At 40.4% G+C, this 72,089-nt stretch overlaps 1 protein-coding gene across 12 annotated transcripts; it reads left to right on the top strand.

Annotated features, from left to right (window-relative positions):
- The first annotated feature begins 19,217 nt into the window (after positions 1-19,217).
- On the top strand, positions 19,218-62,644 carry ATL2 (atlastin GTPase 2). 12 transcript variants are annotated; one of them, XR_004987387.1, is made up of 15 exons: positions 19,218-19,372; positions 38,691-38,935; positions 47,358-47,492; positions 48,010-48,114; positions 50,503-50,553; positions 50,860-50,916; positions 51,911-52,003; positions 54,180-54,318; positions 55,060-55,187; positions 56,428-56,484; positions 57,325-57,396; positions 58,046-58,477; positions 60,238-60,252; positions 60,348-60,585; positions 60,842-62,644. XR_004987387.1 is itself a non-coding variant. In XM_036435054.1 (14 exons), exons 1-14 carry the CDS (start codon positions 19,255-19,257, stop codon positions 60,453-60,455), a joined length of 1,755 nt encoding a protein of 584 aa, XP_036290947.1. In that variant the 5' UTR covers positions 19,218-19,254; the 3' UTR covers positions 60,456-62,644. The 12 variants fall into 12 exon arrangements, 11 of the variants coding, with proteins under 11 accessions (XP_036290947.1, XP_036290952.1, XP_036290951.1 ...); XM_036435054.1 differs by having other exon boundaries at positions 60,348-62,644; XM_036435059.1 differs by lacking the exon at positions 48,010-48,114 and having other exon boundaries at positions 60,348-62,644.
- Positions 62,645-72,089: the final 9,445 nt, after the last annotated feature.

Below are 72,089 nucleotides of genomic sequence, written 5' to 3'. Positions count from 1 at the left end.
CCACACTGGCTCTCTGTCTGGGTTGTTTCTTGTTTGAGACTATTATGAACAGTGTTGCAATGACTATTCTTATACATGCCTTTTGGTGAAAATATGTATGGATTGCCCAATATGTATGGCATGGCACAGTGGTTGAGCATCGACCTATGAACCAGGAAGTCACAGTAAATTTTTAATCAGGGCTATTCCTGGGTTGCTGGCTCCAATCACAGTGTGGGGTGTGCAGGAGATAGCTGATCAATGATACTCTCTCATTATTGATGCTTCTAACTCTTCTCTCTCTCTTTCCTCTCTGAAATCAATAAAAATATACATATATATCTATATCTATCTATCTATCTATCTATATATTTATCTATATATTTATATCTATCTATATCTATATCTATATCTATCTATCTATCTATCTATCTATCTATCTATATATTTTAAAGTTGGGTATAAATCCAGGAGTAGAATTGCTAGGTCATAGGATATACTTCTATTCATAGATACTGCCAAAGGGTTTTCCAAAATGGCTGTACCAATTTGTTCCCTCATCATTTCACATTTTTAACACTTGCCATTGTCTATCTTTTTATTTTAGCTATGCTGGAATGTGAGTCATGATAGATTTGAATATATTTAGTTATAATGAATTGAATTTGTTATAATTTAGTAATATACTTGTGGAATGGTATATAATTAACCTGAGAATAGGAGGACGTTAGATCAATTTTAATGCTCCGTTATATTCTTGTCCTGTGTTGTTCTCCAATTCCTTCCTATGTATAGGTTCAGCCCACCCAGCAAGGTGGCAAGTTTCTTGAGGTCAAGGGCTTTGTTGTAGGCTTCTTTCAGAGTTGGTATAGCCCTTAGCGTAGTGCCAGGGAGAGCGGCACCCAGGAAGTTCTGATTTAATTGATGGAAGCAAACACACAAAGAGTGATGGAATAGTTCTCCATTTTATTTTTAATGGAGAATCATTCCATTTTCAGGCTCTCCGTAAGGTGATAGAGGGACCTAATCATTCCATTTTCAGGCACTTCGTAGGGTTATGGGGGGACCAGCAGAGAGAAATTCTAGAAAAAGTCCAATTCCTTCACATTCCTCTAAAGCAGTGGCTCTCAACCTTCCTAATGCCGTGACCCTTTAATACAGTTTCTCATGTTGTGGTGACCCCCAACCATAAAACTATTTTTGTTGCTACTTCATCACTGTAATTTTGCTACTGTTATGAATCATAATGTGAATATCTGTGTTTTCCGATGGTCTTAGATGACCCTGCCAACGGTTCTCAGCCTGTCGAGGCCCACAGGTTGAGAACCGCTGCTCTGGAGCCTACATTCCAAATGCTAAAACAATTGAGATAGGATGAACCCTTCTCTTTTCAACAGGATTTCTGGGAGGCACGGCCTTAGTTCACCAGAGAGTGAAACAGACAGCGGACTGTCTCACCCTGGGTTCAGGGGACGGCATTGTTTGTGTCCTCCCATGCTTGAAGGGGTGGCTATGGACTCAGAATGCCCGATCTTATTACACTAACCTGAGTTCCCTATGGCTGCATTCAGTTTGATAGAAATTTCTCCGAAGGCCAACAGTAATCTCTAGGATACGTAGTTCCCTTTTCTTGCTGATTTTTTTTTCCATATCTGTCCTAATTTTTAAGAACTATTTCTGTCATCTCATCAGCTGGAGAATCTGTGTTCAATGGCCCGTTTCCACATGCAGCATTATGTCATGCTACCCACACCTTTGTTCATGTTAAATGTTGGCTACTTCCGGATTGAGATGTTGAGATGTCAACTTACTGTATTTTAACAGTTCTGATTTAATTTGGCGTTAGGCATGTATTGAACATAATTGGTGAAATACCCGCCACCGCACCCCCAGCTTTCTGTTTTGCACCCAGACATTCAGCACGAAGGACTGGTTTTATGGGCATGGTTATAAAGAGGAGATTAAAGAAAGAAGAAAATATGGACTTTGAGAAACACGTGTAAGTGCTGATAAAGCGGAGTCAGTTTCCAGACTCCATTTGGGCTACAGGCTGCCAGGCATATCAAAATTAAGTGTGTGTGTGTGTGTGTGTGTGTGTGTGTGTGTGTGTGAGTGAGAGAGAGAGAGAGAGAGAGAGAGAGAGGAGAGAGAAATCCCTGAAAAGAATATTGTGGTAGATCCCCAAAGCATATCAGCGTGTAACTGTATCCATCCACTAATGGGAGCAGGCTTGTCCTGCAAGCTGGAATCCTGATCAGCAGGTAATCAGAGCCAGTGTTCTGGGGCCTCCCACGACACAATGATTGTTGTAGACTAGACCAAAAACAATGGCATGTTTGAGTCTCCTCTTTCTCTCCTATCGGGGCTGGCCGGCTTCCCAAGATGTGTGGGCTGTGGGAGGAGGACTGTGAGTTTCAAAATGCTTTTCCTCTGGAGATGGGCCTCCTGTCTCAGATCTCCTGACAGGAGATCATATGTACACACATATGTCTCTCCCTTCATATATAGATACACACTTCGATCTCAGATTGGACTGGCTATGACTCTTGGGTTTACTAATGTCTGGTCAACTCCATGAGTATTTTTTAAAAATATATTTTATTGATTTTTTTACAGAGAGGAAGGGAGAGGGATAGAGAGCTAGAAACGTTGATGAGAGAGAAACATCGACCAGCTGTCTCCTGCACACCCCCCACCGGGGATGTGCCCGCAACCAAGGTACATGCCCTTGACCGGAATTGAACCTGGGACCTTCCAGTCTGCAGGCTGACGCTCTATCCACTGAGTCAAACTGGTTTCGGCTCCATGAGTATTTTTGATTAGGTAGCCAGGGACCATAAGCTCAAATGCTGAGGGTGCATTGAGAAAGATAGCATGGATATGAAATGTGGTATGTAGCAAGCTGGAGAATCTATTTCCCTTCCAGATAGGGATCCACCAGCTGGCTTTAGATAATGCCCACTAGGTAGTAGGCTGGCCCAGGTGCTCAGACCCACTGATTTTCCAAGAAAAGCCAGAAATCCAGATTTTAAAAAAAATGTGTGTAATGTATTTAAAAAAATATATATTTGTAACTAATTTAAGTTGGGAAAAAAATCACTTTGCAGGCCAACTATGTGAGAATCAAACAAAACAAGCCTGGAGTTATTTTAATTTAAAGGAGAAAGCTATGCTATTTCAATATTATAAGTGAAGTAATAATTGGGATAAATAAATATTTTATTGATCCTTAAATAAATATCCCATGGTACAAGCTGAATATTCCAAGTAATAATTGGGGTAAATATTTTATTTATCCTTAAATATTTATCCCAATAAATATCCCATGGTACAAGCTGAAGAATAAATATCCCAAGCATCCAAGTTAAACTAATTTTCTGATGGGAAAAACCCAACTTATTCAAGTCACTTCAAGTTATGGAGGACTAGATTATAAGGATATGTGTGACCATAAGATAAACGAGATTTTCAACTATGCAATCAGGCCTCATAAAAAGCCAGGAACTCTATCATAAACATCTCTGGTCAAGGGTTGAGCCGAAACTATACATGACTGATGCTTTCTGAGAATTGGAAGGTCTTTTATCACCACTAATGATGTCACTTGGGTTTTTCTCAATCGGTGGCATGTTTCAACATCAGCTGCCTATTAATTAATTTCTCACATTACTTTCCCTGGCAATTGTAGCATATTGGACTGGATCTCAGAGCTTCCAGGCTGCTCCTACGCTCCATTACTTCAGTTATGCTCAAATTCCGGGGGCGGGTGTGGGCTCATTTTCCTCGTGGCAAGTGCATTGCTGGAGCAGAAGAGGAGGAGATGGTAGATCAGGGTGCAATTGAAGGCTATGCCCATGGTCTGGTCCATGTCAGAGATTATGAGCTGCCTCTTGTTTCTGCAACTCCTTTCTTTTCTCTTTCTAATAATATTCAACTTTGATCTGTTACTAGGTAACTTGTGTGCTTCAGGGAAAGTTGGATTTTGATCACATTAAATCCATCATGGCCACTCCACTTTTCTTGTCAGAGTTTAGTTTAGAAATCGGCACATGTAGCAATTCTAAGCAATGAGACAGAGGAAGTCTAAGGGGCATTTTCCTTCTGATGAGAAAAGGCTCAAGGCAGGAGATAGACATTCTTTTGTCTACACCAAGCATGTCAAACTCACTGCCTGCGGGCTGCATGCACCTACAACGAATATTTTTGTGGCCCAGTCAGTGTAACGGTATGTAAGGAATGATTTAATAAAATGTTTGTAACTTAATTTTTACAATATCCTATTATACATAATTATTAATAATGAACTACAATGTTTGCTAATGACTGGTTACTATCATCGTGTTGCATTCATTTCCCTTACCTGCCTTATGCACAGGTGCACCATTTTTCTCCACTAATACTGGCAGCGAATATTTTAGCTGCTGATTGCCATGGCATTAGTCTTTTACTGTCTTGTTTGGTGTGCACAACAGGAAATATTTTGCTTTCAAAGAACAAGAAAAATAGGTTTATTTGCATTACGCTTATTAATTTGTGCAGTTACTCAGTGTCTGGTAAGTAAATGTTCAAGAAAAAAATATTATTTTTTATTAAAATGTTCTATTATTTTATGTTAGTGGTTACTCATTCATTTCAACCCTTTGTATTCAGCATTCGTCTATCAAAATAAACCTACATTTCCATAAAAATTGAAGCTATTGTTTTTTTGTGGTTCACATAAACTTAAACCTTGTTTATATGGCCTGTGTTAGCCTTTGAGTTTGACATGCTTTGTCTACACTGCTGCATCTTTAAAGGGCATTCAAAACTTTGGCAACCAGTTTGCAGCCATAGAGGATAAATGTGTAGACAAAAAGGTCAACCTGTAGAGGAAGGAAAAGTAGAAAATTTAAAATTTAAAATTTAAAAGGAAAATTTAAAAGCAGAAAATTTAAAAGCTCCCCCAAAACCTCCAGATGTTTTAATGGTTCCATTGAACAGCGAGTTAACCAACCCTGAAAAGGTTCTGCCTTTGAACTTAACTGTTGCATGAGATGCTACAACATTCTCCTTTCTGTTGATGATGTTTGTGGTTGGGTTTTCTGTTAGTTTCAGCCTAAGGTATCCTGATGTCTTATCAATTATTACTTCACTTACAATATTGACATAGCATAGCTTTCTCCTTTAAATTAAATTACGCCATCAAAGGGTTTACTAGAAGCAGCCTATGAATTTTAATGTTGCCCGTTCTGCTCAGAGAAGAAACCTCTGCGAGTTACAGCTGTCTCTGGGTGGAGGAACCCGTTGAAAGCTGGCAGGTGTGAAGGGAGGCCTCGCTGGCAGCAGCCAGAGCAACTTGGGCATCTGTGGTGGACTGGCAGCTGGTGCCCAACACCAACACCATATCCTTAGGACCCTGCCTAGAGAGCCAGTCACAGCCTTAGTTGAATGCAAATGATCTAAATCACATGTGTCAAACACAAGGCCCGCGGGCCAAATCCGTCCCGCCAGGCCTTGCAATGTGGCCCGCACCGCGCTGTCATCACTGCACTCCGCTGCGTTTCCATCACAATGACAGTTTATGACTGTTCAGTAAACCATTCGGCCCACGATTTAGGCTGGATTTTAGATTTTGGCCCCTTCTCTGATTGAGTTCGACACCCCTAATCTAAATGATCTAAAGAGTGATGCCCAAGAATCTATGATCACTATTTGCAAGCCCATTGCAGATCCTGTGAGGCTCAGTCTACCAGAAAGAACCCCAGCTCACCGTCCATCCTGCACTGATCTCTCGAGTCTTCCCAGCAGCATCTCCCAAGTCTCTCCTCTATTAAAATATTTGCTGCTATTACGCTTTATATTGCACCCCCACCTTTGTCTTCTGCATTCTTCTCCCCTTCCCTGTGGCCCGCAGAGGGAACAGCTGGCCAGATGGCTTTAGTGGATGTTGAAGCCGGTAGACTAGACACCAAGGTCTTATTCTTCCATTTCCTTGCTTGTGGGGCTTGGGGACACCTTCATTTAGTGAGTGGATGAACTCTAGTATATTCCAGATTGTCTTTTTAAGAAATCTCTTAGTTCTTGAATTTTTGTTGCCTAATTTCTCTTTCCTCCCTGTTAACCCACTATGGGTATTTTCTCACCTTCTTAGCTTTCACTTCCTCTTTGTCTCTCTTTTTCATTCTTGACTGCTCACAACTAACGCCTTTATCCCATAATATGCCTTTTCCTGTCTTCCCATCAAAAGGCCTGTTATTTTTCTTCCACCCTCCCCAGAGCATCTATGTGTCCACCTGGCGTTTCCATGGTTTTCTGGTGCTCCTCACCTGACTTAATTTTGGCAAATAGCCATGTGTCAGTCTTCAGCATATTCTGCTTAATCCCCCCTGTTCCACTGAATGGCGACCAGCTCCCCAGTTCTCACATAGTATTATTAAATATATTAAAACCACTCTGGTTAGAGTGTTAGAGAGAAAAATGTTGTGTCCTTTTATACAACTGCAACTTCTATGGCAAGAAATAACCTGTTTGAGAACAAGTCCCTTACCTATGGTCATGGTGTTTTGCCCATAGTTTTCCTTCATTGACGTGAATATAATAAATTCTATCAATCACCATCAACTAAGGATAAATAAAAGATGAATGTAGGTAAGGAGAGATAAAGGTTACAGGGTGCCGTTGGTGATGACCTTCAGATTTCAATATGCCCATGAACTAAAATCTAAAATTGCTGTTTTCCAGATAGACATGCACATTTTTGGTAAAATAAGAACAGGAGGAAAACATTTAATCCATGCTGACATTCCTAGATATTTTTATTTTTAACATCTGTTATGGGCAATTTTGCTCTGCTGAGCTAGGGCCAAAATACAGCTATTGAGGACAATATTTCTCCTTCAAGCTCCTTTTGGCATTGCGTGTATTATTATCAGTACTGTGCATTGCTTTGTGTTGGGTTGGTCAAAAATCCAGTGCCCTTAAAGGAGAGGACCGGTAAGATTAGGGCCTGAGAGGTGAGTGGCGGAGGACAGGCATAGCATCTATTCCCAGTCTCTCCTGTTGGGAGCTGCTGGAGACCCCTGGTTAGAGGGGTGAGACCGAACACAGAGGAATTGGCTTCACGAGACTTCGAGGCATGCCCAGCAGGAAGTGAGAGGGAGAAACTGTGAAGTCTCTATTCAGGAGAGAGACTGGGAAGCTTTAGGCACCAGCAGGCCTGCTCAGGACAAAGTGTGCCAGGGCTGATTGGAGGCTGATCTCACTGCCCCTGCATGGAATCTTCTCAGCTGTGGTGCCCAGTGGACCAGAGGCGCTGGGAGCGTCAGCAGTCTGCACGCTTGGCATAGATCCTAGCTCTCTGCATGGGCACTGTCAGCACCAGCAGGGATAAGGCTGTGTCCTCAAGAACTCTGAGGAAAGCAGATGCTGACGGGAGGGAGGTGTTGGAGGCGATGGCAAGGCTGAGCAGAGACATACACTGCACATGACTACTTACTTGCTCAAGGAAAAACAAACCAACCAGCCTATAAATGATAGTGGGATGTTGTACTGCTCTCAGTTTTGTGGAAATGAAAGTACATAAAAGTTAAATGTTTTCTTTTTCCTTTTAAAAAAAATATATTTTATTGATTTTTTACAGAGAGGAAGGGAGAGGGAGATAGTTAGAAACATCAATGAGAGAGAAACATTGATCAGCTGCTGTGGGAGCCCCTTCCATGTCCTGTGTGGTTCAGGGTTCCTGTTCAGGGTTCCATGTTTTGGAGAAGGCAGCACACAAAATGAAGAGGCTAGGAAAGTATTAATTTGGGAAAATGGGGGGCCAGGCGGGAGTCCACCTCTAGTGGGAGGACTACCACTGCTCTGGCCTTTGCTATCCCTTTTATTGAGGTTATGAGATACACCCATATCCTTTAGGCAGGAAATTCCAATAATAGAACAATCAGCAACAATTTACATATAACTAACAGGTGGAGATTGTTTTAACTACCAATATCTCAACTAAACAATGAGTGATTAGCTCCGACCATTCAGAGCAGTTAAGGTTGACCAGCCTTCCTGATTCCCTTTTCACATTTCCCTATTACCGTGTTTCCCCGAAAATAAGACATCCTCCGAAAATAAGACCTATTTACAGGTTTCCTTCTGAGTGAAATGTAAGGCATCCCCCCAAAAATAAGGCCTCCCTAGGCTAAACATGAGAGATTTGGTCCACTGATTCTGAAAGAAATGGAGTCACAAGAAATTCACCAGGAAATTCAGGAATTGGATTGTTATGATGATGTTCCAGAAGATGATGACATGATTGTCATTGAATAAATGAGTAAATTCTTGATACTGTAGGATTCAGTTTGTCTGGATTGTGTTGACAACTACTGTACTACCATACCATATACAGGTAATACATTTCCTTTATTTTTATTTAACAACAAATGTGTACCGAATTCTTCTTCATAGAAAAATAAGACATCCCCTGAAAATAAGGCCTAGCGCATCTTTGGGAGCAAAAATTAATATAAGACACTGTCTTATTTTTGGGGAAACAGGGTAGGAACAATATTCGGTTTCCGCTCCTGCATACCCCCTACTGGGGATGTGCCCAAAACCAAGGTACATGCCCTTGACTGGAATCGAATCTGGGACCCTTCAGTCCACAGGCCAATGCTCTATCCACTGAGCCAAAGCAGTCAGGGCCATTTTCAAAGATTCTTATTCCCGAGTTGAAATTGCAATCTGGAGCTCTTGCTGCTGCAGTTTCTGGGTTATCCACAGAAAGTGTGGATTTCTAAGGATGTATTTTCATGGATTAAAATGTGCCTTTAAGATGCTCCAGAGGCTTCTGAAATGGAGTGGAGAATGGGTATGCGCTGGAGGGCGTGGCTGGCTGCTGCCAGAGTGGCCCAGTGAGGTCTCCAGAGTAGTGGTGGCTGATGTGTAGTGTTTCTCTCCATCAAAGCAGTTTGGGCTCTGGATTCGAGATGCTGACTACACTTAACACACCAGAGCACCGATGACTTTGTCTTCTGAGCTTGGCCATTGATGGCACAAGGTGACCAGAAGGGGACGTGTGGGGATGAGGGGAGGGGAGAGTCGGGCTAACTCCAAAGAGCTATTGGCATCACACACCTGGAGTTTCTCAAGCTGTTCCAGGAAAACAGAGCTTGGTTGTTCCAAGTGTGAATTGGCCAGTTCCCCCTGTGGGCTCAAAGCCCAAGTGTTCCTATTTTATAAGCGGGGTAGCCTTGGGCAAATTATTAAACTTCTCTTGGCTTCAAGCTTCTTGTAAATGGAGCTAGTAATAATATCTCTGTTTTAAAGTGATGGTGTAGCTTAACTGAAAAAAAGTAATATTTATAATAATAAAAGTATAATATGCTAATTAGACCAGATAGCCAAACAATCTTCGGACATCATTCCAGATGTCTTTCTGGACAACCGTTAGGGGCAATCAGGCAGTCAGGTGAGAAGTTGGGGCAATCAGGTGAGCAGTTGGGGCAATCAGGCAGGCAGAGTGGTTAGGGGCAATCAGGAAGGCCGGTAGGCAAGGGTCCCAATTGTGAGAGGGCAGCAAGGCTGAAGGACGGTTCCCCACCCCCCCAATCCTGCCCTGCACAAATTTTGTGCACTGGGCCTTTGATATAAATATATTATCTAGTATGGTAATATGAATGGCCAGGCACAAAAAAAGTACCTGATAAATGTCTAATGTTGTTTTAAGTCTTAGTAGCGGTTCCAGGGATCTTCCCCTGTGACTTGAAAACCTGATTCTGGTATCTTAAGCTCCACTGTTTATTTTCTCCTAGTATAGCAGCTAAGGGAACAGGGTTGCAGACAAAGCGGAAAGCTTACCCAGGTGACTGGCAGAGGGCTTAGGTCACATAGCTGTATCCCAGGGTGCTTGTGTGGAGTCTGGCTGGGCTCTATGGTGAGGTGCTCTGGCCAATCTGGTCCCGGGGCACCTTGCACTGAGCTGTGGAGTTGGATCTGACTTGCCTGTGCTTTGCCTTTTGACATGTCCGGGACTCAGCACTTTTATTTATTTATTTGCTAATTCAGGTCAACCATCTGATTCTCACCCACGACCTCCATTGATTCCTGCCTTAGGCTGAACACTGTACTCATAATGATGACCTCTGGTTCCCAACTCAGATACCTCCCTACTCCTTCATGGTGTGTGCAGTGACCTCTACGGAGCTCAGAAGGGATAAAAGACCCGTTCCCACATAACCCCCACGCACCATTGCCTTTAGCTTGTTGTAACGATTTTTTGAAGGCACTAGGCCACTCTGTGGAGCAGTTCCCTCCTTGAATTCCAAATGGGGGAGAGAAGCACAAACTGCTCTCTGCTTTCTGTTTCCCTTCAATCCATTGAGCACCGACTCCCTGAATTTAAGCCCTGAAGGGGCTGACCAGGATGCATGCACTTTTTTGTCTCTTTATCCCTGTGTTCTCAGACTCAAAGGTTACAGGAGCACATGGAAAATCGGAAGTAAAAGTGCCCTGACGTATTCAGACCAAGAGTGTGTATGGGGTGCCTGGAGGAAAAGGAATCTTTGAAAAGTATGGAGATAGAAACTAGTCTCTGGAACATTCTTCCCAATCATTAGCCAGATAAAACTGTAAAAAAAGAACTTTGTACTTCATCAATGATGATTTAAAATGTTAAGACCTCTACTGCAAAATGCAGCATAGACAACTCTAAACACCCCGTGCATTTTCAGGTCAAAAGGGTATTTCGGATTAGCCACTGAAAAGAAAACGATGCAGCATTATTTACAATAGCCAAGATTTGAAAGCAGCTCAAGTGTCCACCGGTAGATGCGTAGATAAAAAAGCTGTGGTGCATTTACACAGTGGAATACAAACAAAAAAATAAAAGGGGAAATCTTACCTTTTGTGACAGCATGGATGGATCTGTAGAGCATTATGCTAAGTCAATGGTTGGCAAACTCATTAGTCAACAGAGCCAAATATTAACAGTACAATGATTCACATTTCTTTGACAGCCAAATTTTTTAAACTTAAACTTCTTCTAACGCCACTTCTTCAAAATAGACTTGCCCAGGCCCTGGTATTTTGTGGAAGAGCCACACTCTAGGGGCCAAAGAGCCGCATGTGGCTCGAGAGCTGCAGTTTGCCGACCTCTGTGCTAAGTGAAATAAGCCAGTCAGAGAAAGACAAGTACCACATGATCTCACTCACATGTGGAATCTAATGAACAAAATAAACTGACAAACAGAAACAAAACTAATCGATACAGAGAACAGGCTGACAGCTGTTAGAAGGGAGGGAGGTTGGGGGTCTCGGTGAAACAAGTTGAAGGGACTAAGCAAAAAACAAAACAGAAAACAAACCCCCAAAACTTATGGGCACAGACAACAGTATGGTGATTTCCAGAGGGAAAGGTGGTTAGTGGAGGTGAAGAGGGTAAAGGGTGGATGAATGGAAGGATACACTTTGGGTGGTGAACACACAATATAATATACAGATGTACACCTGGACCCTGTATAATTATATTAACCAATGTCACCCCAATACATTCAATTAAAAAATAACACCAACAACCAAGCAAGAAAAAAAAAAGAAAAAAAAAGAAACTTGATGTGTCCTGTAATCTGAAGTTTTTACATGAAAGAGACCTGATGAAGATTTCCCCCAAATTTGACAATAATCCTAAAAATTTTCTTCTTTTTTTTTTTAAAAGAGCACATAATCTTATATACATACATATATATATAATTGATTTTTTTCAGAGAGGAAGGGAGAGAGATAGAGAGGTAGAAACGTCAGTGAGAGAGAAACATCGACCAGCTGCTTCTTGCACACCTTTTATTGGGGATGTGATCACAGGTCCATGCCCTTGACCGGAATCGAACCCGGGACCTTTCAGTCCGCAGACCGACGCTCTACCACTGAGCCAAACCGGTTTCGGCTAACCCTAAAAATTTTCATGCTACGAAGCTGAAAGAGGCTTTGTGAAGCTATCAATAAATAAAAACTGTGTTAACTATGTTGGGGGGAAAAATGAAATCACCTATGTTCTCTTCAGAAAACGATATCCCCAAATGGAATAACATAGAGAGCCAAAGACTATGCAGCCAAACAAGTCAGACACAAGGTATGAGAGAGGTATGCCGTGAACTTAATCCATAAAAATATAATTTTTTCTGTGTGTTTGTGATATTAACTTCATAAAATTTTGTGACTTGGGATTTGTTTCCTTCTTCTAAATAAATATTTACTTGGACGTCCAATTTTGAATCATAATTTGCTTGCTTAAGGAAGTTCCCCAAATTTGTACACGTGTTAGGTCCCAACACATCCTGGATCTGCTCCTGAGAGGGGCTGCGTGGCCCGTAGTCTAATTTACGATGGCCCCCAGTGGACATTTGGGTGTGCCTATGGCAACACATCCTGCACCCAAATGCAATTTGTCATTTGTGTAGCTTTTAAATGAAACAAAACCACAGCAAGAATGAAAATTAAGAACCACTGCCCTTGACAGCAGAAGCAAACAAGTAACTTGGCCAGCGACCGACAATCACTCTCCTGAATTCAGTGCTTGTCACTGCTCTGTGTTTGTTTACACTTTTACTTCGTAAAAGTGCTTATACATTGATATCACACCATGTGATTACCTATTGGCGAGATGTCGTAAGACATGATGAAATGACTGTGTTTTAAGGCATTCTGGTTACCTATTGCTATCGCACAACAAACCACCTCAAACCAGAATGCCTTAAAACGCAGTCATTTCATCATGTCTTATGACATCTCACTTCCTTGGATGGAGATCAAGACAAGCTTGAAATACAGTTCAAACAAAGGGGAAGCTTGAAAGATAAATATTTGCTGGGCGGATCTGGTGGCAGTGGCATTACCCACCGATATCTCAGCCTCTGAGCAAAGAACTGTTGTGGGAAATAAAAAGAAGGGACATTTATTTATTGAGGACAGACCCCAAGAATATTGAGGGAGGGGAGAAATGGCGAGGGGCTGGAGGGAGTGTTTGAGATGAGGTGCAGATTTAACCGTCAAAATACAATGATGGAACTATCCTGTTTCCCCGAAAATAAGACAGTGTCTTATATTAATTTTTGCTCCCAAACATGCGCTAGGCCTTATTTTCAGGGGATGTCTTATTTTTCCATGAAGAAGAATACGGTACACATTTATTGTTAAATGAAAACAAAGGAAACTTATTACCTGCATACGGTATGGTAGTATGGTAGTTGTCAACACAAACCAGACAAACTGTGAATACTACAGTATCAAGAATTTACTCTTTTATTCAATGACAATCATGTCATCATCTTCTGGAACATCATCATAACAATCCAATTCCTGAATTTCCTGGTGAATTTCTTGTGACTCCATTTCTTTCAGAATCAGTGGACCAAATCTCTCATGTTTAGCCTAGGGAGGCCTTATTTTTGGGGGGATGCCTTACATTTCACTCAGAAGGAAACCTGTAAGTAGGTCTTATTTTTGGAGGATGTCTTATTTTCGGGGAAACACGGTACGCTCGAGGCAGTGAATCCACGGATTACACAGGTTACCACGAGGACGATTAATTCCAAGGGCATTGTCAAGGTGGAGTGTTTTGCCTGTCCACCAGCCACTCAGTTTTGGGGAGTTTGGAATTCAGCTTGGGTGTGAGAAAGAAAAGATTTGGGTGCTCTCCAGGTCCAAATAAAATACCTTGATTGTAATTAAGGCCAGTGAGATGTTGTCTTAATCTTCAAAGAGATACACAGTTCCTCCTGGGAAACACGGATTTCCCACTGACTTCAAAGCCATTCCCGGGGGCAGGGCAGTGATGAGGGGACGTGGGGTGTGTCCAGATAGGCTGTCTGGGGTGGATATCATTCACGGCTGTTTCTCAGAGGAGATGAAAGCACACAGCAGTGTTGGCTGCGAGCAGCAAGCCCAGTTTCTGTTTTCACGTCTTCCTGGTTATTTTTGAAACAGTGCTATAGATGATGATAGAGTTCCCAAAGAGTTCCTGCCAGCGTTCCTTTGTATTCTGACCTTAAGTTAAAACCCAGGCTCTACCTACATGTTGAAACACCCTCAAACGAATCCAGTTCACAAATTTGGATTTCTGTTGCTCCCACTACAAAGCTATTCTAGTGACTGCAGGATAGATACCTGTGAATTCCATAGAAGTCAATCACTCAAGTAGGTGCTCCCATGGAGTCTTGTCATAGTGCTCATGGTGACCTTGACCTGGACGTCAGTGGAGTTCACCTCCACTCCAGCTCTCTGGAACAAACCCATGGATACCCCGTCATCTATGTAAATGGCTATTATGATTATACTAGAGGCCTGGTGCACGATAATATTCGTGTATAGGAGGGGGTGTCCCTCAGCCCGGCCTGCATCCTCTCGCAATCTGGGACCCCTTGGGGAAGGCAGGGATCAGGTCTAACCTGGCTATTGGACATCTCTCTTGCAACCCGGGACTACTGGCTCCTAACCGCTCACCTGCCTGCCTGATTGCCCCTAACTGCCTCTGTTCATTCAGAAGGACATGTGGAATGACATCTGGAAGGTCGTTCGGCTGTCTGGTCTAATAAACATATTACACTTTTATTATTGTAGATGATTACAGAGTTTTTCAGTGCCTAGCCTCAAGACCAGCATGTTCCCCAGAGATACATGGTTGAAAACATGGACTCTGGCAGCAGACAGAATTGCATTTAAATCTCAGTTTCTTAATTTACTAGTCACGTGGCCTTACCAAATTATTTAACCTTTAAAAAATTATATATATATATTTGTAGTGATTTTTTAGAGAGGAAGGGAGAGGGAGAGAGAAAGAGAAAATGGACATGAAGAGTGGAACATGATGTGAGAGTGGAACATTGATTGGCTGCCTCCAGCACAGCCCCACCCCCTGGGGATTGAGCCCACAATCTGGGCTTGTGCCATGCCTGGGAATCAAACCAACAACACCGCGTCCTCTCTTATTTGCAGTGCGCTTTCGACAGTTTTAGTTACCTGGAGTCAAAGATGGGCTGAAAGTGTTAAATAAAAAAAAATCTGGAAATAAACAATTGATGTTTTAATTTGCATGCCCTTCTGAAGATGGTGATGAAATCTCATGCGATCCTACTAGTCACTTAGTAGTGGCTTAGGACTAGGTCACCAACTTGCCCGTCGAGGTATCACTGTTCTTGTGTGCAAGTAACCCTTACTTTACTTACCAATGGCTTGAGTGCTATTCATATAACTTTTGTTACAGTACATGGGTATAACTGTTCTATTTTATTGTTGTTGTTGTTTATATCTTACTGTGCCTATTTTATAAGTTAAACTTTATCAAGGGTTTGGGTATGTATACTATTAGGAAAAGAAACCTGGTAAATATTGGGTTCGTGACTGTCCACAGTTTCAAGCATGTGCTAGGGATCTTGGAATGGACCCCTCCCGTGGTTCAGGGAGGGACTGCTGTAGCAGAGAGGACACCAGTGAGGACACCAACTGGCCAGCTCTCTGGGGAGGACGTGTCCCTGATGGGGGTGCATTTAGTGCAAAATTGATTACTAATTCTCACTGGGAGTTAATTCTTTGTCAGCAAAAATACCCATCTTTGCATCTTTCTCTCATGCCCCAGACGATACCTTGCATAAAGCAGACTGTGGGCAATAAATAGATGCCACGTGGGGAAATTATGAGAGGAAATCCATCGTCAAGCAAGATTTATTATGGCTTGGGGCTTAGGCCGTCCCACAGGCATTGAACCAGGATGCAGGGCGTTAGAAAGTCCAGCAGGAGCTCCGAATCCCTTTCCGTGAAAACAGAAAGCAGGTGGATTTTGAAGCAGCCCTACAAAATACCCGTAGAATGGCTGGTCCCCTGCAAATGTCGACAAACACCAATGCTTTTCTAGACATCATGTGGGATGAAGGCGGTTAGTTTTAGATTTGTGAGAAAACCTGGACAAAAAAGACAGTGATTTGGACACCTGTCTACCTGTCCTTACTAGAGAAAAGGGATTTCTTTTTAAAAAAAATATATCTTTATTAATTTCAGGGACGAAGGGAGAGGGAGAGAGAGAGATAGAAACATCAGTGACGAGAGAGAACCACTGATCAGCTGCCTCCTTCATGAGTGAGGATGGAGCCCTCAACCCGGGCATATGCTTCGATCAGGATTCGCACCGGGACTTCCTGCTTCGTAGGTTGATGCTCAACCACGGAGATACCGCTGCTGGGCGAGGAAAGGAATTTCTTAAATGTTTTCCTTTTATCTTATAGAGTTCTGTATTTTCCAAGTTTGTATGAAGGGCTTTTGCAGTAATTGACTGTCATCACATTGGTGTGGTGGAGGGACAGGGCACATCCTGCATGCCCAGGCGACAGGTTGCTGTGTTTACGTGAAAGGTTAGGGGGGAGGATGCAGACGGAAAGGTAGATGCTGATTTGAACAAGGTCAAATCCCCTGGACAGCTTCTGAAACTGCCTTGGAGTCAGTATATCATATTCAGCTCCCAAGGCATCAGACCTCAGTCAGTATTCTCCCCAGCCAGCACCCAGTTCCCAGGGGCTGTGTCTGCGTGTGTTCCCAGGGTTTCCTTTCTTTTTTAAATTGCAGGAAGCCACTTTGTAACTAGATGTTTGAAGAAATGAATGACGTGTGGGAGCAGTCATTAGCTGTATCTGTTATGAGTTGAATGTGCAGAAATGCTAGCTTCTTCATTCCTTGGATAGAAATAAATCTGAAAGAAAGGAAGGAAGGAAGGAAGGAAGGAAGGAAGGAAGGAAGGAAGGAAGGAAGGAATCTTAGGTGTACCAATTCCCAGAGTTTCCCAGCAAAATCACACTTCAGTGGGCCACTAATGATGCCCCCTTTATTAGTCAGTTCTGGCTTCCATAACAGAATACCACAGATGGAACGGCTTTAACAACAGACATTTTCTGTCCTGGCTGGGTTGCTCAGTTTGTTAGAGGGTAGTCCCCATACACCGAGGTTGCAGGTTTGATCCCCTGACAGGGTACATGCAAGAAGCAACCAATAAATGCACAAATGAGTGAAATGGTATGTTGATGTCCCCTTCCCTCTTCTCACCGATATCTATACTAATGAAAGGGTAATATACTAATTAGACCAGACGTCTTCCAGATGATCTTCCGGACATCCTTCCTGACAAAGCAGTGCCTGGAAGAAGCCGCCTGTGGTCCAGGCTCCTGGGGCCGGCCCGGGTGAAGCTAGCCCAGGTCCCAGGTGCCTGAGACTGGCCAGAGGGAGGAAGCCTGGGTGTGGGGGCTGAGGCGGAGAAAGGTAGGTACAATCAGGCAGGCAGGCAGGTGAGCGGTTAGGAGCCAGCGATCCGGGATTGCAAAGCAGATATCTGGCAGTTGGACATCCCCTGAGGGGGGTCCTGGATTGGAGTGGGTGCAGGCCAGGCTGAGGAACCCCCCTCCCTGTGCATGAATTCGTGCACTGGGCCTCTAGTATGTATATATTTTCTCACATTTCTGGAGGTAAGAAGTCCAAGATGAAAGTGCCTCAGGGTTGGTTTCTAGTGAGGCTATCTTTCTGGCTTACAAATGGCCATCTCAGTGTGCCTGTAAATGGCCTTTATTTGTGCATGGAGATAGAGGGAGAGAGAGAGAGAGAGAGAGAGAGAGAGAGAGAGAGAGAGAGAGAGAGAGAGAGAGAGAGAGAGAATCTTATTTTTCAATTACTGTTTGTATTCAATATTACTTTGTATTAGTTTCAGGTCTACAGCATAGTGTTTAGATAATGATATGTTTTACAAAGTGTTCCTCTGATCTTTCCAGTACCCATCTGGCACCATACATAGTTGTTACAATATTTTTGAAGAAGTTTCCTATTCTATACTTTATATCCTCATGACTATTTTGTAACTACCAATTTGTACTTCTTAATCCTTTTCATCCAGTCTACCCCACCCCCATCCCCTCTAGCAACCATCAGAGAAAAGGAATTTGTAATGCAACTGCAGATGTGGCAAAACCCCAAAAGAATAGGGACCATGTATCACAGAAGTCTCCACAGGTTATTTTAAAAATTGTTCATTTATTGATTGATGAGAGAGAGAGAGAGAGAAACATTGGTTTGTTGATCCACTTATTTATGCATTCATTGGTTGATTCTTGCATGTGTCCTGACCAGGGATCAAACCCACAACCTTGGCTTATTGGGAGGATGCTCCAACCAACTGAGCTACCTGGCCAGGGTCCACAGGCTATTTTAAAAATGTGACCTGAACTTTTACAGGACGTCATTGGATCCCCTACAAGAAAGTTCATCACTAAAGGTTCTGCTAAAATTCATTTTCTGGTCAGAGAGCTTTCTGGCTTTCCCCTGCAAGATGCTAGTAGCTGGAGGGCAAGGGTATGCACACGTAAGAAGATAGGGAAGGGTTTTATAAATGGAGCTATTGCAAATGAACCATAGGCTGGTGTGTGGAGGGGAAGCAACATCAGGGACTGTGTGTGTGTGTGTGTGTGTGTGTGTGTGAATCAAAAGGGAAAGCAGGTCGCAAGCAATAGCTGGGGCACGGTGGCAGGCAGGGAGGAAGGGAATAGCTGTGAAGGAGGAGGAGGAGGTGATGAAAAGGGGAGAAGGAAAGAAGTGGAGTGGGGGTGGGGGGGAAGGAGGTAAGTAACCTCACCTGCAGGGCTCCAGTCAAAGAATGGGGAGGAAAGCTGTCAAGAGTATGGGTTTATGCCGAGACCGGTTTGGCTCAATGGATAGAGCGTCGGCTTGGGGACTGAGAGGTCCCGGGTTCGATTCCGGTCAAGGGCATGTACCTTGGTTGCGGGCACATCCCCAGTAGGGGATGTGCGAAAGGCAGCTGATGGATGATTCTCTCTCATCAATATTTCTAACTCTCTATCCCTCTCTGTAAAAAATCAATAAAATATATTAAGATAGAGAGAATGGGTTTATGGACTTGGGGAGGAGGGACCTGGTCCCAAGGAGATTCCTCCTGGGTGTTTCCTGGCCAAGGGCAAAGGGTGTGTACACAGATCTCTGGGCTGTGAGGGCGGTGGGTTGAGACCGCGCGGTGGGGGCGCCGCCCAATGCATCCCAGAAGGGAAAGGCCGGCAAACCCAGCGCCCAGCCAGCGGGGCGGTGGGCGGAGCCAGGGCGCCGGGGGCGGAGCCATAGCGCAGAGGGGCGTGGCCGGGAGGGCGTGGGAAGGAGAAGGAGGCGGGCCGAGGGCGGCGCTAGGACCCGCCGGCGCCCGCCGGCTCCCGGGAGGTGGATAAAGCGGCGGCGCCGTTTGACGTCAGCGGGGAGTTAATTTTAAATCGGTACAAGATGGCGGAGGGGGACGAGGTGGCGCGGAGGCAGCAGCCGCCCCTGGGGCTGCGGCGCCGGCGGCGGACCAGCGACCCCGGCACCGAGGTCAACCACGTCTCGTCCACGACCTCGCTAGGTACGGGCGGCGGGAGGGGGCCGCGGGGTCCGGGCGGGGGGCGGGCGCGGGCCGCTGGGGCGCGCGGGCTCCGGCTGCTGCAGGCGGCGGGGTCGTGGCCGCGGCCGCTCGCTCGGCTCTCCTCCCGGCGCCGCGCCGGGCGGCCGGGCTGTGGGGCCTACGCCCGCCGCGCCCCGCGCTCCCGCCGCGCGCGGCCTTGAAGGGGCGCCCGGCGGCCGCAGCTGTCGGTGCTCGGGAGGCGGCCCGGCCCCCTGCCCGCCCTCCGCGTGGCCGCCGCCGCCGCGTCCGCCCCGACCGCCCCGACCCGAGGGGGCGGCCTTGAGCCGGGGCTGAGGACCGGGGCGCGGGGAGGGCGGCGGCGGGCGGGGTCCCCGGGTCCCCGGAGAGGTCGGGACGCCGCGGCAGGGCGACCTGTCACCCGCGGGCGCTCGCTGCCGTGTCCCTCGGGCGGCGGTGACCGGGCGGCGGTGACCGGGCGGCGGTGACCGGGCGGGATGGGCCCCGCGGAGGAGGGGCGCGGGGAGCGGACACCTCGCGCGCCGCCAGGTCGGGGGGCCTCTCCGGGCGCCTTCCCGGGGGCCGCGCAGCCCGCGGGGCCAGGCTGGCGGTGCCCGGCGGTGCCCGGAGCCCGCGGCCCCGGCCCCCGCGGCCCCGCTGGACCCCTCGGTGCGGGGGCGCGTGGCCAGGGTGCGAGTCCGGACTTAAGTTGTCAAACTGGGGTCCGAGGCAGGGGCTCAGGCCCCCTCCCCCCCCCCCCCCCCCGACTGAGCGGGTCTGGCGGCGCGAAGTCCCGGGTTTTTGCTGAATTGGGGTTCGCACTCCGGCCGGGAGCGCGAGGAACGCCCCTGGTCCCCCCCAGATGTGTGCGTCGGCCGCCTCGCCGACGGCACCCCTATTTTTAGGAATGTATAGCCTTGATCTTTTCCTGCGGTGTGGATTGAACACAGGGCACTCTGTCTGGGAATTTTGATGGTAACTTAAAAGGCACGAAGTTTGCAAAGGCTTTTATATAGAAATCATAAAAGCTTCCAGTTAGGTCGGTACGGCCATGGCACAGGTGAAAAGTTGGGTAAACGACACTAGATAGGAATTGGGCGGTTTTCAGAGTTCTCTCTTTCCAAAAGTCTGATCTGAGATCCCGTGAGATGAAATGTAAGGCATTTTGATAAGATAGTGGCCAGGAAGGCTCACTGGGATAGAAAAGTTTGTGGGAAATAACACTTCTTCCTTCACCGGTGGCCCTGGGACGGGTCAGAGGTGATGTCAGATGGCAGAGATTTGGTAAGGGAAAAAAAGAACAGGAAGTAAAGGTTGATTTATTACTACCTGCCAACCAAAGCACATGGCAGAACTGTTTACACAGGGGAAAAAAAAATAAATAAAAAAGGGATGTTTTGTCCTAGATCTCTTCTGGTTGGAATTCTCAAGTAATTGGCTTGGAATGCAGTTGCATTGGTTAATTTAGCTCTTTTGGACCCCTAGCTGTGTGTGTGTGTCTGTCTGTCTATATGTCTGTCTTTCCGTGTACCCGTCTAATCAGAAGCACAAGTTTTTGGCTCCGCTGTGGCCAAGAACATCGTTTTTTATGCTGTGGTACACTGAGAAGAGACGGGATTTCTAAAACTGGACAGACCCGGCTCACTATTTATTCAGTGCTCAGTCTGCTCCTCGCAGATATTAGTCTTTTTTTCTCTCCTCCTAGTTAGTCTTCACTTGATAGTCATTCCTAGCAAAGGAATGCCTAAAACAGCCCCTCTCCCTGCTAACTTGCTCTGAGTCACCTATTACTACATTAGAAACCAAATACCTTGTTAAGATTTGTGTTTGAAGGGAGAGCAAACAGGCTGTGATGAGGAGAAACTCTGTCTCTTCTATTTTTGACTGGAGAAACTCTGTCTCCCTCTGCTTTCTGGATGAGTAAAGTTGAAGTGCCAAGTTGGGGTGAGTCAGGTGCAACTCCAGTAGTTACGTCTTAGGTGCTTCGTGTGACTTTTAAGAGAAATGCTTCCTCTTTTTTAGGAAATGTAGGATCTTTATAAAGCATTAACACTCATATTTCAATGACTTTATAGGGTGATTGGAATATGTAGATGTTTAGTCAAGTTTTGAAATCCTTTGAAATTATTTTTTGGGGAAAGGAATAGCTGTCTTAGAGTAATTTATTATAAGGAATGAGTGTAAAATGAATTATTCTGGTCTTAAGTAGAGTGCACCTATTTTGGAATTCCTTTTTCGTTAGCTTCTGTTTTATAACTTTATGATAAAATTTTTGAATATTCATAAGTGAAAATAATTGATTGAACTTGTTAGAATTTTTCCAAAATTGTGATTTTTTCCATATGTTTGATAGTAAGCAGCTGCCTGAAAGACTATCATCTAGTTTGATCCTGGCAAGACATGGTTTTATTATTTTTATTTTTTAAACATTTTTATTGATTTCAGAGAGGAAGGGAGAGGGAGAGAGAGATAGAAACATCAATGATGAGAGAGAATCATCTCTTGGCTGCTTTCTGCACGCCCCACATTGGGAATCAAGTCAGAAAACTGGGCATATGCCCTGTCTGGGAATTGAACCGTGACCTTCTGGTTCATAGGTAGACAGTCAATCATCGAGCCAGGCCTTCGGGGCAAAATATGTTTTAAAAATTTCAACACTTAGTAGCAATATACATAAAAAAAAATTGTTTGTGCCCCAGTGGAAGACCTGCTTGACATACAATTGTAAGCAAAGCCATTTAACAGGCAGGCGCTCAATTTAAGAGCCAGAAATGTAAGGGATGGGAATAAAAGTTAACCTTTTGTAATGGCAGTTTACAGCTTTACCAAAGGGGTTTTTCTCTGGGATGGGTGCTGAGAAACAGCGCCCCCCCCCCCCCTTCTTTTTAAAGTGTAATAGTGCTGTAGTCTGTAGCCATTTTGGAATTTCAAAGTTCAGGTGTGTTGTTTACTTTCTTGGACGTTATATAACTTAAGGAAGATAGTTGGGAATATAGAGTAATTGAACATGATTCCCCAATGAATTCATTACTCATGTAAGTTTCTTCCTATCCCTTACTCTCAGCACCCATAATCCAGAAGACGACTGAGGGCTTTCTCCAATAGCTTTAAAAACGGCTAGCAGGAACAAAAACCAAAAAACGAAAAAACAAACCAACCTGAAATATGATGGCAATAGGATACTTGTTACTTTATGAAGTACTTTAAACATCTGGCTTTGATTTTATTTTCTTTCAAAATCTTTCTGTGAGGGAATTAAGTTTGGCTATTAGAGGGAATGATTGTAACTCATCACAGAAACTCCTCAGAGGCGCTCTCAGAGAAAGCAGGAGGCATTTCTTCATTGAAAATTGTCACATAATTAGAGACAAGTGGGTAAAACTTTGAAGTCTGATATACTAATGAGAAGATAGGGTTAAAAAGTAATGGGTGGCTGGGTGGCTCAGTGGTTGGAGTGTCAGCCGGAACACCAAAAGGTTGCAGATTCAATTTCCCGTCACGGCACATCCTAGGTTGCAGGTTCAAACTGATTGATGTTTCTCATTTCTCACATCAGTGTTTCTCTCTCAATATCAATAATATTCTTGGGTGGGGATTAGAGGGGAAAAAAAGTAAAAGGGCAAGTCACTAAGTGAAGTGGGAAATAAAAAATGTTTTCTTTTTAATCTTCATCTGAGGATATGTTTATTAACTTGAGGAAGGGAGGGAGGGAGGGGAGGAAGGAGGTTGGGAAGGAGGGAGGGAAGAAGAGTGGGAGGAAGGGAGGGAGGGTGGAAGAGAGGGAGGGAAACAAACGTCAATCAGACAGTATTTGCCGGAATCGGGAATCAAACCCTTAACTTATGTAGGTACCCTGACGGAATTGAACCCATGGCCTTTCAGTTTACAGGACAATGCTCCAACCAACGGAACCACACTAGCCAGAGCAGGAGTGAGAAATTTTAAAGTAGAAAGGGTAACGGTAGACATTGTAGAAAGAAGTGGAAGTAATTAAATAGAACAGTTTTGCTTGTGCACATTGAGAAGCATAAGTCTTCATAAGTGCAGAGCCAAGAGAACTATTGTATTTTAAAAACGATTTTTCCAGTTATTACTAATCACAACAGTGTGTGTGAGTGTACACATGTACACATATTTGCTAAACGTGAGTAGAAATGTGTGTTTATAGGTAGCCACCCTCAGTACCCACTCTGGAGCAAATGGCTGTAAGGTGGTTGATTTTATGGGCAGATGTCTTTGAAACAACTGTTAATTCATGGAAGACTAGTGTATACACCCTGTTTTTACACAAGGAGATAGTTTGTACTGACTTCTGGCCAGTACAAGTAGAATCCAGGGGATTCCCTTGCTAACATGCCAGTTCAACAAAATTTATTTATATAATTTGTATTTCTGTGGTTGGCATCAAAATAGCCAGTAACTCAATTAACTTGGTGAAGAATGTAACTGATGAAAGTTGCTTGTCTAGATCTCTAATACATTCATCTTCTTATTGCATAATACTTAGATTGTGGGGGTTATGTTTCTTTAACCATAAAGAAGAGAGATGGTGTATGGAAAAAGGAGGAGGAATCAAAACCTGAGTGACTTCACTTCAACTCTCTGATCCTTGAAGGCTATGACATATGGTAGTGACAATAATCCCCTGTCAGGGCTGCTATGGGAAACAAATGAGACGACAGTTTTGTAAATTTGTGCTTAAGACACAGTAATAGATATGTAAGGAAATGCCAATTTGAATACTTGTGCTATTATTTGTATGTGTTTATTTGCAATCAGAAAGTCTCTTGTAATTGTTTTTCTGTAATGTGGACAGAGGTTTAGTTTGGACAAGGGTGGTAGGTAAATTATTAACTTTATGTGTAAAATGGTGATAATGTGTTCAGGATGAGGGTATTATGAGTGTTAAATGTGATAAAAGTGCTTAACCCGAAGGAAAACATTCTATTGATGGTAGTTAATACTATAATTTGTGGTTATCTAAGATGAGACTTTGAACGAAAAATTAATTTGTAAAATAGGTGACTTGAAAGGCTTTTGTTTAGTTTCTTATAAGATAAAAGTAAACATCCATACTTCTGCTATTTTAATAAACTTGCATTTTAGAGAATCACTTAATATGGCAAAACAGTCTTCTGAAATTGCTTTTTTCAATTACAAGACTCAATATGAATTCATTTTTTAGTTAAGGTCATGACAGTTTCAAAGTAGAGTGCATTTTAAACAGTAAACATGCAAAATCTAACTATGGTCTTTGTGTATAAGAATCACTAAAAATGATTGACTTAATACCATACTAATTATTATCATATATAAGAAATAGCCGATGAATACATAGATAAGTGGAATAAACAAGTCAATGTTTTTCTCCCCCCTTCCCTTCTCTCTCTCTGTTTCTCAAATCAATAAAATAAATTTTCCCCTTTATATAATAATTTATAGTAGAGTCACGAGTAGTGATTAGAACATAGTTATTTTAACCAATGACTTACTTTTGAGCTTTTGAGTTCTATAAACTTCCTGTGACCTTCAGAATGGAGGCTTGGATTACTCAGTAATAACATTTTCCACCTCCTACAAGGTTGATATCAACTGATTAGTCTTTAAACATTTTTTTATTATTAAATAGATAATAATTTATGAAAGGACTTTGAACTTTAAAGCCTTCCTTAAATTCTTTAAAGGGGGTGAAATTGGCACACGTAAGCTGTTTTTTCTGTATTTGAATGAGTGGATTTATGAGATATTAAAAGTTTGATTAAGTTCACTTGTATTAGAATGAAGGGTGATTTTTTTGAATAGGAGAGAAATTTTGGCTGGAAATGAACATTGTTCTTAGATTTTTTTAAAAGACAGTTATTAATCAGATCTTCAGAAATTGCTGTTTTCTTTTCATCAGCACTTTAATTTTAAAATAAGTATGTCAATATGGACTGGCCATGAGGAGTTTTTGTTCAGAATTGAGGGGCTTTTTACATATTCCAAGAAAATGACAGTGCACTTGGATATTGTTTTCAAAAAATTCTAAATTTAGGCTAGAAGGTCAAGGGAAGGTCAACAGTTGTAGCTGGTGCCAAATGTCTTACAACTGGGTGTTAAGATGGAGTTTTAAAAAATATTTTATTTTTTATTGTTGAGATTATTACAGATGTCTCACCCTCCTCCACCTCTCCTCCTTTGCCCACCTCTATCCAGACCTTCTCCTTCCCCTCCCTCTGGTTTAAGATAGAAATTCACTGCCTTTAAGGTATAGCTAAACTTGTGATTGATGGAACAGGGTTTGTGACCGACCACAGCCCTTTACCTAAAGGAGTGATATGATAATTCACACCTTGTTGTAAAAGTTTTATTTTTTTTAAATTGAAAAGCAGTAATTTTTGTAGACACTTAGAAAACACAAAATAAAAAGGAAGAAAGTAAAAACGTATCAACTAATGGTAACCACTGCTGACATTTTAGTATACATTTTTTAGCTTATATCCTTTTGTAATTTTTCCTAAATTGAGATCTTATTGTAATTTACTTTTTTATTGCATATTGTATTTCCCTATGTGATTAAAAAAAAATCTCTACAGCTTGATTTCTTAAGTGGCATTGAAGTACTGCTTAACTAATCTTTTTTGGATGTGCGGTTATCTCTAAACATCTGTGAAGATAAATCCTGACACTTAGGAGAGGTGATAAAAGTAGATTTGTGGGTCAAATGGCATGTTTATTTTCAAGATTGAAGACATACATCAGTAAATCCATTCAGAAAGGTGTATCCATTCTGTCTCCCATTAGAGTTAGGTTTGTGCTTATTTACAGATACTTTTGTTGACAAGTGGGCATTATTTAAAAATGCAACATAGGTAAAAATGGAGATTTTACTGCTTTATTTACATATCTTTGGTTACAATTGATGTTGAAATTTAATGGGTAACTGAATGCAGATTATTAATTGTATGTTTGTATTCTTTGACCATCTCTCAGTGTTTCTCTTATTCTTTTGTAAATAATCTTTTGCATGTAAGAAATTCCTTTTTTTTTCTTTTTAATTAAAATTTTATTTATTTATAGTTTACAGTATTACAGATGTGCGCCACACTGTCTATATCAGTTGACCATATTGGCGTGGGTTGATTTCTGTTTTGTTCTCTGTTTTGGTCAACTGATATAGACAGTGTGGCACTGTCTCTGTTTTGTTCCATTGATCTATATACCTGTTCTTGTGCCAGCAACAGGCTGTTTTAATTACAGTGGGTTTGTAGTATAGTTTATCAGATATTGTAATCCCTCCAACTTTATTGTTAAGATCGCTGAGACTGTGGAAGCTGGTTTGGTTCAGTGGATAGAGCGTCGGTCTGCGGACTGAAGGGTCCGAGGTTCGATTCCAGTCAAGGGCATGTACCTTGGTTGCGGGCACATCCCCGGTGGAGGGTGTGCAGAAGGCAGCTGGTCGATGTTTCTCATAGAAATTTTTAGCTCTCTATCTCTCTCCCTTCCTCTCTGTAAAAAAATCAATAAAATATTAAAAAAAAAAAAGATTGCTGAGACTATTCAGGGCCTCTTTTGGTTCCATATGAATTTTGGGGTTAGTTCTAGGTCTATGAAAGATTGTGTTAGTATTTTAATAGGGATTGTGTTGAGTTTGTGGGCATCTGCTTCAGTGTCCAGTAGTGTGGTATAGATTCCAAAGTTTAGGAATATTACAGATGTGTGCCACACTGTCTATATCAGTTGACCATGTTCAAATCACCATCACAACCAAGCTTCAGCTTCCTTAACTAAAACACACACACACACACACACACACACACACACACACACACGCACACGCTTTAAAAGTTTAAGATGAAAAGATAATGTCTTAAAAGTACTTGGCTTGTATTAAGTGTATACTTTACCCCCTCCGCCACCCCCCCCTTTTTTTTTTTAAAAAAAAAAAACTGCTCCTTTAACAAGTCATCTGAGGTAGAGAGTTGGCAAAATGGAACTTAAGATCTTATTTCCAGAGACTTGGCAGATAGATACCAATTTGAGATTTGTCATGAAAACTCTATTCTAAATTTAAGTTTGGGTTCTGTGTGCATTGTTATTAATTTTAGTGACTCCTTTCCTAACTGGTTAGCCCAAATTTCAGTAGCTCTTTTGTGGGTTTAATATCTTTTGACTTACTATGGAGTTAATTTTGGGGGGAAAAAAGGAATGTTTAAATTAAACTCTTTGCCTGAATCAGGGAAACCTACTCTGACTTTGGATTCCTGTTCACTGTGTTACTAAACTTTGTAGTCACTGTATCAAAAATACTTTTGAAAATAGAAATTGAACGCATTGTTGCTTTACGAAGGCTTATAAGAAAGAGAATGTCTCTTACAAAAAATATGGAGTAACAGTGTTATTTGTTGCCTCGTCCAAAGAAGGATGCCGAACTAGCTAGCTCTTCCATGCATCACTTTCTCTTTTTACTGTCACCTCCTCACTTTGTGTGTCTCACCTTATACTTAGTCTCTTCCAGTTGCCTTATATCTGATTTCTCTGTTTTTAGACTCTCATTACACTTCTTCCTCACTCATCATCACTTTCACCTTATCTAACACAGCTTTGATCTTATCACTCGCCTTCAAAATTTTCCGTGGCTCTCCTCAGAATAATGCCAGCTCCCTTAGCCTAAATTTTTAAGTTTGGCCTTAATCTGATTTTCAGGACTCAGAGGGATGCAGCCTTCTCCAGGATGTCTTCATTAATAACCCCAATTTAAATAGTCCAGCATAGCATTTTCTTCATACTGTGCTTTTATGCTTGTTTGTGTTCACACCTTGGGAGTTAGGATTATTACTAGCAAATTGTACATCTCTGCTCTCTAATTACTGGCTTGTGGTAAGCAGGGTGGGGCCTTTCTCACTTATTCATGACACATTGTATAGGTCATTGTGTCAGTGAATAAGGTATGAACTAGTGAGTTACACACTTATTTATATTATATATAAGTATATATGCACGTCTTACCAAAGATGGGCAAGTAAACTATGTTTATTTATTTACTTACTTATTTAGAGTTTATTTGAGCCAAAACTGATGGCATATGCTAAAGAACAAGATCCCGAATGCTTATGCATATTATATTTTAAAAGTCTACAACTTAAAACTTGCCCTTTGCTAAAGCTTATGAGTGAAAGAGAATTGTTTCCCAAATGGGTGACTGGATACATGATTGTTTTGACAAGGAAGTTTTTGGAGAAAGTAATGGGAAAAATAGCTGTATGCCAAAATTTGTTATAAAGGTAAGATATATACCCCTTCTTTTTATTAAAAAGTTGTATTAAAAAAATACTGTTAATGATTTGAGAGGGAAACATTGGTTTGTTGGTTGGCTTTATTATGCATTCATTGGTTGATTCTTTAAAAAAATATATTTTATTGATTTTAGGGAGACGCAGGGAAAGGGATAGAGAGAGAGAAACATGAATGAGAAAGAAACATTGATTGGCTGCCTCCTGCATACCCCCTATGGGGGATCAAGCTGGCAATTCAGGCATATGCCCTGAGCGGGAATCGAACTGTGACCTCCAGGTTCATGGGCCTAGGCAACAGATTGTATTTTTGCTAACTTTTTTTAATTTTCTGGAAATTTTGAGCACATATGAATTCAGCTTTGAGTTTATTCAGCAAACTTGCTTGGTTGTCACAGCTGGAAGATGATGGATATGACTATTATAAAAACCTGGGTGTGCATCCCTATTTGATTACTTTAAAATGCTATGTCCTTGCACATTGCTTAATCTGTGCCTCATTATCCTTTATACAAACAAGGAAACTCATTGCTGTGATTTTATGTAGCGATAGTATGCTATTACTAGAGGCCCAGTGCACGAAATTCATGCACTCAGGGAGGCCCCTCAGCCTGGCCTGTGCCCACTTGCAGTTCAGGAGCCCTCAGGGGATGTCCAGCTGCTGGCGTAGGCCCCCTTCCCATGGGGAGGGGGTCTAGCCAGCAGTTGGACATCCTTAGCGTTGCTGCAGAGGTGGGAGAAGCTTTCGCCACTGCCACCACCACCACCGCCACCGTGCTCGCAGGTCTTGAGCTGGGCTTCTGGCTGAGTAGGGGGAGTGCACTCACCATGGGTGATTCCTCCGTTTGGTCAATTTGCATATTAGTGGGTGTTCAGTGAATATTTATTGAGAGAATCAAGACTTATATACCATACCCCCCACTTGGATTCTTTTCATCCCCTGAATCAACATTACTTTGGTGATTTTCAGTACGGTGTTTGTTATAAAGGTAGATTACTAGACCCCATATCTAATCAGCTGTCTCAACACTGGACGAGAAGTCCAAGAATCTGTATCTTAAACAAGCTACCCTAGTGGTTCTTATTAAGTTTTAGTGTATATGGGACTCACAGTGTTATTGTGAGGCTGTACCTAATTAAATACTGACAGTGTAACTTGGTTGTAGAACCATGTATAATTAAATTTCAGATGAATTGACCATTCTGTAGCAAAATGTTTCTGTTGATCTCTAGGGTAGAGTTATGTGTATCTGTAATTTTGGTTATTTTAGTTATTCTAGTTTTGTCCCAAAATCCAGTATGATTCAGAACTTTAAGGATCTAGACATCTGAAATACTAGATATTTACCAATGCACTTTGCCTAAACAAAATAAAACCCTTTAAACCAGATGTGTGTGTGTGTGTGTGTGTGTGTGTATTTTTATTTTTATTTTTATTTTTTTTAACTGACAAGAATGGATGATGCCTTGGCTGATTTGTCTCAGTGGTTAGAGTGTTGGCCTGTGGATTGAAGGGTCTCGTGTTTGATTCCCAAACAAGGGCATGTTACTGGGTTCTTCCCCGCTCTGGGTCAGAGTGTGTTTGTTAGGTCTAATTGATGTGTCTCAGATCTGTTTTTTTCCTCTCTCCCTCTCTCTCCCTTCCTTCCACTCTCTCTAAAAAATCAATAGGAAAAAAAAAAAATCCTGGTGAGGATTAACAAACAAAACAAAACAAAGAAAAGAATGGATGAGCTGATATCAGGGATTTAAGTGAAAAGCATAATTCAAAAGTAGGTCTGATTTAGTCTTCCTTCTAGGCTATAGCACCTGAGAACAGTGGTTGGTCCTATAACATTTAAAGACAGTTTGGTATAGAGGAAACAGCTTTGGCTTACTGTAAAAACCTAGGTAGAAATCTTTTAGCTGTAGAATCTTCAAGAAAAAGAAAATTTAAACTTGTTTGAATATCCACATTTTCCCTTCCCCGAAATGGGAATAATTGTTAAAACACGGGGTTGTGGAGAGGATTCCTGTCACAGTGCCTGGCATAAGTCAGTCATAAGAGTTTCAGTGAGTAAATTCTGAATTCAGAAAGTAAATTCAGAAAGTAAATTCTGAAACAGTTTAAAATACTTCATTAAAAAAAACAATTGTAACATATTTTAAAGTTATAAAAATGACAGGAAACTGTAACAGATGCCCAAGTGCCCATTGCATAGATCTATTAATATTTGCCATGTTTGTTTAAAATCCTTTTTTTGTGTTACTGTATAGTTGAAGGGTTCTCTATCTCCTTTCTTTCCCCCACAGATATGTGCCTCTCTTTAAGTGATATATATGTTTTCTGGTTTTTAAATAGTTGTGTAAAATGTCTATATACAATATTTTCCCTAAATAATACATAGCATGTTAATTTTTTTTAGTAAGTGGCTTAAACTGTGTACTTGTGGCTTGAATTTTTTTCATTTTACATTGGTTTTGAGGTTTATCCATGTGTACACATTTAGATCTTATTCATAATTTCAATTAATTCATGGTTTATTCATGGATATTCAGGTTCCAATTTTTATTTTTATGGTTACAAACAATGCTTCAGGAAACAAGAGACCTTGTCTCTTTCCCCATGTGCATATGTGTAAGAATTCCTCTAGTATATGAATAAAGTTAATGAAAAATTAAACTTAAAAAGTTTCACTACTCTGTACTGTAAGTGTTTAAAAATGAGGACCAGGGAACAAAAGTATACCCCCACTCCCTAAAGAAAGAGCAGATGCAAGAGTCTTGGGGTGACTTGGGTGAGATTTTCTGCAAAACTTTCCTTTAGAGGAAAATAGAGAAGAACCTAAATGAGGACTCTTAAGTTGCAGAGCCTAAATAGAATTTTTCTGAATTTGTGTTGTTGCTCAGCGTTCCATGAGCCATTACTCACTTGAGCATCTCTTAACTATAATAGCAACAAAACTGCTTTATAAACTCCACCTCATTTAAAATACCTAATTTAAAATTAATTTCAGTTGAAAAATATTTTTTATCTCAAAGTACACTGATATTCAAATGTATTCTTTAAGAACTACTTAATATTTTGCTGAAGCCGGTTTGGCTCAGTGGTAGAACGTCGGTCTGCTGACTGAAGGGTTCCAGGTTCGATTCCGGTCAAGGGCATGTACATTGGTTGCAGGCTCATCCCTTGTGGGGGTGGAGGGTGTGTGTGCAGGAGGCAGCTGGTTGATGTTTCTCTCTCATCGACGTTTCTAGCGCGCGCGCTCGCGCGCTCGCTCTCTCTCTCTCTCTCTCTCTCTCTCTCTCTCTCTCTCTCTCTCCCTTCGTTTTTGTAAAAAATGAATAAAATATTTTAAAAAAGAGAACTACTGTATTTTTCGGACCATAAGACTCACCGGACCATAAGACGCACCAGTTTTTAGAGAAGGGAAATGAAGAAAAAAAGATTCTGAAACAAATAGTGTCCTAAAATATTTTATGTGCATTAAAACCCAACATCACAGTCATAAACACATGTAATCAACCCTGTAAAGTAAACAGCAGCATTTAGAACCATTTTAGAGCCGGGCAAGCACACAGAGCCGGGCAAGTAAAAAAACTTTTTTTTTACAGTATATGTGTAGGCTATATTTGGACCATAAGACGCAGGGACTTTTCCCCCCCACTTTTGGGGGGAAAAAAGTTCGTCTTATGGTCCGAAAAATACGGTACTTAATATTTGATGATAAGCTCTGGGAAAATACTTTTAGCTGATACGTTTGTAATCTATTTTACATTTTTCTTCATCTATTTAGATAAATGCATGAAGGAATTTTTATGATTCAGTATTCTTAAAATGGGAACAGCAGAAATTCTGTAGCATTAGTGCTGGTCACGAAACAAATTTCAAGTGCAAAATAATATGTAAAATTTATAGGAAAACAATTTTTTGTTTATTTCTTGATTTGATAGTAATGAAAGGAGATGAACTACATTATATACTCTTTACAAGCATTTTTAAAACTTGGGGATTTAGGATGGTCTTGTTGGTCAAAGGGATAAAGCTAATGGGGGAAGGGGTTCAGAACAGGCCTCCCCAAATGTGCCAGTTTGGCCTATGAATATTTTGTGCTGAATGCAGTTGAGAACCTATCCCTCCTTAACTACCTAGAACAGTGGTTCTCAACCTTTCTCAAGCCGTGACCTTTTAATACAGTTCCTCATGCTGTGGTGACCCCCCCAACCATAAAATTATTTTTGTTGCTACTTCATAATTTTGCTACAGTTATGAATCATAATATAAATATCTGTGTTTTCCAATGGTCTTAGGCGACCCTGTGGATCGCGAACCACAGGTTGAGAACCGCTGCTGTAGAGTCTAAGACCATTGGAAAGCACAGATATTTACATTATGATTACATTAATTCATTTTACTTTTCTGTCTCTGAACCTGTCATGCTTGTGAGGATTCCCATATCAATATATAATTAAATTTGTTTTTTTTCTTTGTCTCAAATTTAAACAGACCAGCTGTAAGACTAGAAAGAAGGGTAGTGTAAAATTTCTTTCTCTCCCACATAATTAATATCTGATATTGTTAATAGCTCCTCTGCAGGAGTCTGTCAAGTTTTTATTTTGGCAATTTGCATTGTGGTTCCAGTTTCATATGAGAGCAGTTCACTTTATATGTTTTTTAATAACATTTTATAGGAGCAAATAGTTAAAACCTTTTTTTTTTTTTTTTTTTTTTTGTAGTAACTGATTGGCCAATAGCTTCTTCTCTCTTTCAAAAACAGTTTATTGAAGTCCAAGTTTGTGTCATTGTCATTCTTACTCCAGGCAGCACCTATTTGGGGCAAGGGGAAGGAAGTTGAGCACTACTAGAAAAGCTCACCCAGGTGACTGATGATGATTCCTTTCTAGTAGTTTTCAACTCTAGCTTTATATCATGTCAACATATTAAAATATCTTTTACATTCATATTTTTGAAGTAGGTAGCCAGGATGGAGTGGTTAGTTATGTCATAGTGTTAGCGGTCTCCCATGAAGAATGGATGGTTATAGTTGAGCTTAAACTTTTTTCTACTGTGGGAACTTGAACATCACTTGAAATTACATGAAATGAAATAAAGTGATATTTACATACTAAACACCTGTAAATATTGTGACTCTGGGTACTCTTATTTCCTGAGGACCAGCTGTGTTGGTATCATGTTGGAGTTCGAAGTGTACAGTTTCAGGTTCTACCCTGGATTTACTGAATCAGAACATGGATCCCCAGGTCATTCATGTACATGTTAAAAGTTTGTGAAGCACTGTTATAGAGGAAATAATACTAAATTCATAAAACCTGGCCCTTTAGTGATCTAGGCATGTGTTTTCCTTATCTTTAAAATGGGTGAGTTTGGCTGCATAATGTCCAAAACCCCTGTGAGTGATATGTTAGACTTAATTTTAAGTACAGCAAGTTCTTACTTAATTTTGATGGGTTATTAAAACTGCAGTGAGATTACATATAGCATAACCAAGTTTACCATAAGCTAATTAATATAAACAAGAGTTAAATTCCTGTAGCACATTTCTGGTCATAAAACATCACTAAACCTATAAAGAAAGACCCCAAACACTTCTAATATTATACATTGAAATAACTATGAACTATATATACATTCAGAAAGAGTAGAAATAAGATTATTATGGCACACATAAACTAATTACTGCATTTCTGCATCACACCAAAAAAAAATTTTTTTGTCAATCTGATAAAAATAGGCACACATTTGATTGATTTACAAAGAATAAATAAAAAAAAAATTACCTACCCTTTTTGCTCCAGAGTGACTTTTTAGATAATTAGGTGCCTCAAGGCAGCAATTTACAACTAGTGTGCCGCAGGAAATTGTAAAACATTGCAATACCTGACTATGACCTCTTTTCTCTTAGATTGTCAAATAAAAGATGACAACAGCCAATAATAATAGCTATCTGGTGTGAATGAATAAAATTATACCTTTTTTATGGTCAGATCAGGAAAAAATATATTTTTGGTATGCTGCACATATCTTGTAATTAGTTTAGGTGTGCCATGAGATGAAAAAAGGAAAATTGCTGATTTATCTAATCAGTTTTTCACCTAGCAGTCTTCGAAATCATGGTGCAATGCTGCCTTTTGTAGTTTACATTTCTAGAGTGAAGACTACCTGGATTCTATCGGGTCTAGTAATAATTAATGTCGTTTTTAAACATTCGTTTAAAATCTTGCTTGGCGTTGACTTGTATTGACATAACCTTCAAACACGTGGTATCTACAGAACGTGTGAAGTGCAATTAACAAGTTTTGCTTGAAAAAGTTTGTGTTTGGTTTGGTTTTTGTTGCAAAACTAGGGCTAAGAAGATGGCGGATGAAGAGCATATTCGGCACTGCATGCTTTACGAGTTCCAATTATTGTAGGAAGAAAAGCAAGTGAGGCTGCAAAAAACATCTGTAGTGCTCTTGGTCAAGATGCAGTTAGCGCCAGAAAATGCCAGCGTTGGTTTGAGAAATTTCGCGAGGGAAATTTTTCGTTAGATGACAAGAATGGTCGAGGCCGTGTGTCCAATTTTGATCAAGAAGCTCTTCAAGCTCTTTTGGTGCAAAATCCTCAAATTACCCAACAAGAGCTTGCGACAACTTTAAATTCTTCACAAAAAACAATTTCCAATCAATTGCGTGCACTTGGCAAAGTCCAAAAGTTTGGAAAATGGGTTCCTCGTGAGTTGACCTACAACAACCGTAATCAAAGAGTCACAATTTGCAGTTCGCTCCTCTCTCGTCAAAACCGTTTGACGTTTTTATAGCAAATTGTTACCGGAGATGAAAAATAGGTGCTGTATGTTAATTTGAAAAGGCGGCCTCAATGGTTGGACAAAAATGAGGCTCCGCAGCCCACGCCAAAACCTGACTTGCATGTGAAAAAAGTGATGTTGTGTGTTTGGTGGAATTTTAAAGGAATTCTTCATTATGAACTTTTACCATCTAACCAAACCATTACAAGTGCAGTGTATAATGCCCAATTGGAAAGGTTAGCCCAAGCTTTAAGAGAAAAAGAACCCGCGCTGATTAATCGGAAGGGCGTAATTCTTCACCATGATAACGCACGACCGCAGACTGCAAGAATCACTGCTGAAAAACTGCGCCAGTTGGAATGGGAAGTTCTCCCTCAACCTGCATATTCTCCTGATATTGCCCCTTCCGATTACCATTTGTTTCGTTCTTTGCAAAACTTTCTTCTTGGAAAAAAATTTAATGAAGAATGCCTCAAAAATGCATTGACCGAATTTTTGGCATCAAAATCACAAGAATTTTACAACAGAGGGATTAAAATGCTTCCTGAGCGTTGGGCACAAGTAGTATTATAGAAAACAATGGCAACTATATTGTTGATTAAATTTTGTTGTATTGTTTAAATAAATTCGATTTAAAAATAAATCCGTTTTAGAAAACGACATTAATTATTATTAGACCTAATATTTATGTAGGACTTTAGATACTATTTAATTGGTTCCCAGTTAAACAGTCTACGTCAGATAGATTAGTTCCTGTGTGTGTTATTTCTCATTGGTAATTTATTATAGGAAATCTGTTTCATTCTGTATCATACTTGAACTTGAAAATACGTGAATATTGGATAATCTTTTAAGAACATTTATTAGGAATATAAACTAGATGTCCAATATAAACATATTACTTAGTAATGATTATATACATAATACATGTTATTTTAATAAAGACCTTAGAATTACATCCAGAGTTACTCTCTACTTAATATTTTTCTTGTTGATGCTCTAAAACTGTGAATAACAAATGGTAGGGAAGAATTTTTCTTCAATGATTTCTTGCTTTTCCACTTTGAAAGTGCTTTGTTGGTGAACTATTTTGAGTGAAATTCTAACAGATCAAGTTTGCTTTGAAATTCTGCATTGCTCTTTCTTTCTTGGCTTTACCAATGCATTCACTTTCTGAGAAATTCTATTTTGTTGACAATGATCTCACATAGCAAGTTCTTCTCTTCCAGGTAACAGTGCATTTGTAATGGCACTTAATGCTTTCCACCGAATTTCAGAGCCAGTCAGTTATCTTCCCAAACTTCTCAAATAATATTGTCAGCTAAAAACTTACTCCTTTACTAGCTCACACCTGTCCAGTTTTTAAGCATTTTGTAGTCTGTAGACTGTGCTTTTATAAGAAAATGGCCTCTGATTCAGTTTCATGGATTTGCTGATATGCATTCTATGAAGTTGTCCCACATCGTTAGTCAGTCTGTCACATTTAGCAAGATTACTGGTAATTGTACTGACCTAGAGGTTTGTGCTTCAGTTATATTTCCGTGTCCTTCACAATTGTGCTTTGTTGAACATGATAGTTTGAACGTGGATGATAATTTGTATTCTTTTATTCTTCACATCTGTAGACTTTATTTTTTTATTTTTTTATTTTTAAATATATTTTATTGATTTTTTACAGAGAGGAAGGGGGAAAGTTAGAGAGCTAGAAACGTCGATGAGAGAGAAACATCGACCAACTGCCTCTTGCACACCCCCTACCAAGGATGTGCCTGCAACCAACGTCCATGTCCTTGACCGGAATCGAACCCGGGACCTTTCAGTCCGCAGACCGACGACGCTCTACCGCTGAGCCAAACCGGTTTTGGCTACATCTGTAGACTTTAAAGTGCTTTGCTTTATTTCTAGGGTGACAATATTTTTACTTAAAATTTTTTTTGACATTATGGTGATTTACTTTTTTTGAGATTATAGTGAAAGCAAAAAGTTCCAAAATTTAAGAAAATTTACACCCCAAAAAGGAGAGCCAGTACATATATTTGTGCTAAGCACAACTCCCGGTTTTTAACTGGATGTTAGCATCAGCTAATTGCCAACAATGCTTGGTTTTGAGTTGGTCATAGTGTTTATAGTTAGAAATTTGAATTTTGATCCTTATTGTGGGAATCCTGATTATAATAAAGGTTACAAAAGCACAGTAGAGATTGAAAGTAAAGCAGTTTTAGTTTGAGGCTTTGCCAGTTTATGCTTATGGAGTGGTGGCAATGGGCTTTAACAGTTTTACTGTTTGTCATCTGTGTTTACAGCCTGTCTCGGCTTTTTACTCCCATTCAGCTGAGAGAGACACATTGTTCAGAAGAGTTCTTCTGTAACAGTTACTTTCTTCAGGTGTGCTGGGTGAACAAGGAAGAGTTTATGTAGCTGTTTTGGGAGCTGTGTGATTTTAAAGGTGGTGGCTGTGGTATTTGGTGAAAAAGAACAGGAGAGGTAGCTGAAACTAAGTTATAACTGCACCTCACTGACCATTTTTTGTGTGTCTTCCACTGAACATTTATCCTGTGCACCACCGAGTTACTCTTATTAAATTAGGGACTCGTTAGCTATATCATAGTCTCATTTTTGGAGAAGTCTGAGACCTTAACATATAGCCCTTTAAAGTTTCTGAATGAAAAGTACTTACATTTCTTACATATTTTAATCTTTGTAACTTGGAGTAACTTTCAGGCAATACCTACAAGGAAAATTGGATTGTGAATTATTAGGCGAAATTGATCCTCCCACCTCCAACTAGTTTCTGTGGGCATACAGTAGCAAAAGTTGTTTATAGAATAATGTAGTGCTCAGCAACATCTACTGCTCACATTCAGCTGTTAAAGACTTAATTGAGATAGAGTCCATATTTAGTATTGCGGCTTATCTGTACACTAGAGGCCCAAAGCATGAAATTTGTGCAAGGGGCTTGGCCTTCATAGTCCCAGCTTCGTCTGGAAGGTTGTCTAGCTGTCCAGTCTAATTAGCATATTATGCTTTTATTATAGATATAGTGGGAAATCTTACTGGTATTCTTGGTCTTATTATAGAATGAATGGGAAATCCAACCTCTACCTGACCATCACTTGTAAATATTTTCGGATGGTTGTAAGGGGGATGTGTGTGGTGGGGTGGGGTGGTATGGGAAGTTAATTGAAATTTTGCTTTAATTGTGATCTTTAGAAAAAGTTTGTAATGCAGAAATTTATGTAATGTTTTTCTTTTTTTAAATTCTAGGTGAGGATTATGAAGATGAGAACCTAGTAAACTCTGATGAGGTTATGAAGAAACCATGTCCAGTACAGATTGTTCTTGCTCATGAAGATGACCATAACTTTGAACTTGATGAAGAAGCTTTGGAGCAGATATTGCTACAGGAGCACATTCGTGATCTTAACATAGTGGTAGTATCCGTGGCAGGAGCTTTTCGTAAAGGGAAATCATTTCTACTGGACTTCATGCTTAGATATATGTATAACAAGGTGAATAGTGTCTTTTAAATTGAACCCAATTAAAAACAACAAACTACCAACCAACCAATTTTTTTTTAAAAGCTAATAGACAAAAAATAGTAAGAGCTGTATTTTTAGTTTTATAAAAATCAGTTCTTAATAAGACTTCTCAGTTATGACAGTAATATATGATTGAGCTCTTGATTGTACTTCTCTATAATTCCTTTTGCTTATAATACATACAGATGTATAAAATTGAGCATCTATGTTCCAGGCATTGCAGCTCTAATCCAAGATGCCTGTATATACTCCAAAATCTCTGAAGTACTGTTCATCTCTCCCTTTTTGTTATTTTTTTGTACCTTCCCCTTCTTGAACACCTTTCTAGTGGGTGAGGTAAGCTGATAGAGACTTTTGTAGAAGTACATCTATGCTCCTCGAGTCACCTTCATCTTTTGGATGAAGTTGAGTCCCTTATAGTGTCTTCCATGTTCTCTTAGACTCATCTCTTGCCTTTGTTCATAAAAGGATTTTATAGTTTTTAGTTCTTGAGTGTGTTATATTTTTCTCAGATGTCACTGTGCCCTTGGCCAGTCTTCACAGGAGGCCTTCCCTAATGTCTAAGGCTAAGTTATGTCCTTCTCCCAATGCTCAAAGCACAGGTCATGTGTTTTATTTTTATTTTTTAAAAAAATATATTTTATTGATTTTTTTTTACAGAGAGGAAGGGAGAGAGATAGAGAGCTAGAAACGTCGATGAGAGAGAAACATCGACCAGCTGCCTCTTACACACCCCCTACCAGGAATGTGCCCGCAACCAATGTACATGCCCTTGACCGGAATTGAATCTGGGACCTTTCAGTCCGCAGACCGACGCTCTGCCGCTAAGCAAAACCGTTTTAGGCCATGTGTTTTATTGATACTATTTTTTATACCATTTTATTACTAAAGGCCTGGTGCACGAAATGCATGCACAGGGGTGGGGGAGAGAGGGTTCCCTCAGCCTAGCCTGCACCCTCTACAGTCCAGCACATCCTTCACAATCCAGGATCACTGGCTCCTAACTGCCTGTCTGATTGCTCCTACTTGTCCTCCCTGCTGGCCTGGTCACCCCCAACTGTTTCCCCTGCAGGCCTAGTTGCTCCACGCAGCCTGCTGTTTGGTCGTTTGGTTGCCCCTCACTAACTCCCCGTCGGTTCAGTTGCGATGGTTGCTTAGGCTTTTATATATAGATTTTTTTTTCTGGCTAGTTTAACCTCTATCAAGGGTGGGCCTTATCTTGAATACCAGATCTCCTGCACCTAGGACAATACTTGGCCTGTGTAAGCACTCATTTTATATTTTGGCTAATGATCTCCCTTTCCTTACACATTTTCACTTTTTGATGGTGCCAGAAAACTGTTATTTCCCTCCTCCCTTGCACCCCTCCAATTCTGACTTTTTCCCTGAAAAAAGCAAAAAAAAAAAAAAAAAAAAAAAAAAAAAAAAAAAAAAAAAAAAAAAAAAAAAAAAAAAAAAAAAAAATTTTTAAATTTGAAACAGAATGTTTTTATAACAGTTTCAAGTTGGGCTGCGGGGGTGGGAGTTTGATAGAGACCAAGAAAGAATAGGAAATTTGGAATGGATCATTTAGTGGGAAGGGCTTTATTGGGAGCATTTGACATTTTGACATTTAGAAGCCACATGAAGATGCTAGAAATAACACTTTGACAGAATTATGTAATTGTCTAAATCAGTGGTCCAACCTACGGTCTGCGGACTACTGGTGGTCCATGGGGTTAGAAAGGTTGGCGACTGTTGGTCTAAATATTAGTCAAGGTGCTCACCTTTATGAGTTCTATCAATATATAAATCTGTAATTATGCATCTGCTTTTCAGGAAATTCTTTTTATAGGGGTCTCTTCAGGAATATTCAAGTGTGCCTGAGTATCAGAATGTAGTTCCTATTAAAGAATACTATTCTATTGGAAATTGAGAAAGATGGTATTTTAAAGTTTTTCCACTTAAACTTGTTTTTTCCCCCTGAGTTTCACATCTGAGAGGACTGTATAAATAAAAGTACACTGTACATTTAAAGTTGGTTAAGAATTTCTGTATTTTGAGGTTCCAACCCCTTAGTTAGTTTGAGTGAATTGTCTCTATCTGTGTCTGAGCTGTTCACTGCAAATGTATTTGATTTCAAGTAGGTCCCAGACAGTAAAATGTTAGAAGGGGAAGTAATCGTAGATCACTTGTCTGGCAATGACAGGTAAGTTTCACCTCAGGTGCCATTTGTGATTCCATCTCTGATCACTTAGCAGGGGCTGTTCAGAGGAGGACTAGCAGTCCACACGTGTTTGCTGTCTCTCTCTAATAGGGTTCCTGCCCCCTTTCCTGGGGAAGACACTGAAGCCGTAGAAAGTTATGAGGGCCTGAGTGCTGTTACATACCGAATTAGTAGCTTCTAAGTTGAAATATTTTTATTAATTTTTATTCAAAAGGTTTCCGTGTAGAATTCCTGATATAAGTAATCTCTCTTAATTGAAAATTGCATTAAACAGCGTCTGATTTGTAAGATGACATGCTTGTACTGATTTAATGGTGGGTTATAGCTTTCCTAGGAGATGAAAGGAGCAATAACAATGGAATGGTTTTCGATTTATTTCATTAACCTGTATGCCTTCAAAGGTGGCGTGCTAGCTAAAGAAGGTAGGAAGTGATATAAAGTGTGGTCTTTTTTTTTTTTTTTTTTTTTTAAATAAGTTTGTTTTTATTTTTATTTTTTTAAATTGATTTCAGAGGGAGGAAGGGAGAGGGAGAGAGAGAAACATCAATGATGAGAGAGAATCAATCGGCTGCCTCCCACACACCCCACACTGGGGATTGAGCCTGCAACCTGGGCATGTGTCCTAACCAGGAATGGAACTGTGACCCCTGGCTCATGGGTTGACGTTCAACCACTTAGCCACACTGGCTGGGTAATATGTGGTCTTTTGTGATTGCCATCGTTCACTCAGTGTTATTTATTTATTTAGAGAGGGAGGAAGGGAGAAATACACACACATGCCCCAACCAGGGATCAAACCTGCAACCTAGATATGTGCCCTGACCAAGAATTGAACCAACGATACAGATGACACTCCAACCGAGTCACACTGGCCAGGGCGCTTTAAATGTTCTTTTATGTTGTAGCATTATCGGTACTTCATTGCTTTTTAGGATAATAACAATCTATTGTGTAGATATAACAGATTTTATTTATCTACTAGAGGCCCTGTGCACGAATTCAAGCAGGGGTGTGGTCTGTCTGGCCCAATCGGGGAATATTGGGGCCCGGCCTGTCAGGAGGAGGAGACGGTGGGAGGTTGGCGGGCCAGCCCACCCTGATTGGGGCCTGATCAGGGCCAGGCCAGCTGGGGGAAGGGCCGTGGGCAGTCTGGTGGGCCCCATCCTAGATTGGGGGCGGGGCTGGCCATGGTGAGGGGTTATGGGTGATAGGCCAGTGGGTCCTGCCCCTGATTGGTGTGAAAGGGGGGGGGGGCGATCAGGGGGTGGCTGTGGGGAGGGATCTAGCCATGGGCCAATCGGGGTGGTGGGGGCGCATTGGCATGGGACTGGCTGGGGGGAGGGGCTGAAGGAGGTTAGCTAGCCAGCCCACCTCCTATTGGGGTAGGGGGCAATTAGGGGAGAGGGCTGGCTGGGGGGAGTCTTTGGGCCAATCGGGGTGGGGCTGGGTGTGGGGAAGGGCTATGGGCAGGTCGGGGTGGGGCTGGCGGGGGCGGGGGTGGGGTGGAGAAAAGTCACAGGAGGTTGGCGGTTTGGTTCGTTGGCTGCAGTGGGTGTCTTAGCAATCGGTCATTCTGATCCTTATGGGGTTCCGTTCACTGGCTTTTTATATATATAGTTAATAGACATTGGTGTTTCCATCTTTAGTCTTATAAATAATGCATAGTTTAACATATATTCACTAATTATACATAATACTTTTATATACCTGTATATAAAAATGGTATGAGGTAAGGGTTCAGTTTCATTTTTTTTGTATGTGTCTATCCAGTTGTCCTAGTACCATTTGTTGGGAAGACTATTCTTCCCTCATTGAATGGTCTTGGCAACCTTGTTGAAAATTAGCTGGTTATGGACATGTAAATTTATTTCTGGGCTCTCAATTCTGTTTCAGTGACCTCTTTGTCTATTCTTATACTAGTACCAGACTGTCTTGATTACTGTTGCTTTGTAGAAAGTTTTCAAATCAGGAAGTGAGAGTTCTCTTACTTTGTTCTTCCTTTTCAAGATTGTCTATTCTAGGTCTCTTGCAATTTTATGTGAATTTTAGATTTGGCTTACAGATTTCTATGAGAGATTAAATGGGGTTCTGTTGATGATTGGTTTGAGGCTGAAAGTTTGAGTATTGCTCTCTTAATATTAAGTGTTCCAATCCATGAACATGGGATATTTTCCCATTTATTTAGCTCTTTAATTTCTCTCAACAATGTTTTGTAATTTGCAGAGTAAATTTTATTGGTTTTTAAATTTTTTATTTTTTAATGTTATTAAAGGAAGTTTTCTTAATTTCATTTTCACATTGTTCATTCCAAGTTTATAGAAATACAATTGATTTCTGTACTTTGATCTTATATCTTGCAACTTTGCTCAACTCTTTTATTAGTTCCAATAGTTTTTTAGTGGATTCTTCAGAGCAGTGGTTCTCAACCTTCCTAATGCCGCAACCCTTTAATACAGTTCCTCATATTGTGGTGACTCCCAACCATAAAATTATTTTCGTTGCTACTCCCTAACTGTAATTTTGCTACAGTTATGAATCGTAAATATTTGTGTTTTCCCATGGTCTTAGGCGACCCTGCTAGCGGTTCTGACCAACAGAAAACACAGATATTTACATTATGATTAATTAACAGTAGCAAAATTTCAGTTATGCAGTAGCAACAAAAATAATTTTATGGTTGGGGATCACCATAATATGAAGAACTGTGTTACAGGGTTGCAGCATTAGAAAATTTGAGAACCACTGCTTTAGAGTCGTCTGTATATATGATCATTTCATCTGTACATAGAGATAGTTTTACTTTCTCTCCCCCCCCCCCCCAATTTGAATATCTTTTATGTATCTTTCTTGGCTAATTTTCCTGGTTAGAACCTCCAGTACAATGTTGAGAACAAGTAATAAGAGCAGACATCCTAATGAAAGCATCTAGGTTCTCAACACTATGTATGGTGTTAGCTATAGATTTTTTTTGTAAATTTAAAGTCACGTTCAGGGTGTTTCTTTCTATTCCTAGTCTGCTGGGAGTTTTTTGTTTTAAATCATGAATGGATATTTTTTTGCCAAATGCTTTCTTTTGCATCTATTGATATGATCACGTGATTTTCTTTATCCAGTTGATGTGATGGATTATAATTTTTTTAATATTGAGTCAGTCTTACATCCCTGGAATAAATCTGACTTAGTTATGGTATACAGTATAATTCTTTTTATACATTGTTGGATTCAATTTGCTAGTACTTTACTTAGTATTTTTGTATTTGTGTTCATGAGATATATTGATCTTACTTGTATTGTCTAGCCAATTTTGGTATTAAGATAATACTGGCCTCATAGAATTAGTTAGGAAGTGTTTCCTCTGCTTCTATTTCCTGGAAGAGTTTATAGAGAAATGGTGCTATTTCTTCTTCAAATATTTAGTAGAATTCACCAGTGAAATTGGGCTTTAGTTCATTATTTTTTTAGAAAGCTATTAATTATTCATTAAATTTCTTTAGTAGAAATAGGCCTATTCAGATAATTTTATTTTTATATGTGTAGTTTGGTAGTTTGTTTCTTTCAAAGAATTGATCCATTGTAACTAAGCTATCAAAATTGTGGGCATAAAGTTGTTCTTACTATTACTTTATTATCTTTTTAATGTCCATCAAATAATAATCTTAACTCCTCTTTGATTTCTGATATTAACTTGTCTTTTCTCTCTCTCAAATAAAGTTCATTGATCTTTTCAAAGAAACATATTTTGGTTTCATTGATCCGCCCCCCCCCCCCCCCCCCCCCCCCGCCATTGATAGCCTGTATTTTTGTTTTTGTTTTGTTTTGTTTTTCCTTTTCATTTTTATTGGTTTCTGTTCTACCTGTATTCTGCTTGCTTTAGGTTATATTGCTTTTCTAATTTCCTAAGGTGGACATTTAGATGGCTAGTTTTAGTTCCTTCTTCCTTTTTAATGTGTGCACCCAATGCTATAAATTCTCCTCTAAGCACTGCTTTCGCTGCATTTCATAGTCTCATGAGTAGTATTTTTGTTTTCTTTTAGTTCAAATATTTAAAAAACTTCTGTGGACCCCTATGTTGTTTCACAGTGTGTTGTTTAGACGCCAATTATTTTGAGCTTTTCAGCCCTGATATTATTGGTTTCTAGTTTAATTCCATTGTAGTCTGAGAGCATACTTTGTATAATAGTCTATTCCTTTGAATTTGTTTTTAGCCCTAGAATGTCGTCTATTTGGGTGAATGTTCTGTGTGAGTCTGAGAGGAATGTGCATTCTGTTGTTTGATGAAATGTTCTGTAATTCCAGTTTATTCACTTGATTGCTGGTGCTATTCAGTTCAACTATACCCTTACTGATTTTGTTTGCTGCATTTGTCAGTTAGTGATTGAGAGGTGTTAGTTTAGAATTGCCTCATATATTTTCATGCTTTGTTGTGAAGTACATACACTTTAACGATTGTTAAGTTTTCTTAGAGAATTGACTCCTTTATTATATGTAATACTGTACTTTATGCTGATAATTTCCTTGTTCTAAAGTCAGCTCTGTCTGAAATTAGTACAGCTACTCTAGCTTTTGTTTGATTAGTGGTTGCATGATATATATTCCTTAATTTTCTTACTTTGAACCTACCTGTGTCTTTATATTTAAACTGTGTGTTTTTTGTAGACAATAGATAGTTGAGTCTTTTTTATCCACAGTGACAGTTTCTGTTTTTTATTTTTATTATTTTAAAAAAATATATTTTGTTGATTTTCTACAGAGAGGAAGAGAGAGGGATAGAGAGTTAGAAACATCGATGAGAGAGAAACATTGATCAGCTGCCTCTTGCACACCCCCTACTGGGGATGTGCCCGCAACCAAGATACAATGCCTCCCGACCAGAATCCGCAGGCCGACGCTCTACCCACTGAGCCAAACTGGTTTTGGCAAGTTTCTGTTTTTTAATTGCTTTATTTTAGATCATGCATATCTAAAACGATTATTGATATAATTGGATTAATATATCTTATGTTTGCACTGTTTTGTTTGTTACACTTGCTTTTGTTTTTTAAATGTGCCCTTACCAGGAATTGAACCATGACTTTCCGGTTCGTAGGTCAGTGCTCAACAACTGAGCCATGCCATGCCGGCTAGGCAATTCTTTTCTTTTCTTTTCTTTTTTTCTGTAACATTTTTAAGCAAATGGCAGATACAGCCTTTCACCATAAATACATGCATGTTTAACAGAAAAGGACTCTGTTAATGTGTTTATTAATAACATAACCATAATAGTATTATCATAGCAAAGAATCAACTTTGTTCTGATTTAATATCATCTAATATAATATCCACTCTAGGTTCTTTAGAGACTTTTACAGTTGGATTGTTTGAATCAGATTGCAAACAAGTCTTGTGGTTATTTTTAAAGTCGATATATTTTTTTAAAGAGAACATTAAGGTAGTGCGAAAACATTTTAGTGTAAGTTATTCTAAGAGATATACTGTTTTTGACAGTCATTCTGTCTGGAACTTAGTTTTGCTTATCTGTATGAGAAATGTCAAAATAGATGGTAGCTATTTTTTTTGCGATTATTAAACACTAGTGGCCCGGTGCACAAATTTGTGCACTGGTGGCTCCCTCAGCCTGGCCTGTGGGGATCAGACTGAAACCAACTCTCTGACATTGTGAGAGGGTGCGGGCCATGCCATGGGAACCCACTGGTGCATGATTGGGGCAGGGGAAGGACCGAGGGAGGGCTCCAGGTGTGTCTGGCCTGTCTCGCCCAGTCTCGATTGTCTGGGCCCCAGCAGCAAGCTAACCTACCAGTTGGAGCATCTGCCCCCTGGTGGTCAGTGCACGTCATAGTGACTGGTTGAATGGTTGAACAGTTGGACACTTAGCATATTAGGCTTTTATTATATAGGATAAGAAAGCTTTTCAAAATAGGGAAAAGTGGTGTGACTCCACTTATCTAGAAGTATAGAGAGAGAAAATGTGAGCAGATTTGAGAGGGTTTAGGTGTGAGAAAGACCACATCTGATGGACCACCTCAGATGAGATTTGGGACTGCTTTTGTAACTGGTTGTGTAATATTCCAGTGTATTTTATCTCACTGGATTTGCCTTCCTCATCTGTAAAATAGAGTGGGTGATTTTATATTTCTTTCTAGTTCTTAATTTTTTGTTTTATTTTACATTTATGCTTTACTTTTACAGGATTCTCAAAGTTGGATTGGTGGAAACAATGAACCATTGACTGGCTTTACATGGCGAGGTGGTTGTGAAAGAGAAACAACAGGCATACAAGTCTGGAATGAAGTGTTTGTGATTGACAGACCTGATGGAACAAAAGTAAATATTATTTATACTTACTTACTGTGTTTTTTCTCCTATATTTTTTCTTGAGTTATTTTCTGGTATTAAAGGGAGCCCTCTGCTTGGCCTGTGCCCTCTTGCAGTCTGGGACTCCTTGGGAGATGTAGCAGAGCGTCAAGTGGCAGGTGGCTAGGGAAGAGCCTGAACTGAGGCCAGGCATCACATTGCTGACCCTCATCCCGGCCCACTGCCTGCTGCCACCACTTGGTAGCACTGCTGCAGAGTTGGGAGAGGCTCCTGCTGCCGCAGCTGCACTCGCCAGCCATGAGCCCAGCTTCTGGCTGAGCAGCGCGCTCCTTGTGGGAGTGCACTGATCACCAGGGGGCAGCTCCTGCACTGAGCGTCTTCCTCTGGTAGCGCCTGTCATAGTGACTGATTGGCCGGTTGTTCCATTTATTAGGTAGGAACGGTCGCTTAGGCTTTTATATATATAGATTTTTAAGTTCACTATTGGTGAATATTTTACTTAATTTTTTAAACTTTAAATTTCTAGGTGGCTGTGCTGCTAATGGATACTCAGGGTGCCTTCGATAGCCAGTCAACAATCAAAGACTGTGCAACAGTGTTTGCTCTGAGCACTATGACTAGCTCAGTCCAGGTGAGACACAAGATGCTGTGGTATGATTGGTTCAGATCAACTTAATACTTTTCCTCTTCCTCAAAATGCCTTTTGATCGGAGAAAAAGGGTTAAAGTTGCCAAGAAAGTAATAAATCAATAGCCAATTCCTATGGTTTTTCTTCATAGTATCTGATGCCTTTTTTTTTTTTTTTTTTTTTTTTTTTTTTTAAGAAAAAGTTATTGCATGTTATCCTTAGTTGGATTCAGTCATATGGCTGGCAGATATGTACTCCTAACATAAGAAATGTTTCTTCTCAGTGGTAGGTTATAGGTGATGCTGTCACAGTCTTAGAATTTTTGTTTTGCTTTCCAGTAATATCTGGAACATATGACCAGTCTGGAAGTTCCTATTTCCATACTTCCTCAATTTGAAGTATCTAGCTGTCAGAGTGAAAAGAAGAGTTGTGTATCATGAGATAAAAGAGGAGTACTTTTCAGCCTGGCTTCTATTTATTATAGGGCTTGGGATATCTGTCACTGTCAACTTGGGGATCCTCAGTCTCCTTTGTCCATTTTGTTCAACCTCTTTTTCTCTGATCGTGCAAGGTGGCAGAACTGCTAATCCCTTTAGGAAAGCAGAAACCACATTTTTATGTTTATATTATCACAGTATAGTCCTTCAGTTAGCATTGTGGCTTGCCTTAAAATATAATGTGGAGTGGAGTTCTCTGTCCTAAAACTTGTACCATGATTTTTTCTTGTTTATTCAGTTTTATGGTAGTAGAAGGCCTGGTTTTGGACAATCATTTACGGTCACTCTTTTATCTATGAAATGAGTATTTTACCCATCTTGCTTATCTCACATGTGGTAGTTATGTGCAATCAGATATGAGATCTAAATGAGATAATGCAGTAAGAAAGTCATTTCTTATGTTAGGAGTACATATCTGCCAGCCATATGACTGAATCCAACTAAGGATAACATGGAATAACTTTTTCTTTAAAAAAAAAAGAGCTATACTGTGATAATTTGCTTTGTAAACTATTAATAATCAAGAAGATTAAAGTTATTTTTTTTATTATTGCTTTCCTCCTGATATTTGGGGCTAGATTTCTCACCTTCTTTATATAAGCTGTCTGGCTGATAGATCAATGACAAATTGATCTCTTTTTATCTGTTCTTTCATCAAATAATTATTGAGCCTCTATTAAGTGCAACACAGTATGTTAAGTACTAACCATCTAAATGAACAAATCCTCTCATTGCTATTTGCAACTTGGCTCAGACAATGAAAGGATCTGGACCTCTTATCTAAAAGTTAAGGCCCATGTGGTAAAAATAGATTGGTCATGCTTTTGGTTTTAAGTCTGTTTATTTACCTATTTACCTATTTATTTATTTATTTATTTATTTATTTATTTATTTTCTTGGTTTTAAGTTTAAATCTAAGAGTTTAATCATCTCAGTCATTAGTTACTTTTTTAAGTACTCTGTTTGGAGTTAGTCAGCTGAGAATATTATTTTAATTTTGCTGACCTGTATTGGCTGTTTGTATTCTTGACTTCCAAGTGATTCAGCTAGATTATCACTCATTTGCTGTTAGAACAAATTGTTCTATCTTTGGAGCAACCCTGTTTTCTTAGACAACGTTATTTCTTAGCAGAGTGACATCTGTGGACATCCATTTTTCTCCTGTAGTGGCCCAGGTCACCTCATAAAGACCTGAGCCAGAAGGACTGGACCTAGTGAATCTTTTCTCCAATTTTCCTTCCCTGAGAGTACTTAGACCTTCCATTATCAGCTCTGGTCTATGGAAAGCTTCTTGAGAATTTCAGAAAGGGCAAGAGTGCCACCTACTGCAATTTTTTTTTTTAGTTAGCACAAACTGTTGAAATTTTCATGTTATTTAGTCTGATGAGTTTACTTGTGTAAAAAGAGAGCAATATTAGAATTGAAGGTAGTTGAGACACTCATCGAATAACTATCAGCTATATATGATTGTACTGGTATCAGGGAGGAATTTATCTTTGTAGAACTATGCCCCTCACATTCATTGACTTGAGAAAAATAATTTTGGAAACAATATTTACTTTAAAAAAACCTGATTATAACATTTTAAAGTAACCTTGAGAAGGAAAATAGAAACGTACTACTTAATATACCTTTTTAAAAGTCTGCTACTTTTTTAGGCCCCATATGCCTGTATTCATGATTTTTATAGTTTACTCCCACTGTTTTCCTCTGAATGTTTTATCCTATTAGGAAAAATGAAAATATCCTTTCCATATGCCACAGATTAATATAGTGAGTGGCTAAGCGATTCATTTGTACTGAAGTATAAAATAGCCTTTATTTCCACAAGTAAAGCTATACACAGCTGGGTATTCAAAATAAAACACCAGTAAAAACAATTTTGTTTTAACAGGTATATAATTTGTCTCAGAATATTCAAGAAGATGATCTTCAGCACTTGCAAGTACGTAAGACTTCATGTATGTCCAAGTATTGAAAATTTAATTCCTAGTTTATTGTGGCTTTACTCCTAAAAGCCTATAACATTGTAAGAAGATTGAATACTGCATGATTTTAAACTGATGTACGACTTCTTATTCATTAAACTTTTTATTAATTAAATTTTAATATATACCACCCAGTATGTTAAAAAATTAAATGCTTGGCTTTCAGATGATATCTGACATCTAGTGGTCTGATGTAAAACAGTTTACAGATGTCTTCTTTCAATTTCTTTGGAGGCATTATTTTAAATAACTTGATTTAATAGTTATTTACAGAGTATGGCAGGCTTGCAATGGAAGAAATCTACCAGAAACCATTTCAGGTAAAATAAATATTTTATCTTTTTTTTTTTTTTTTAAAGTTATCTATGGACAGCTATCAAGTCATCTCATTTGTAACTGAAAACATGAGGTCATTACAACAAACTTATTTTTAGCAATAGATTCAGCAGAATTGATATTAATTTATGGTAATGTTATCACCAACTTATCAATAGTAAGCTAATCAAATACTAGTAGGAAATAGAACAGATGACTATAGATTCTAAATTAGATATTACGAATTCTAATACTTAATAGATAGTCACTTAAATTTCTTTTAACATGATAAACTACTACAAAATAGCATAGGTTTCTTTGGTGGTGGTGTATTGTAAGTTGAGGTTAATCCTGTTCTTTATTTTGATTTCATAGATAATTATTTATATTTCTCCCCCCTTCTGCTCTTTTATGCCCATGTTTTTTAAATGATAGGTACAGAATATTGTTAGAAATTAATCTGGGTGGAGTTATTTTAGAAGTATTTACTTTGCTTGCTTCTGTGGAGCCCTTTATGATAGAGATTAATTAAAAACAATTCTGCCTCAGTCTTGTCTTGCTCAAGTGATTACTTTTATGAAATATTTGGGCTGGTTATAGCTTCATTTTGTGTACATGGATGAAATACACTCTATTGGGCCCGTTTCCTTTTTTTCTGAGTTGGGGTATTTTTACCACCAAGGGGATATTTGCCAGTGTCTGGAAACATTTTTGGTTGTCAACATTTTGGGTGGGGAGTTAACTTAAAACCTGCATTATTGCTTGTGGTAGCTCTTTAAACATAGGGAAGTTCTCAAATGGAGGTAACTGCTTGGTGGTATGTGATCTGGGAGTGTTAGTTTAGGTAGGCCCTTGATATAACTATGAGCAGCATTAACCATTTAATACTACAAATTTTTATAAGGATTGTTTAGGGCCTTATTTGGCTTCCTTTGTTAAAGTAGTGGCTTTTTTGCAAGATTTTATAAAATAAATGATTTCTTTTTCCCCCGTGTATAGACATTAATGTTTTTGATTCGAGATTGGAGTTACCCTTATGAACACTCATATGGTTTGGAAGGTGGAAAACAATTCCTTGAAAAGAGATTGCAGGTAAGCCCCACTTCTTAGGAGAGTGTAAATGCCAAGCCAGGTGAAGGAGTGGGCTTTCTGGACTGCTGCTTAGACTACCAGTCTCTAGGTATCCTTGGGATAAAGAATAAATTGAGTATCCCCAATTAGCTCAGAGGACTCCATACATAATCAGTGAAAAGAGGACAATGACTTACCTACTTAGATTGCATCCATGTTCCTCTCTGGCCCAGCTGATCTTCTGGACGTTTAGGACAGACTGGATAATGTAATGTGCATGCATCGAGCACAGACGATGCGGATGTGAGGCCATCTCTCCAAGGAATACTATCTCATAGGATGACAGCATATGGAGCTAGAAAGGGATCTTAAATATCTACTTCAGTCTTCTTTTAAAAAGATATATATTGTAAAACTAGAACCCAGAAAAGTGACTTGCTTTTGATCACTTCAACTAATTATTGATAACTGGACTACAACCTGAATATCCAGTGTCCTGGCCCATGGAGGATGCTACACCAAGGCATTCCTGGAAAATAACCTCGCCAACATGATCCTTTATTCCTAAAGGTACCCTCCGTGGCATTATTTGGAAAACCCTTTTGTCAGATACTACCCATCCACTCACCTACACAAAAGAGGGTTCTGTCTTGATTAATACAATTTTCTTTGCTTATGTGATGACACATTTAGTTTCTCAACTGCATTCATAAACTTTGGGTACGATATAGTTGTCTTATTTCTAAAATGAGATTAAAACCAGCTCTTCAATCTTGGATTATTTGAAAGGCATTTTTATCTTTAGACCCTACTGTTGGAGATCATTTTAGTCATCTAGAATTTTCTCTGGTTTGTTCAGAAGAAATTAACACACAGCACATTAGGCATATTGCCTAAACTCAGAATTATGCACTTAAGAGCCAAGAAGGATTTTTAGTGTCTTACTGAAGTGACATAGAAAAGTGCTTAAAACCATCAGTCTGCAGCTTGATGAATTTGTACAAATTAAACATAGCCACCATGTTCCTGGCATCCTGAATCACCCACCTCCATCCACTGACAACCACCCTTCCTCTGGCCCCAGACCCTCTACCAGTTTACTGACCTCTAATTGGCTTTGTTTTTATACTTTTTAATGAAGGGAATCATATACAGTATGTATTTGTTTGTGAATAACTTCTTTTGTCTATTATTATGTTTCTGAGATTAATCCATACTGTTTCAAGTCGCTTAGTTAATTCTTTTATTTATTTTTAAAAATATATTTTATTGATTTTTTTACAGAGAGGAAGGGAGAGGAATAGAGAGTTAGAAACATCAATGGGAGAGAATCATCGATCAGCTGCTTCCTGCACACCCCCTACTGGGATGTGCCCGCAACCAAGGTACATGCCCTGACCGGAATTGAACCTGGGACCTTTCGGCCCACAGGCCGAGGCTCTATCCACTGAGCCAAACCGGTTTCGGTGCTTAGTTAATTCTTGTTGCTATGCAGTATTCCATTGTATGAATAAACAATGATTTTTCAGTTCTACTTTTGATAGTGATTTAGGTAATTTCCAGGTTTTGATGATTATGACTGGGGTATTTGGGTATGTTTTTTAGACTAATTTTTGAGAAGTTATATTGGGATAAATAGTTATTAAAAATCTAAAGTTAAGGTATTCTTCCAGAAAAGACAGAGCAATCTCTCTTCCCCAAATATTGATAACTAGCATTAATCGTAAATATCATTGGGACTGAGAGCTGAAATCCTAACACATTTCTAAGGTTCTTTGGATTGCACTGGGTGATTCACTTTAGCTATTATTTGACCCTTTTATTTGTAGGCAGATTAATACTTTTTTTTCTCTTTGCCATTGTTAAGTACTTTAAAGGAAGATTCTTAATTTCTTACATGGTTTATATATCTCAACCATGACTTATTATTCTGGTGTTAGATATTATGGTTAATTGTTAATTTTTTTTTCATGTCCTTGGCAGCTAACAGGGGGGAAAAACATCTTTTCTGGTTTAAGACAAAGTGGGGTCTTACCAAAGTGGTCATAAATGGATCTTTAGTAAAATTTTATGTTGTCAAACACCTATCTGGAATAGCATCTGAGTTAAGTGTGCATGCATGTGAGTATGTGTGTGTTTTCTTTAAAAAGTTTTTTGCTCCTGTTTGCACCTTCATTCTGTCTCCTTCTGCCCTCAGGTAAAGCAAAATCAGCATGAAGAGCTACAGAATGTAAGGAAGCACATTCACAATTGTTTCTCAAATCTTGGTTGCTTCCTTTTACCACATCCTGGTCTTAAAGTTGCAACTAATCCTAGTTTTGATGGGAGATTGAAAGGTGGGAATTCCCATTCTTGCTAAAATCAGAACTTATTTTTTAGGGGCTGAAAGTTTTTAAAAAAATACATGATCCTTAAATTTTGTGTTTTATACTGGAGGACATTTTGATGCATTGTTAATGATGTGATTATAATGCTCTGTGTGGTCTTTCTAGCTTTCCATTGGTGTTTTGCAAACAGCTATCATACTGATTAACATTTTATGTGCTCTGTTGCTCAGCACTGATGTCCTAAAAGTTCTGAGAACATTTCAGTATTTCATCTGGTTGCTTTCTGCTAAAATGTACTGTATTGATAGAACCAGATTTTAGTTTCTCCTTTTCAGGGGGGATAGTATAACTTTATTATGTTTGTTTTTGGATTATTTTGAGAATGATGGTAAAAGGCTTGAAGATTGATGAAGCTTTTACAGTATGACTGGGGAAAATCTTAAAATTTAATACAAATTTATGAATTATTTGCCTTCTGAAAGGGATAGTTTAGTTAATACTTAATGTGGGATTTGTTTGTGTAGTCCACACTATTATTTGACTGAAAGAATTCTTGGGGTATGAGGGACAATGTCAGGGGTGCTGTATTTTTTCTAGGAGATGGCATGTTTGGATGAATTTTAAATGAATCTACTTAAGTAATAGATACTGTGAACTCTTATTTCGTGAAATAGAATTTTATGAGTTCTTAACAATGGGTAGTTCTTAGCTTTTTTGAACTAATATGTTGACTAATTTCATGTCCAATAGATATTGATGAAGACTTTAAACGAGAGCTTCGAAATCTGGTTCCATTGCTGCTTGCCCCTGAAAATTTGGTAGAAAAAGAGATCAGTGGATCTAAAGTCACTTGTAGAGATCTTGTAGAATATTTTAAGGTAGGAAAACTTTCACATTAAATGACTTTGTTTCCTATTTTAAAGCAAAAATATAATATTTATAATTTGTCTGCCTTGAACTTGATATAACAACTTTTAAGGATATTTAACATTCTAGTAGACACCTTGTGTCTTCTGGACAGTGATTTTGTTTACGAACTATCCTCCTTGTTCTCCAGCTCTGATATGGAGAGAAGAACCATTCACTGTATTGTAATACCACTCTGTCATTTGTTAATGACAATAGAGGTTGGGAGCATAATTCTCTATCTTGAGTGCTTACAAAGGCCTTCTCTCAGAGTTCTGAGGGCTTGGTAAGAGCAGCTGAAAGTATCAGAACTGGTTTCTGAGTGCAAGTTATTTGTAGCTAAAATTATTTGTAGGTTTTTTCCCCCTTTGTTCTTTTCAAATTTTATAGCTTGATAGACAAAACAAGACCTTGTAGAGGGTTGTATTTATTCATAATAGTTATGGATAAGTGGAGAGGAAAACACAGTTAACTAAGAGTGTATTTTTGGTCATTTTATACATACTGTCTTTGTTTAGTTATGACTTAATTTAGTCAATAGAAAGTTGAAAGATTCCTATATCGGTTTACTAAAAATTCTCATTTTGTCTTTTTACTCTTATACCACAGTTACATAATTTTTTTCTTAAACTGAGAGATAATTTAAACTGGTCAAGTAAAGTACTGAATTATAATGTTTTCTAACATATTTAGTTGAAGCATTGGTACTAGGGAAGAATTATGGGTTTCTTTTCATAAAGTGGATGGCATTTTACAATATATATAACTTTGAAATATGAGAAATAACTTTTATGCACGTTGGAATTATATTTAGAAACATTTCTCTAGGATGTTATTTAGCAACATAGACATTTAAGAATATTGAGCCCTAGACGGTGGAGCATTGGTCTGTGGACTGCAGGGTCCTAGGTTCGGTTCTGGCCAAGGGCACATCCCCAGGAGGGGTTGTGCAGAAGGCAGCCGATCAGTAATTGTCTCCCATCATTGATGTTTCTAATCCTCTCCCTTCCTCTCTGAAATCAATTAAAAAATATATTTAATAATGTTGAGTATAGGGTTAATTTTGTTGGAATGAGACTGGATGATTTTTAAAGTCTAGATTTTTCCTTTTAATAGTGTAGATTGTTTTTATATTTAATGATTTGTCTTTCTTTTGGATTGTAGAGCTAAATTGCATAACCTATCAATATAACAAGTCTTCTATATTTTTAGGCTTACATAAAAATTTATCAAGGAGAGGAACTTCCACATCCAAAGTCCATGCTTCAGGTAGGTGTGTGTTATACATGTATTTATTTGTGAAAGAGAAAAAAGTCTTACTTTAGAGATAAATGCTGGAAATGGGGTGGTACTTCTTTGCATGCATATGCATATCAGATATTTAAAGCAGAACTTGTCATGGGTCCTGAAGTTTTTGTAACTGCAGATTGCAGACCTTGCACACAGGCCACCAGAAATAAGAATCCTCAGTACCTTCCCTTTAGTTGCTCAGAAAGTATAGGAAACTTTCTGTTGCAGAAGCTAGCTTAAAATGGGCCTCTGGACCATGCTTCTTGCCTCTGCATCTTTGACAGTGAATGTTGTTTGAAATAGGCTTATTTTCTTTTTGTGTTAATGATTTAGAGCTACTTCTAATGCTCCCTCGGGAAATTTCTCCATTTTATGGTGGACTAAGTAGTATTTTCTTATAAAACTCACCCAATGAGCAATTTTGTGCATTTAAAAATATCCCTTGTGTAATATTGATTATTAGAGAGAGAATCATATTGGGTAATACTTGGTTCTTTACATCTGAAGACTTGATGCATTTTAGGTTTGTGTTTTTTTATTGCCTATAATTTCCTGAGCAAATGTAGTATTTTTTTATAAACCCATTTTAATAAACGTAAGAAAAATAAAATTAGGCAGATAGTTTCTATTAGAAGCTAGGTAGAGTTTTATTATATCCTTTAAACTGGTGTTCCATTGAAAAGGAAAACTGGAAGTTGGTAATATTTTCTTTGGTTCATTTTCAGACTTCTTTATTGTATATAACTTAGTGAATTGATCAGAATTTATAGAGTCATCCTTTTCTTTTGCATAAAATTGGCACATATTTTATTGTTTTAGGCAACAGCTGAAGCTAATAATCTTGCTGCAGTAGCAGGAGCAAGAGAGATTTATTGCAGAAATATGGAACAGGTTTGTAACTAAATTTTAAATTTGATGCTAGAGTGAGATTTTTATTATGTAAAATAATTGAAGTAAATTCTACTTCTTATGCATTGTTATGTTACATCATTTCCCAATTCTCTGTTATCTAATTCTGCTGGAAATTAACTAACAAAGTAATTCACATAGAGTGCAGGAGATGGGTAGTAAGTTATTACATAAACCGTACTGGAATATTTCCCATCACATGATTCATAGTGCTGTTAATTAATAGCTTCTGATGTAATTAACACTAGCTTAAGGCCACTAGCAATTTCTATGCTAAGCTTGCACATTAAAGTACTTTTTTAATTTATTATCTTTTACCCACTCCTTTGCCAGTAATCTTTTGTATTCTTATGGTATATTAGTGGGTCAAGTGAAATCAGGTTCAAATTTTGGTGTAATTATTTTTGTCTTTACTTGTATTAGTTATATTTGGAAAATTTATTTAGCCTGAGTAAGTTAAACATATAGGCTGTAAATAAATAGGTTATGGTTATGTGTGAGCTATTATGAAGTTTAAAATTGAACCATGCAGGTGGTTTGACTTTTTGAGACTGAACGCTAAGAGTAGGGAACTTGCAAGTGTGAATCATTTCTAGCATGTAACCTTCGTACTGTAATCGTGCCTATACAGGTATGTGGTGGAGACAAGCCTTACATTGCACCTTCAGATCTGGAACGAAAACACCTGGATCTCAAAGAAGTGGCGATTAAACAGTTTTGTTCAATTAAAAAAATGGGTGGAGATGAATTCTGCCGTCGCTATCAGGACCAGCTTGAAGCTGAAATTGAAGAAACCTATGCAAATTTCATAAAGCACAACGATGGCAAAAATATCTTCTATGCTGCTCGTACCCCTGCCACATTGTTTGCAGTCATGTTTGCTATGTATATAATCTCAGGACTGACTGGCTTCATCGGTCTAAACTCTATAGCCGTCTTGTGTAACCTGGGCATGGGTTTGGCCCTGACATCTCTTTGTACTTGGGCATATGTTAAATACTCTGGGGAGTTCAGAGAAATTGGAACAGTGATTGACCAGCTTGCTGAAACACTGTGGGAACAGGTTGGTATCTGTGTTTTGGTTTTCAGTGACTCCCACCCCTTCTCCCTACACAATATTTGCACACCTTTTCTTTTATATGTGAAATGTCAAAAGGATTTTTCTGTTTTGTTTGGATGTATAATCTGAATATAAAGTGTGAACGGGAGAGTGTTTTTTTTCTTTAAAGTCGTAATTTCAGAGTGCCTTGGTTGGCTTAAATCTGTAATGTCCTTTGGACAGATTCTTAATTATAGGCCTGATTCTGCCAAACAATGGGCAGGGCAAGTCTTTAAAGATTTCTTTGAGAAGAGGAAATATAATCGGTGAAAGTTATGAAGGTAAGGAGAAGAAGTTTGGAAGTTCAGTACCTTTAGGAAAGCCAAAGAAGCTTCTTACTAATATTGGCAAGAAGCAGTGCATGCTTATATTCCAGGGAGAACATTAGGTGGCGTCCAGGTCTTTGTTGCCGTTCATGAAGATAGTGATGATTTGCTGATATACTACAAGGAACAATCCAATAGTGGTTTCTTGCACCAAAAAAAAGTTTGACCTTTGTACCAAGGAAATACTGATGAACAAAGCAAAGTGCTACAGAGAACCAACCATTAATCATAATGCTTACTTCACCCAGAAATCAAAGTTGGGCCTGACATGTATCTACTAAGGAAAGCCATGTTGTATATTGGCCAACTGTGTGCTAGAGTTTCCCATGTGCAGAAAATTCCATTTAAGGATGTTGTCAGTAAAGTGGTCATCATGAAATACTTGAGCATCGTGTCGAGGACCAGAATGAAAACTACAGTTATTACTGATGGACAGTAAAATAGGCATTTTCAGATACCATTTTTGAGCCGATGAGTAATGGGCTTAATTGATGATGTAGAATATGCAGGTCATGTTGGTTTTGGCTTTAAATGCAAAGACTGAAGAAGTAAACCATTTTTTTTTTTTTTTTTTTTAAAGAAAGTTGATTAGGTGGTGACTTTTCTTGTAATGTTATTTTATAAAGACCCACTATATTAATTTGGATTTTAAATCTGTTCTTTAGAGAAATGCTCATTTTTTATTCAGGTCCAATTTGGAAGCTTATGTTTGGATATTTGTTTAAATTTTTGTTTTAAAAGTCTGGTTCTTCACATTTCTTTGGATTAAAAGCTATTACAACTTCACTTTTTAAAAAAGTATTATCCACTTTAAAATTTTGGACTATTACTAATGTCTGCAACAAAAATTACAATAATTGTACAATGTCTTCTTTTAAAAACCAGTCATCTCCTATACATCATTGATTCTTAAGATTTTAGAGTTGCCATTATTACAAAACAATTAAATCAGTGGTTCTCAGCCTTCCTAATGCCGTGACCCTTTCGTACAGCTCTTCATGTGGTGGTGACCCCCAGCCGTAACATCATTTTTTGTTGCTACTTCATAACTGTAATTTTGCTACTGATATGAATCGTAATATAAATATCTGTGTAGAGCCAAGACCATCGGAAAACACAGATATTTACATTACAATTTATAACAGTAGCAAAATTACAGTTATGGAGCAGCAACGAAAATAATGTTACGGCTGGGCGTCACCACCACATGAGCTGTTTGAAAGGGTCGCGGCAATAGGAAGGTTGAGAACCACTGAATTAAACCGAAGACTCTCTCCAGTGGGTGGCATTATTTTCAGTGTCGTTGAGGTAAGGGGATCACTAGTCAGAGAAGGTCTGTGCTGTGTCAACAAAACTTACCTAAATTTTTTTCTGCATTTCTCTTTTCTGTTGCTTCAGAGGAGTCCCAGGAAGGTGAGAAACCTACAAAGTCTCAAATTCCTGTAGTCTTATACTCTAACTTGCAGGCACTCTCAGTGATTCTCCTAACAAACCACTCCGTGTTTTAGGTGTTTTCCAAACTGTTTGAAGTCACTAGACGCCGAGTGGTTCACCATGCTCTCTCATCGGCACAGCGACAGAGACTGCCATCCAACAATAACAAGAAGGAAGATTAGACAGTATTTTAGACTTTTTTCTCTATCTGAACTTTTTTCTCACACTCATACATGTAGGACAGTAAGCAGGACCGTCTGGGCCGGTCTGCATAAATGCTGTGTACATACCAGATTTGATGCTGCAAATAGGGTATGGAATTGCACATCTATCTCATAGGAATTGTAAATGGTTTGAATAAGAGGAAAGTGGTTTTTGTTGTATTAAAAAATATCTAACTGCATTATTTATAGCATCATAACTTTTTTTTTTTTGAGAATATCTTTTTATTTTCCATATTCCTGGTTCTTTTCTTCATTGCTTTGAATTGAATTTTTATATCTGTTTTTATGTGTAACTCTTTTTTTACCTCATATTTTATTTGTTTTGCACATTTCTCATACCACAGGTATTGAAGCCCCTGGGTGATAATTTGATGGAGGAAAACATAAGGCAGTCTGTAACAAACTCTATCAAAGCAGGCCTGACTGACCAGGTGTCGCATCATGCCCGGTTAAAGAATGACTGACAGTTCATCTCCTCATGGACTCCACTCTCCCTCTCGTTCATGCTTGCTGTACAATGAGAACTCAAACACAAATAAACCAAAGTTTACAATCAACTGTAGAAGTAGTTTAGTACAACTGGCTTCACAGACAGCTGCCACAGAGTGTGAAATGGTTGGCTGGTTTTAAGCATTCTGTTCATGGCTCCTAAGGCGTGGAAATTGGCTGAGGAGCGTCAGTTTATCACGCACATTTGTGCCATGTTTTTAAATCTTTCTTTTCCTTTTTACCTAAGCTAATGTTAGTGAAATTTGTTTTATGTAAAAGGATATTTCAGGGAAATATTTTAAGAAAATCTATTTAGAGTCTTTCTAACCCAGCGTCCCTCTCATTGAATCTTAATTTTTAGAGAAGCTATGAATCACTGTATAAAGAATCAGATTGGAATGACAATGAAGCCTTCATTGAGCCACTACATTAAAAGTATATATTGCTTTACTGCCTTCAACGCCAGTATTACATAAATGCATGTAACAGAAACCACAGACATTACACGACAACTCTTGTAGCTAAGAAAGTGATTCTGAGGTGTACATTTGTCTTGCCTTTTGCAATTTATAAACCTGACCTAAAAAGAGATGCATATCTGGGAATCTGAACTGTCATCATGCAGTTTAGCCTTCATGTACATAAAATATGCCATTAATTTCATTGGAGAAATTCCATCCAAAAATGTTGCCTACAGCTATGAGTTAAGAGTGTCTGTACAGTGTGTAGCTTTTATTTTCTAAACTCACGGATAGGGCATGTATATGAATTATAAATATATAAATAACAATTTTGTATTAAAAGTTTTGTAGTTTATGGCAAAATCTGGTTCTGTGGTAGGCTAATAAGTACAGTCCCTGTGAAGGAATGTTTGTGGCTCACGTCAGTGTGTGAATGCATAAACTATTTGAAGTTTTTGATATATTTGTGATATTTATCTTCCTTGAGCACTGCAATCTCACCCCCCAAGGGAATCCAATGGGAATGTTTATTGTGACTTTGTTCTCTGTTGCATTTTAAAGTTATTTCCTGTAATTTATTTTCAGTACATAATTAAAAATTTGTTGTATATATAAAATGAAACTTGTGATTCTTTTTTTAAGGAATTCTTCAAGTATGTATTCCATTACATAAATCACATTTGTTTATATTGAAAAGAGCATGAGCAGGAAACACCCAAGTGAGAGCTCTAAGGTATTGTACCTTTAAGCTAAGCTTGTAAAAAGTTATTTTTCTGTGTCTGTCTTGGATAGGGAGAACTTGTTGTGATTAGCCTGGGTGTAGCTCAGAATTTATTATATATTTTTTTTTTTGGTGATATATGTAAGGTTAACATTTTTGCAATATTTTTGTAGCCTTTAAGGACACCTATTAAAGCATCTACTTTGGTTTTTAAGTGAAAATTCATATATTGAATTGCATGCCTGAAAACTCTTACGTTTATCTTGGTTGATATTATCTCCTCCTCCTTTCAACTCCTGTTTTTCTATGGATTGTATTTGTTTCCATCTGTATTAAATTGGTTCCAACTCATCTGTTCTTAAACATAAAGAATCCACCTGAAAAGTGTCTCTCTCGATTTCTTTGACCATCCTGTTTTATGAATGCTGTGGACTGTTTTTATGAATGAATGAAAATAAAAAGTTTATTGTATAATAGCATCAATTCTTCTGAAATTAAAGACACATAGCTTACATTTTCTTAAACTAAAGAGCTGTGCAATCTAGACCATTGGATTTTTAGTATTGTTGGAAAGAGTGTGTTTTCTCCGAAGAAGATTACTTCTATAAAGGATCCGAAGAACACACTTTGGTTTCAGCTGGAAGATTCTGAACATTGTTAGGCAAGAAGCAATAAAAGGGGTTAAAGATAAACTGTTGACTGAAATAACTTTGGTGTAGTACATTTTCTGTGGTATAATTAAAAAAAAAAGTATATTACAAGGTGGGTTTTTACAAAGAAGTAGTTTAGGCCCTAGCTGATTTGGCTCAGTGGGTAGAGCAGGGTCCCAGGCACATTCCTTGGTGGTGGGGTTGGTTCTTGGCCCTGGTTCAATGTGGGTGCGGGAGGCCACCAAACGATGCATCTCACATTGATGTTTCTCTCTCTACCTCTCCCTCTATCCTCTTTAAAAATCAATGGGAAAGTATTCTTGGGTGAGGATTAAAAATAAAATAATTTGGGACAAATGATTTATCTTCCTAGTTAAGGCAAATAACGGCCCAGCCAGCGTGGCTCAGTGGTTTACATGTTGACCTGTGAACTAGGAGGTCACAATTCAATTCCCGGTTAGTCAGTGATTCTCATCATTGATGTTTCTGTCTCCTCTCCCTTCCTCTCTGAAATCAATAAAAAATATATTTTAAAAAAATTTACTTTTGTGGAAGAGGCAGTTGATTTGTGACCCTGTTACAAGATGCCTTACACATTTCTCATGAAGATAGCTAGTTGCTTCAGTGAACATTGTCTTTGTAGAATCAAAAACCAGCATTCCATTTTAAGGATTACATTTTCAGAGTACCCTGTGCTGGGCTTGCTTATTTTACTTCCAGAATTGGACAGGCGCGGGACTTCACCCGTGTAGTGTGAGTGCTGTTGGTGTTAATTACATTATTTGATGATTATGGGATTCAAAATAAACTTAGGTCTTGGTTAAGAACCTATTAAAAATATACCGGCAAACACTGGGATGTTGCTGTTAGTAAGTATTCAAAATGGTCTTTCAGAAAGCCCCTTGAAGCAGTGTAGTCTTTTTACTAGGGAATCAGCTTTCTGACCAGCTGCTTACCTGCTAGCACGGGTAGCTGGTGTCAGTTGGAGACACTTTTAGATTTCAGCCGTTTCATTCATGGCCCAGATCCCCACGCTAACCAGAGCTGGCCTGTGCGCCTGCGTGTTTTTCCGTGTGTCTTAGATGTGCGGTGGTGGTGAAATCCCGTGTGGAGAGCTGGCCGCCGTGCTCCTGGCCACCACCTTCCACGAGGCCGGCCTTGCTGCTCAGGCGACTGTCTCGCTTAGTGTGCATCTGGAGCCTGTCATGGGGGCCCCGGCAGTTGGCCCCCGAGCGAACCAGGATAAAGCAGGGCTTTCCCCAGCAGGCCCGAGTGGCCACTGCCTCTAGGGGAGTCAGGTACCAGATCTAGGAGCGTCTGCGTTAGATGTGCTGTTTGCTGGAGTTGAGACAGGAATTGATCTGTCCTTGACACATTTCAGTGTAACACAACTACTGTGCTCTTGTAGTTTCGTGACTTAGGGCTCATCAGAGCTCAAGCTAGCTGTTGGCCAGATCAAAATTCCCCAAAAGGATGTATAAAAAGGGTTAGGGGTGGGATCGCAGCCTCTGCCTGGCTCAGTAAAGCACCTCCGCGTACATGAGCGCTTTTAGACTCACCGCGGTACTGCGAGAGGGCAGGGAAACCACTTGATCAAAAAAAGGTGTCTCAAGACCCCACACCTCCGGGGGGGTGAGGATCGATACGAAGTTTCAGATACAGGTCAGTGATGTCCCTGACTCAAGATGAAAGCCGTCCTGGGTGTGTTAGGAAAAGCACTAAAAGACAAGATTCTGTTAACACGGAAGGTAAAAATCGCCTCTAGTAATACATTTAAAAACAGATATTAAGAAGTGAATTTTTTCCTGTCCACCTTGCAGGTAACGATTTGATGTGTGCTGTCAAGATGGTTCCTGTGCTTACTGCCGTGTCTGTGTAAACGGTCAGGATCTTACCTCTAGGCCAGTGGTCGGCAAACTCATTAATCAACAGAGTGGCAAAACGCTCCTCTAGGCTGTTTTTGGTGTCATTCTGTGTGCACCTACGGATCGTTTCTCTTGGTTAGGAAGTGTAGTGCAGGCACAGATTAAATCAGGACTTAATGGAAATGTCCTTAATATGATAAAGACGTGATTATGAAGATTTTTCAAATATGAGAGATCCGCATAATGATCTGCCATATACCTATCACTCAATTATCCACACAGCCAATCTGGTTTCATTTATATATGTTCACCCCCTTATGACTTTGCTCATGACTTGTTTGCACTTTTGCCTACTGTGAACAAGGCCCTCTCCTGGTGTGGTAGATTCCCAGCCTGTCAGAGCCAGCCAGTCTCCATGGAGCTGAGGCACAACTGTCAGTGGCCAAGCAGGGCCTTCTCAGGCCATTGCTTCTTAGCGCCTAATTATTTTTTAGGGAAGTCCTAGATATATCGTTTCAATTATAAATTCCTCAGTATGTACCTGTAAACCATCAGGACTTATTTTTAGCAACCACAACACTCATCACTTCTAGAAGAATAAAATATTAATATCAAATATCCAGAAAGCCTTCAACTTTGCCCAGCTGTCTTAATATCTTCATACTGTATAGCCAACGTCCCTGACCATCCACTATAAATAAGAATGTGTACTTTCACTAAAACCGGTTTGGCTCAATGGTAGAGAGTCAGCCTGTGGACTCAAGGGTCCCAGGTTCGATTCCCGTCAAGGGCATGTACCTTGGTTGATGGTACATCCCCGGTGGAGGGTGTGCAGGAAGCAGCTGATCTATGTTTCTCTCTCATCAATGTTTCTAACTTTCTATCCCTCTCTCTCCCTGAAAAATCAATAAAATATAAATATTTTTTTAAAAAAGAATGTGTACTTTCCTGTATGTCCACTCATTTGGCACTTAGACACCTGCTATATTCCAGCTATGTATGCTCTTTGCTGAGATACAATGGTGAGTCACAGACATCATCTTTGTATTCTATAATAGAAAAGGATGCTGGTAGTATGGGCCAGTTTTGACTTTCTCCTGAGGCTCAATTGGGAAGTCTTGTCATTTACCTAGAGGACAGCAGGGGGCAGATGCAGTCCATTTTTCCAAATCATTGGTGGCTGCTTAGCATTTCAGATGGAGCCGATTAAAGCCGTTCTTCATTCAGCTTTTGAAGGAAACTAGAATCTGGCTTTGCGTCGTGCTCATTGCTTATGGAACATTTGATACCTGTGCTGTCAAATCTGCGAAAGAAACAACACATTTTCTGGAATAGTTGTGAGAGAAGCTTGTTAAGTAAAGGAATTCTACTCTGAATGCTTTAAAAAAGAGACTATTGAATGTATTTAACATGAATATTTTCTATACGGTAAATCTGAATTTGTGTTTAGGTGTTTGCTTAAATTGAACTGTCACTGCGTTGTTGTTTTTTTTGTTGTTTGTTTTTTTAAATATATTTTATTGATTTTGTACAGAGAGGAAGGGAGAGAGATAGAGAGTTAGAAACATCGATGAGAGAGAGTCCTCAATCTGCTGCCTCTTGCACACCCCCTACTGGGGATATGCCCACAACCAAGGTACATGCCCTTGACCGGAATCGAACCCGGGTCCCTTCAGTCCCCAAGCCGACACTCTATCCATTGAGCCAAACCGGTCTCGGCTGTCACTGTGTTTTTATTGTTGCTGAGAGAATGGGTCAGAGACCATCATGCTCATTAGTGAATCTTATTTCCTACTTCAGCAGTAGTAGCCCCTCCTACTTTCTTAGCCTTTCAAACAAGTAAGAGGAAGTTTTCAGAAATGTTGAGAGAGCAAATGCCATGTGTGTGTGTGAGACTTGTTGCTATGGGCACAAGAATGGTATCAGAGCAGGAGAGACGAAAGGACCAGGAATGGGGGGGTTGTGTTTTGGGCAAAGACCTCAAGAGAATATTCTAATTTTAGACTTTTCAATGCTGTGTTGGACTTTCCTGGTGCTTTAAAAAAGCGGTAAGTATGCATTTGAGTTATGAAGCGAGATATTGCAATTTCCTCTGAAAAGGAAAATCTGAGCTAAAGCAGAGAGTTACTTGAGCAGCCAAGTGTTTTGTTGGCTCTCTCATTAACCAATGCTTTCCCCTGTCCTCCTGTCCAACTACTCTTTATGGGACAAACAGGAAAATTGTACCAACTCCCTCTGGCTCTGGCTCCCGGGAGAGCTAGCAGTCAAGTATCGATAGATGTGGAAGGGGAGGCACTAAACCAGTTTCTCATGAGTCTGTGATAGCCCTCTTTGTCATTAAGGATAAAACCAATATAGAGATGCCTATTTCAGCTCTTGCAGTCCAAGCTTCTTCCAGAACCCTGAGAACTTTCAATACTGGCAAACCGAAGTGATGATTCTGCCTCCAGCAGAAGAAAGTCAATAAACACGAGCTCCTCTGAGGCAGACAGATTACAGGAACCGCAGGCTCCACAGTGTTTCATAATCTTATGACAAACACCATCCGGTTACTTACGGTCCCCAAGGAGCTCTCTTTCCAGGGTCTCGCTGGCCAGGCCCAACGTTGGCTGCGTCTCTCCTCCTGGTTTTGCCTCTTTGCTCATATGACTTGTTTGCACTTTTGTCTACTGCGAACAAGGTCGTCTCCCGGTGTGGTGGGTTCCCAGCCTGCCAGAGCCAGCCAGTCTCCGTGGAGCTGAGGGCCAACAGTCAGTGGCCATGCAGGGGGCCTCTCGGGCCATTGCTTCTTAGCCTGTGACCGCCGGGCAAGCATGCAGTCACCAGCTCTTTCTGTTTTCTTAAGGGAAGCCGGAAGTCTGAATTGAAATAATTCAGCCCCACATTTCTTAAAAATACAGATCGAACAAGCAAAACAATTGGGTTTGCAGGCAGGTCAGTTTGAAGGCAGCTACCCTGTTCTCTAAAGTAATTCCTCCCAGACATTTCACCTCCGGGTATTCCTCAATCCCCATAACTGCAGTCTATTCTGAGACATCAGACAACCCCCAAATCAAGGGACATTCTCTGAAGTGCCTGTCCAAGGCCCTTCAAAATGATCAGCCATGATAGGCCAGGTCAGAGGAGACGCAGAGAGACACGATGACTAAATTCCATGCAGGATCTTGGAACATGAGTGGAAAAATGGGTGAAATCGAGTAACGTCTGGAGTTGATGGTATTATAACCAATGCTAATTTCCTGATTTTGACAAATGAAGCATGATAATGAAAGATGCTGATGTTAGTGGAAACTGGGTGAAGGGGATATGGGAGCTAGGTACTATATGTGAGCTATGTACTATATGTGTAACTTTTCTATAAATATAATTTTTTAAGATATATTTTTATTGATTTTTTTACAGAGAGGTAGGGAGAGGCATAGAAAGTCAGAAACATCGATGAGAGAGAAACATCAATCAGCCGCCTCTTGCACACCCTCTACCGGGGATATGCCCGCAACCGAGGTACATGCCCTTGACCAGAATCGAACCCGGGACCCTTGAGTCTGCAGGCCGATGCTCGGCTATAAATATATTCCCAGATTGAAAGTTTATTAAAAAAGAAAGTCCCTTCTAAGCCTGAGACAACCTTTAATTGTTAGAGTTTGGAGAATGAGACCAGGTTTCCAGTATCAAAACCAAAACCGTCCCCCAACCTGTGTGCTGCATGCCTAGCACCCTGTCAAGCTCTACTGTTGTTCTCTTTTAAGTCAGATGGTACAAACACCCCCCGCCCCCCTCCCCCCCCAATGGCCCGTGGATTAGTCCAGAAGCATGCAGGTGGCCATACACCTTTGCAGAACAAAATGGCGCCTCTCTTCCTATTAGCAAGAGAGAGTCAATTCAGTGGCTTCACACCCTGCTGCCTGCCCTTTAGCTGCCACTGCTTGGGGCCCCGGGACTCAGAGTGTGAAATTCATAGACAAGGTTTCAGGGGCGCACTTTTGCCTAAGGATATGGTAGTTTGCCCTGTTCGCCTGGCTGTGAGGCTGGATCATTTTCTAAATGGCTCTGGCTCTGTGGCCCAGGTCGGCAGAAGACCTCTCCCCCGTCCCCTGCTTTTCTCTTAAGACAGCATTCCCAGCGTCAGGAAAATCGGAGAGGCAGAGGGGGCCAACGTGAGCTGTCAGAGTGAGGACAGGGCCAGCCCAGGCATGAGAAGCCTCTACAAATATGTTCATCTCTCCGGAGAAATTAAGTGCCTCCAGATTTGTGGTCCCTCCGGGTCCGCAGGAATGGTATCACCCTGCCGCGTTCGCAGGCGATCATTCCTCCTCGCTCAGCTCAGCCTCCCCTGTCAGGACCCAATCAAGGGACCACAAATCAAAGATGGCTTGGACGCGGTCCACTAATAGCAGGGAAAGCCATTAGCCAGAGTTGTTTGAAAAGGAAGTGGCTCAGATATCTCTGGTCTCACCAGAAAAGCTTCTGTAATGCCCGATTATTGTTACCAAATGCTGAGTGGACTGACGCATCGCGTTTCTCACAATGAGGGGTTAGTTATCGCGGCACGGAACGCACACACTCTCCCCTGCTCACTTGCACAGGATAAGATGAAGAATCCTTTCATGTTGAATTAAGTTTAAAAGGAAAACAACACACACACGATCCCAGTGAACCATGGGTTTAGCTCTGGCTGTGTGGGGCTCCCCCTGTGGGTGGTCAGGGGGCTCTGCAAGGTTCTCCTAGCCCACTCTCTTCAGTCTTTTCTTTTTAAAAAAATATATTTTATTGATTTTTTACAGAGAGGAGGAGAGGAGTAGAGAGCTAGAAATGTCAACGAGAGAGAAACATCGACCAGCTGCCTCTGGATGTGCCCGCAACCAATGTACATGCCCTTGACCAGAACCGAACCTGGGACCTTTCAGTCCGCAGACCGATGCTCTACCACTGAGCCAAACCGGTTTCAGCCCACTCTCTTTAAGTCTTGAAGTGGAACTTGTGTGGGTCATTCTTTAGGGTCAGAGCATTGTTTCAGGGATGTGTTCCTCTCAAGGGCTACTGTGATTGGTTCAGGGATAGGCACATGACAGAATGCGGGCCAATCAGAGGCCTTTCCAATGGTTGTTCTAAGAAGAGGGAGTGGTGAAGGCTTCGTAAATCTGGGAGGGAGGGAGGATGGATGGGACTCTAGGGTTCCAGAGGCTATGTTTTCAATCACCCCTGGGAAACTTCTCTCTGAGAGAGAGAAAAAAAGCCAAGTAGAGGTAAGGAGGGGGGAGGGACAGAGAGAGAAGGCCTTCCCGGCACCGAGAGCCCAGACACGTGTGAGAGCTCCAGCATCCTCTCAGACTATTCATCTGCTTTAATGACGCGTGCGTGCACTGGGCTGGGCTTCCACCAATTGCAAGAAAGAACAGTCTGACAAACACCTGTCTCCTACAACTTTCCAGAAACACCATTTCTAGACGGCACGCCCCAGCTGGCTCCGGGGTCAGGGGCCTCTGGAATGGGAGGCAGCTAAGGAAGGGGAGTGGAATGAAAACACCTTGGCCCAGTAGAAAGAGCAAAACCGGAGAGCACAGGTGCGGGCTGTTCTCTGGGGTTTTATTGGTCTTGGTCACTGCGTTTTCTGGGAAGGTTCTTCTGAAGAAAGGGCCCTGCAACTAATAGCGTTCTCCATTCCCTCACGTAGGAGGCCTTTGCCAGCCTCCCCGGCTCTAATGTTCTTGGTTATTTCTCTTTCTTGGTCACCTGGCCGCAGTGTGTGCCTGTTCGAGGCCCAAGAGCAAGCTATGCTGGAGGGCGGGCTAGGCTCAGGCCAGGAGAGTGGAGGAGGCAGGGGGGGAGGCGGGGAGGGGGCCCCGAGGGTTGGAAACAGGACTGAGCTCCCATCCAGGCAAAGGGGCCTCCATTCCTTGGCCGGACTCTGCGGGCCCTGCTGAGAGGAGCCTGGAGTAAGTGAGTGAGTTGTGTGGAGCTTCCTTCCGCCTCAGCTGGCCCTTGTCACTCTTTGATGCTCCATCCCAGGCACAGGGCTGGTGTGGCATGCGGGTGGACTGCGAGTCTGGACTCCTGGAAGGCGGCCTCTTACTGGGCACAGGGGCTCTGCGGCCGGAGAGAGCCGGAGAGCCTGCTGGGCGTGTGGCAGGCGGTCAGGGCAGAGGGCGAGGGGAGGGGACGGCGAAAGGATGTGGGGGTGGAGAATAATAAACCCCTCCGTGGATCTGAAGGCTCTCAGAGTCTGAGGTTCAATTATAAATAATCCCAGGATTTGTTCAAAGCTCAACAACAGCCCCCGGTGCCCTCCAGCTGGGCAGAGCAGCTCCGTGGGGTTTCAGACCTCCTGAGGGTGTCCCCCTGCCTGTGGCCTTCGCAGGGGTGGAGGGAGGGTTCGAGAACACGCCGGAAGACACTTATCCAAAGTCAGAGTCGCCGCCACACGTGTTTACTGAGTTTCCGTGCAGCATGCTAACAAACAAGGCTGTGCTCGCCATCATGGGAAACTTGGAATTTGTACAGCAGCCGTTACCGGACGCCCACTGTGAGCCTCCATCCCAGCCCTTCGGGTGGAAGGGGAAGCATCGAAAAATAAGTCTCTGTCCCTGAGTTCTAGTCCAGAGCGAGATCGTGTGCTGGCATCCAGAATTTGCTTCAACACCCCAGGATGGCCTGCGAGGGACCAGGAGGCCCTGGGTGGCCAGGTGCCTTGAACTGGTTCATGCAAGAGCTGGGGGAGAGCTGGGCAGGAGGACCCAAGTCTGAGTCCTTGCGAGAAATCTCAGGAGACCACAGGTCCAGCACCAGGAGCCGGTGGAGAGAGAGATTCCAACTCCAAGCACCTGTTGGGAGGGCTGACTGTGAGGGGTGGGGTCCATGCAGGGCCAGAGGGTCAGGAGGTGGAGGGCCTGAAGCTGCCCCACAGCATGGAAGTTAGTCTCTCTCTCTCTCTCTCTCTCTCTCTCTCTCTCTCTCTCTCTCTCTGTGTGTGTGTGTGTGTGTGTGTGTGTGTGTAAAGCTTGTGGCTGGAAACTCCTTGGAAAAGACTTTCTCCAAGAAAGCTCGAGCAGCCTGAAAGCTGGGGCAGGGTGTGGTGGTGTCCAGGGGCGACCACAGTCCCAGTTCCCTTCGCCACTCCCCAGCTACTATGGGCTGTGCCCAAACGGTTTCATTCAAAGAGAAGCACCGGTACTTTTCAGGCAGCACAAAGAAGTCCCAGAAAAAATATTATTCAAAGAGAATGTTTTTCTAGGGTAGTGATTTTTCAACCAGTGTGCCACAAGAATTCTTAACATGTGCAACACCTGATTATTCAGTCGGGGACATTGACTTTCCCCCCATCCCCCCTTAGATTGTTGAGTAAAAAATGACAACAGCCAACATAATAAACACATGTCCTTCCATAATTGAACCTAAAAATCAAAATA

This window comes from Pipistrellus kuhlii, unplaced genomic scaffold, assembly GCF_014108245.1.
Source record: "Pipistrellus kuhlii isolate mPipKuh1 unplaced genomic scaffold, mPipKuh1.p scaffold_m20_p_13, whole genome shotgun sequence".
Classification (NCBI taxonomy): domain Eukaryota; kingdom Metazoa; phylum Chordata; class Mammalia; order Chiroptera; family Vespertilionidae; genus Pipistrellus; species Pipistrellus kuhlii.
The sequence above is the reverse complement of the archived record's forward strand: the minus strand, read 5'-3'. Positions and strand labels throughout refer to the sequence as shown.

Coding starts and splice junctions, on each gene's coding strand:
- ATL2 (XM_036435054.1), top strand. CDS start 19,255: ATGGCGGAGGGGGACGAGGTGGCGCGGAGGCAGCAGCCGCCCCTGGGG. Junction 48,115..50,502: donor CTATGACTAGCTCAGTCCAG/GTGAGACACAAG, acceptor TTGTTTTAACAG/GTATATAATTTGTCTCAGAA. Junction 57,397..58,045: donor ATTGCAGAAATATGGAACAG/GTTTGTAACTAA, acceptor GTGCCTATACAG/GTATGTGGTGGAGACAAGCC.